Consider the following 72,089-nt stretch of genomic DNA (forward strand, 5'->3'; position numbering starts at 1 on the left):
CTTCTTCAAGTGCAGGAACAGATGGTAGTCACTGGGCGCAAGATCGGGGCTGCACGGAGGATGATCTAGAATTTCCCATCGAAAAGATGTGATGAGATCTTTGGTCTGATTCGCCACATGCGGACGGGCATTGTCTTGCAGCAAAACGATGCCCTTGCCCAAATTCCATGGACTGTTGCTTTGATTCTGGTGTGACGTAGGCCACCCATGTTTCATCGCCCGTAACAATTTGGCTTGCGTAATTCAAGTGCTCGGTCACAATGCCATACAAAACATTACGAGAAACATTAGGTAAGTCATCCCGCAAGGAGGAAATTGTATAGTGTCTGTTTTCTCTCACCTTCCTGCACCAAACTTTCATTAACGACCGAAGGACGCCCATTCCGTTGTTCATCATGCACATTTGTGCGGCCATCTTTAAATGCTCTCATCAGATTTCTTACCATTCCGTAACTCATAATGTTTTCTCCGTAAACTGCACAGATCTCACGATGACTATCGATCGCTTTTAGGCCTTTAGCACTGAGAAATCTTATAACAGCCCGTACTTCACAGTCGGCGGGACTCACGATTATCGGAGGCATCTTAAACACTCAGTACACAACGTAAACAAGGAAGAATCAGACTGTAAAGGCATCAGTGCGTAGATTAAGGTACAGGCTTTCATGTGAAAATAAAATTATTGAGATATCTTAGCACGTTTTTTTTTTTTTTAATTTCAAAACGGTACTTACTTAAAAAAAACACGCCTCGTACTTCTCATAGATTTCTGAAATTTACGATCTGACATAATTACATTTTTAATTCTTATGCCCCCCATTTCAACTGCATAAAATGGTTACCTTTAGGTCTAAAGCAAAAAAGGAATAAAAGGCTCTACGTAATTTTAGAGATGACTTACGAAATACGTTTAGTAGGCACTATAAGGCACTAAAATAAAAGTATAAGTTTTCGGCAATGAGACTAATTACGTATGAAGATATTCTGCCAGAGCTTATACAGCAAAGCGGAGAGAAATCGTGCGTTCATTGAAGCCGTGTGACAGCTGCCACAGATCGACAAATAAAATTGTACTACATGGACTGTGTTTACATATGCATTACATGACCTCTACAGCATACTGCAAGAACACTATTGCTTTACCCAATCACTATACACGTCGTGGAGCGTGTATAGCAATCATACCATTTCTCTTGGCTGTGCTAAGTAACTGTAACGGAACGCTTTTATTAGTGACGATCTGTCGTCCTCGACACGTCTATAGCTGAAAAATTATATAGAGGCTTTTTCTATAGAGAGATTATATCACTACGGCTTACTGACAACTTTGTAAACGACTAAGAAGGAATATGAAGCTGACAGTGTCAGGAAATTAATACAACTTATAAAAGTTATAAATATACCACTGGGATCAGTCGCTTTTATTGTTTCACCCCAGGCCTACCACTGCTCGAAACGTGAATCACGCCACGGACACAGGCTTGTAGGGGCATTATTACGCTACAGGGGCTTTCATATGGATTCCCATGCATGGCACCTCTGACAGTGTGATAGCTGTGCGCTATTACTTAATGAAACACTCTAGATCGCATACGAGGTGTGGCAAGAAAAAAACCGGACTAGTACTGGTGAAACAATAAAACGAATGCAATAAGGCTGAAAGTCGCGTGGCCTGTCACGTGACTCTCGCTCCGCCTACTGCTCGAGTTTCATCTGCCTCCTGCACTCAGTCTGCCCGTGGCGTCTGTTTTAAGTAGTTGACGTTTTGTCTGTGCGCCGGAAAATGTTGAGTGTACAGAAAGAACAGCGTGTTAACATCAAATGTTGTTTCAAACTAGGAAAATCTGCAACTGAAACGTTTGTAATGTTACAACAAGTGTACGGCGATGATTGTTTATCGCGAACACAAGTGTTTGAGTGGTTTAAACGATTTAAAGATGGCCGCGAAGACACCAGTGATGACACTCGCACTGGCAGACCATTGTCAGCAAAAACTGATGCAAACATTGAAAAAATCGGTAAACTTGTTCGACAAGATCGCCGTTTAACAATCAGAGCAGTGTCTGAGTTAACAGGAGTTCACAAGGAAAGTGTTAGGCAGATTCTTCATGAAAGTTTCAACATGAACAAAGTGTGTTCAAAAATGGTTCCAAAGTGTCTCACAATTGAACAGAAGGAACGCCGAAGAATGATTTGTTCTGACATCCTGGAAAACATTGAAAGTGATCCCACCTTCTTACAAAATGTTATTACTTGCGATGAATCGTGGTTTTTTACTTACGATCCCGAAACTAAACGCCAATCGATGCATTGGAAAACTCCTGGTTCTCCACGACAAAAAAAAGCACGAATGTCAAAATCTAAATTCAAGGCAATGATGATTGTTTTTTTGACATCAAAGGGATTGTGCACATTGATTGGGTACCAGAGGGACAAACAGTGAATCAGCATTACTACATTAGCGTCCTGGCTACCCTACGTGAGCGAGTACGGAGAAAACGGAACGATTGGTGGAGAAAAAAGTCATGGATCCTTCACCAAGACAATGCCCCAGCTCACAGTGCGTTGTCAGTGAAGACGTTTTTGGCAAAACACAACATTCCCATCTTAGATCATCCACCCTACTCACCTGATTTGGCCCCCTGTGACTTTTTTCTTTTCCCTAAAGTCAAGTCAGCTTTGAAAGGAACTAGATTTGAGACTGTTGAAGCAGTAAAAGAAAAAGCGACGGAAATAATGTATGGACTTACCGAAAATGATCTGCAGCATTGCTATGAACAGTGGAAAATTCGTATGGATCGGTGTAGAGACCGAGGAGGAGAGTACATTGAAGGAGATAACATGAAATTGTAAATAATTGTAAATAAATGTTTTTTCCAGCATCAGTCCGGATTTTTTCTAGCCGCACCTCGTATAATCATTTCTTTGAAAATGATGACTAGTTTCATCCTTTATGCTGGCCATCTTCATATCCAGACAGCATATTGTGGAATTCAGTCGTGTGCAGCAGAGCAATTCTGTGAAGCCACAGTCGTGTACTGCAGCAAAAGGCCGTGGCATCGCGGAATTGTTGGTCACAGTCAGTTTGGTTAAGATAAGGCACCAGAGAGACAATACTGACGTTGCGATTGATAATGGAAAAAGCACTGAAGAAACATCAAAACACGTTCAAAGGATTTGTCGACCTGGAAGAAAAAAGTGTTCGTCAATGTCAAATGGTGCAAGATGTTCACATTTTGAGGAAAATAAGGGAAGCCATAGTGAACTACTTACTTTGTGATCTGCCTTACGGCAGGTCTTGTCATGGGGGAGCCTCGTCCACCGCATGAGCTCGGGAAGTGATTCCAGTGGTGGTTTCCAATTGCCTTCCACTGATGATAATGAAGACAACACAACACCCAGTCCCTGAGCGTAGAAAATCTCCGACCCAGCCGGGAATCGAACCCGGGCCCCTTGCGTGACAAGCCGCATGCTGACCACTTAGCCATCGGGGCGCACGCTATAATGAAAAGCGAATGTTATACAATACGTACGAGAGCTAAGAGGGAAGAATAATAGCGGACGACCAAGAACGAAGCGCTCAGATTAAAAAGGGCGTAAGACAGGGATGTAGTCTTGCGCTCCTACTGTTCAATCGATACACCAAAGAAGCAATGGCGGAAATAAAAGAAGGGTTCAAGAGCGGGATTAAAATTCAAAGTGATAAGATTCGCTGTTGACATTGATATCCTCAGTGAAAGTGGAGAAGAATTACGATATCTGCTGAATGGTTCAAAATGGCTCTGAGCACTATGGGACTCAACTGCTGTGGTCATAAGTCCCCTAGAACTTAGAACTAGTTAAACCTAACTAACCTAAGGACATCACACACATCCATGCCCGAGGCAGGATTCGAACCTGCGACCGTAGCGGTCGTGCGGTTCCAGACTGTAGCGCCTTTAACCGATCGGCCACTCCGGCCGGCTCTGCTGAATGGAATGAATAGTTCCATGAGTGCAGAATATGGATTGAGAGTAAATCAAAGGAAGACGAAAGTATTGAGAAGCAGTAGAAATGAGAACAGCGAGCCGGCCGAGGTGGCCGAGCGGTTCTAGGCGCTACAGTCTGGAACCGCACGAGCGCTACGGTCGCAGGTTCGAATCCTGCCTCGGGCATGGATGTGTGTGATGTCCTTAGGTTTAAGTAGTTCTAAGTTCTAGGGGACTGATGACCTGAGAAGTTAAGTCCCATAGTGCTCAGAGCCATTTGAACCATTTTTTGAGAACAGCGAGAAACTTAACGTCAGAAAGGAGGATGACGAAGTAGATGAAGATGAGAACTTCTGCTACCTAAACACCAAAAACACCTATGACGGACGAAGCAAGGAGGACCTGAGCAGCAGGGCATTTCTGGCCAAGGGATGTGCACTGGTATCAAACATAGACGCTAATCTGAGCAAGTAATTTCTGAGAATGTACGTTTGAAACATGGCATTGTGTGGTAGTGAAACGTGGTCTCTGAGAGAAGTGGGACATGAGAGAGTCGAAGTACTTGATATGCGGTGCTACAGAAGAATGTGGAAATTAGGTGGACTGATAAGATAAGCAATGAGGTCGTTCTCCTCAGAATCGGCGAGGAAAGGAGTATATGGAAAACACTGGCAAGAAGACAGGTGGTAGGACATCTGTTGAGACACCGGGGAATGACTTCCATGGTACTAAAGGGAGCTATAGAGGGTAAAAACTGTAGAGGAGAACAGAGATTGGAATACATCCAGCAAATAATTGAGGACGCAGGTTGCAAGTACTACTCGGAGATGAAGAGGTTAGCACAGGAGAGGAAATCGTGGTGGGCCGCATCAAACAAGTCAGGAGATTGATGGCCCAGAAACATCACAAAGTAGTTATGCATAGTATGGAAGACTCCAGTGAGAGGGTACATGGACGTAACGTGACGCATTTCAACTTCCCAGGGAACTACCTGATGTACCAGCATTCAAGACTGTTTCTATCAACAACATCAGTCTCATTATATCTAGAAGGATCTACACCAATTCAAAGTTACAAGAGCATGCTGAAAAGTAATACCTCCAAAATTTTTTACGTGAAAACTTTTAAATGTGTTTAAATGCAACAAACTTCACTAACATTATGAATCATGTTTACATATTTATTCTCAATATACTCATCCTGCCGATGAACACATTTCTCACAACGGGAGACCAGCTGATTCCGTCGCTGTAGGACGTTTGACTGTTTTGACGGAGCCACGACCTCGCCTCTGCTTGGACAGCTGCATCTGTGTGAAAGTGAAGTCCTCGAACGAGTTATTTAAGTTTATCAAACAGATGAAAATCGGATGTGGCCTCATCGCCACGGTATGGTGGACGATCGATGACAGTGAACCCAAGGCGTCAGATTGTGGCAGATGCCGCAGAGCTCATGTGTGGCCAGGTATTGCCATGCTGAAGGTGACGGTGCTCCATGTGTGGACGAACTCTTCGAACTGATGTTTTCAGTTTCCTGAGTTGTTTCTCACGCAACGACATACACTATGTGATCAAAAGTATCCGGACATCCCCAAAAACATAAGTTTTCATATTAGGTGTATTATGCTACCACCTACTGCCTGGTACTCCAAATCAGCGACCTCAGTAGTCATTAAACATTGCGAGAGAGCAGAATGGGGCGCTCCGCGGAACTCACGGACTTCGAACGTGGTCGGGTGATTGGGCCTCACTTGTGTCATACGTCTGTATGCGAGATTTCCACACTCCTAAACATCCCTAGGTCCATTGTTTCCGATGTAATAGTGAAGTGGAAACGTGAAGGGAGACGTACAGCACAAAAGCGAACAGGCCGACCTCGTCTGTTGACTGACAGAGAAAAACATGGTTCAAATGGCTCTAAGCACTTTGGGACTTAACATGTCATCAGTCCCATAGACTTACAACTACTTCGTAAGGACATCACACACATCCATGCCCAAGGCGGGATTCGAACCTGCGACCGTAGAAGCCGCGTGGTTCAGGACTGAAGCTCCTAGAACCGCTCGGTCACAGCAGCCGGCTGCATGACTAAGACCGCCGACAGTTGGAGAGTCGTAATGTGTAATAGACTTCAATCTAGATCATCACACAGGAATTCCAAATTGCATCAGGGTCCACTGCAAGTACTATGACAGTTTGGCGGGAGGTGAGAAAACTTCGATTTCATGGTCAAGCGGCTGCTCAAAAGCCACACATCACGCCTGTAAATGCCAAACGGCGCCTCGCTTGGTGTAAGGAGCGTAAACATTGGACGATTGAACAGTGGTAAAACGTTTTGTGGAGTGACGAATTGCGGTACACAATGTGGCGATCCGATGGCAGGGTGTGGGTATGGCGAATGCCCAGTGAACATCATCTACAAGCGCGTGTAGTTCCAACAGTAAAATTCGGAGGCGGTGGTGTAATGGTGTGGTCGTGTTTTTGTTGGAGAGGCTTGCGTTACTTGTTGTTTTGCGTGGCACTATCAGAGCACAGGCCTACACTGATGTTTTAACCACCTTCTTGCTTCAGACTGTTGAAGAGCAATTCGGGGATGGCGATTGCATCTTTCAACACAATCGAGCACCTGTTCATAATAATGCACGACCTGTGGCGGAGTGGTTACACGACAATAACATCCCTGTAACGGCCTGCCTGCACAGAGTCCTGATCTGAATCCTATAGAATAACTTTGGGATATTTTGGAACGCCGACTTCGTACCAGACCTCACCGACCGGCATCGGTACCCCTCCTCTGTGGAGCAGTCCGTGAAGAATGGGCTGCCATTCCCCAAGAAACCTTCCAGCACCTGATTTCACGTATGCTTGCGAGAGTGGAAGCTGTCATCAAGGCTAAGGGTCGGTCAACACCATAGTGAATTCCAGCATTACCGATGCAGGGCGCCACGAAGTTGTAAGTAATTTTCATCCAGGTGTTCGGATACTTTTGACCACACAGTGTAGTTACGTGTTACATGCTACAGTTCGGAGCCCTTTAGCGGCAGAAGCGCGAAAGTAATATGCATAACATGTAATATCTCAACAGTTATTGAGAATAGGAATATAAATTTGGAGGCATTACTTTTCAGCACGCGTTCGTATGTGTATTTCATTTAATAATATTAACTGTTAATGTGTTACTTTTTTGTAAATGTCTTACTGCCTTCTTGGTCACCTCAATTACCGACAAATCAGATGGTAACTGTATTACCAGAAGGGGACATCTATGAGGAGAGATGCAATTCGCTCCACAACTTTCGTGAAATGAATTGTCATCTTCTGTTTCACTCATTACCTATGTCCTTGTTGGCTGTAGGATTGTGAATTTGGTTGTTCCCTCTTGGAAAGTTTTTGGCCTTCCCAGTGATGTTCTGAGGTATATAATTTAGTTTTTGTTTTATGAGTTGTGTTTAAGGAACTCACTGGCTACGTGTTTGGATACAAGCATTTGTTTTACCTGTGGTATTGGCCCGAGGCTTGGCTGACGACTGATTGTTTTTTCTTGTGCAAGTATTGGCTTAGGACAGAGCTTGCATGTGGACGACACGGCTAGGTTAGCTACAGTTCCTCTCGAATGAACACATTTTGCTTTAACGTTACCATCGGTAATCCGTCTATATCCAGTAGCTGTCGTGTGTTAACAATAAAAATAAAAAATAATCGCTGTTCGCTGGTGATGAAAACATCACATTTAAGCGCAGCGAACATGTGTATGTACTGGGCGTCAGCTGTTGCGGCGAAACTTGTTGCAATATATGGCATATGTGAGTTGTACTTTGCCATTTGTAAGTGGATGTGGTCTACATCTACATATATACTCCACTAGCTACCAAGCGGTGTGTGGCGGAGGGCACTACTTGCACCAAAGTCATATTTCATCCCCTCCCCCCCCCCCCCCCCCCCCCCGCCCCTGTTCCACTCGCGGATTGCGCTAGGGAAAAACGACTGTCTGAAAACCTCCGTACGAGCTCTGATTTCCATTATCTTGTGATCATTGCGCGATTTGAAAGTGGGTGGTAATATTATATGCTCTACATCCTCGGCGAAGATCGGGTTTTGGAATTTGGTGAGCAGACCATTCCGTTTAGCGAGTCGTCTATCTGCAAGTGTGTCCCACTTCAAACTTTCTATGAGATTTTTAACGCTCTCGCGATGGCTGAGTGTACCAGTCACGACTGTTGCCGCTCTTCTTTGGACCTTCTCAATCTCTTGAATCAGACCCAACTACAAAGGTCCCATACAGACGACCAATACTCTAAGAATTGGACGAACTAAAGTATTGTAAGCAATTTCCTTTGTTGTATGCATCATGATTCTACCAATAAACCGCAATCTGGAGTTCGCCTTACGCGTTACTTGTGTAATCTGATCGTTTCATTTGAGATCGTTTCGAATAGACACACCCAGATACTTGACGGATGTTACCGCTTCCAAAGACTGGACATTTATTTTGTATTCGTACATTAATGGGTATTTTCGCTTTGTTATACGCAGTAGGTTACATAACTTCCAGTCATTACACCACGCGTTTATTTTCTGCAAATCCTCGTTGATTTGATCACATCCTTCATCTGATACTGCTTTCCTGTAGACTACAGCAATATCGGCAAACAGTCTAATGCCGCTGTCAGCACCAGATCGTTTATGCAAATCGTAAAAAGCAGCGGTCCTATTACGCTGCCCTGGGGCACACCTGTTGTTACTCTTCTTTCTGTTAATGTCTCCCCATTCAGGACGACATACTGCTCCCTGTCTGTTAGAAAGCTTTCTATCCAACCGCATATGTCATCGGACAGACCGTAAGAGCGCTCTTTTTGGAGCAAGCGACAGTGCGGTACTGATTCGAACGCCTTTCGAAAGTCGAGAAACATGGCATCAAGCTGGGAGCCAGTATCTAGAGCGTATTGTAAGTCATGCACGAAGAGGGCCAGCTGTGTCTCGCATGACCGCTGTTTCCAAAAAGTATGCTGGTTTCTGCAGATGAGCTTCTCAGTGTCTAGAAAAGTCATTATGTCTGAACACAAAATATGTTCCATGACTACAATAATTTGATGTCAATGAAATTGGTCGGTAATTATGTACATCCGATTTTCCACCATTTTTATAGATTGCTGTGACCTGGGCCTTCTTTCACTGCCGTGGAACTTTCAGCTGTTCCAGTGATCTCTGATAGATGATGGATGAGAATGGCGCTATATTTGAAGCATAGTCAAAATAAAATCACATGGGGATACCGTCTGGGCCAGATGCCTTACTGGCATCTAAGGATCTTAACTGTTTTTCAATCCCGGATATACTAAACACTATGTTAGACATCCTTGAGTTTGTTCGATGATTGAAAGGGGGAATGGTGCTGCAGTCCTCTACCGTAAATGAGTTTTTGAAAGCTACGTTTAGAATTTCGGCCTTATGTTCATCATCATCCGTTACATTACACGTACTGTCAGCAAGAGAAGGTATTGAATTACTTGTAGCGTTCATAGATTTTAAGTATGACCAAAATTTTTTTGGGTTATTTTTAGAATCTGCAGATAAAATATTGCTTTCGAATTCGTTAAGGGGACCCGGAACGTCCTATTCCTCCAATGTTAAATATAAGAAACATTTTCTTATGAACTATTAACACCAGAATGATGAAAATTTTACAGTATAATATTACATATATTTAATACCATGTACCACATGGATTTTAATTTATTGGTTTTTTTGAGAAGATGTTACTTAATTTGTTACTGAAAATAATTGACACATATTTTGGCGTAGTATCTTTGAAATAAAATCTGTTATCAATTATGTATCACAAAAAAGCTGTGATACAACGTGTATATTGGCACTGTTTACATTCCTTGAAAATTTTAAGTCTTTATCTCTGATAGTTTAGCAGAAAATGTTCCTTATATGGCAAAAAAGTGAACTTGTGGAAAACGAGTTTCAAAGTTTCACTAACATTTTAGTGGAGTCCAGCACCATAAGAGGGGTTTCCACTGTCACTAGACATCTACCCATCTAGCCTTCTTTTCACAACTTTCATTCTTTGTCTAGCTTGCCTCTCACACTCCTTTTCTTTCCTTTCAGCATCCCGTTTCCTCTCATTGTCTATCGACATCATTGCATTCACCATGTACTTTCCGGGCATCACATCCAACTTCTGCAGCACATTGCACTGTATAATGATAGCTTTGTTGTACGTAGAAATGGCATCATATACTTCAAAATGAAGACTATGAATTTCCAGAAACACATTTTTGGATTCTGGTCCAAATTACATTATTCGCACTCTCATTTTGATTTTGTGTACGTCCATGGAGACATTTCTTCAAAAGTTCAGTTGCGGGAAGATCTCTGAAAATTGGTTTTATAGCCTCCATGACAGTTTCTGGTAGACTGTGATGGTGCTTGTATACACGTTCAGATCCCTGATATTTGTTGTACTTGCACCAGGAATTGGGTCCCTGTGGGCATAGTCCATGTAGTGGTTCCTTGACAGTCGATAAGGTGCGGTAGTAAAGTGCCATTACAGCCTTTTCCATTGCATCAGCACTGGGAGTATTTTGTCTTATTGCCAGTCCATAGTCTCTCTGCAATCTGTTGATTACCTCGTCTGTCAATCTTTTAGCTCCACCCAAAGGTTTTCCATCACTGAGTACTTGGCCTTTCATTGTTGTCTTCAGTCGACGCAGCCTTGTTCCCATACGTTTCTGAACGTGACCTATGGACTCCTGTTTAGTAATGGTAACATCATTTCCATAAGGTTTCAGCTAAGATACAGCAGCAAAAGACTTCGAATCACCATCACCCAGGAACTGTAGGTATCTGACTTTATACCACAGAAGGGAGCGACTGAAAATGTCTTTCACACCAGCAACTTCCATTGCCCCACTAGACCCACTGTAATTTCTTCGACAGTTTTCTGCATGCTCATCCTTCACTCTTTTATGACACAGTGCTTGGATTTACTTACAACATCTATAGCTTTTGTAGCATCAGCACTTGCAGTTATTACCCCATTATGTGAAGTGTGCCCGCACTTCTGCCACGTACCATCTAGTGCGACAGTCAGGTCCCGAGGATTCTGAACATCTGGAATTTCTTCATTCACCGCCACAACCTCCTCCACTGCTACTTTCATGGAATCTCGGGAAATATCTTCAACACAGGATCCAACATCCGAGTTATATTTTGAGAATTTCGTTGGTGGTGGTCGTGGTAGATTCATTACACCACAAAACATTTGACTAGCAGAGTATCCCTTACCGACTGACCTTAGAGCATAATATTTACACCATAGTACTTGTTTTTCTCACTATCAGTTTCACCTTGGCCTATTTCGACATATTCTGAGTTCCAAAATGAAACACTGTAATGACAACTAGTACAATGGAGACAGATTTCGCTTGACATTTACTGACATACTCAATTTGCAACATTCCTTACACAGAGCAATGAAATGTTAATTATTTAGTTCACATTATCCTCACTAGACTTCTCCAATAAACTACAGTATTTTTCAGTTGATCCATGCAACTTCTTGCTTGTGGTAGAGACAGGAGTAGATTTCACTTCATGAATAACCTCACTATTTTCAGAATCATTTCCCAAGGTCGGAGAAATTGTCACTTCGGAGGAGGCTTCTTCCTCTTGTAAACTCTGTTACTAAATCGAGGCATATTTGATAAGTTCCAGTTACTCAACAGAAATACAACACAAATCGTGCAATAACCACCAAATGCTCAATGTAAACAACAGTATCCAAAGACTACAATACGCAGACAAAACAATTGCCTATCAAATCGTGTTGCCAACATAATATAAAGTTTTTGGAAAGACTGGAAGTTTTGAAAAACGATGTTTGCAATGAACATGTATCCATGGAAATTCAATGTCGCGACATGCCCTCTACAGGACATTATTGAAAATAATATTTTCAATACTTGGAATTGAGCTACAGGTAAGATTAATACGACATTTTTAAAATGTAGGTTAGGTTAGGTTAGTGTTTTTTTAACGTCCCGTCGACAACGAGGTCATTAGAGACGGAGCACAAGCTCGGATTAGGGAAGGATGGGGAAGGAAATCGGCCGTGCCCTTTCAGAGGAACCATCCCGGCATTTGCCTGAAACGATTTAGGGAAATCACGGAAAACCTAAATCAGTATGGCTGGAGACGGGATTGAACCGTCGTCCTCCCGAATGCGAGTCCAGTGTGCTAACCACTGCGCCACCTCGCTCGGTGAAGATCTGTGGTATTTTATTTCACAATAAACTAAAAACCCAAAATTTCATCTTTTTAGGTTCCAGGTTACCTTAAAAGAATCTCTCATTCACCTTTCACAGCTGCTTTCATTTCGCATAATTTATGTTTGTCATTGGGGCAGTGACTACGTTTAAAATGACTGTGGAAAATTCTCTGATTTCTCAGAAACTTGCTAATATGTTTGTTGAACCAAGGGGAATCATTTCCCTCCCCTATATTTTTGCTAGACACGTATTTCTCTAGCACGTGGTGGACAATACCTTTAAATTCCGACGAAAGATGCTCAATATCTTTGTGTCCCGCGGTGAATGCTTTGAGCTGACAATGAAGATATTGATTAATGACACTTTTGTTTGCTTCGCCAAACTGCTTATTGGTTATGCGTGCAACTAACTGTGTTAACCTTAGTCAATAGCTTAGTCATAGACGGCGATGCTGAACGTTTATAGTTCCTTTTGCAAGCTCCCATTTTAAACTAGTTTTTGTTACTATGATTCTATAATAGATGTTGTCATGGCAGGTTTTGATAATATTTGTCAGGTGTAATTTGTCCGTTGTTGCTCGAACAGTCCACGGGTGTACTGCCGGTTCATAGTGTCAAACGGGCACAATATTTCGGCGATCAGACATGTTGCCATCGTCAGGTGCGCTAACTGAGCTCCTGAGGGCGGGCGGCCGATTTAAATCCCCTCCCCCCGCGGGCCGCTCTCTTCGCTGTCCGCGCCCGCGCGCCGGCGGTCGCGAAGACGTGGGCGTCGGAATCTGTCGCAGCGTCGATGTGCTTGCTACGTCCGCCCTGGTCGCCAGTTCGTACTTCTTGCTCAGAGTCTTCTTAATTACATTCAATGCCGGGTCCCAAGCCTTACAGACATTGTAGCCGCAATCTCGGTTGATAAGATCTTCCCTGGTGCGAATTTCGATAGCCTCCCTTATAACGCTGTCCCAATATTTAGAGGTCTGAGCCAGGATCTTGGTACGCTCATAATCCATCTCGTGTTTCTCGGACAAGCACTGCTCTACTACCGCCGACTTATTTGGATGTTTCAGTCGAGTGCGCCTTTGATGTTCTCGGCAACGATCTTCGATGGTGCGTACTGTTTGTCCAATATAAGTCTTCCCACTCTCACAGGGAATTTGGCATGTGCCGGCCTTCCTCAAATCGAGGTCATCTTTCACAGTTCCCAGTAATGCCCTAGTTTTATTGGGCAGGCAAGACGGTTTTAACTTGGTGTTTCTTTAATATACGGCCGATTTTCCCAGATAGCGCGCCATTGTACGAACTGGCGACCAGGGCGGACGTAGCAAGCACATCGACGCTACGACAAATTCCGACGCCCACGTCTTCGCGACTGCCGGCGCGCGGGCGCGGACGGCGAAGTGAGCGGCCCGCGGGGGGAGGGGATTTAAATCGCCACAGTTCCGCAGAGGCTACATATTATTTGAATAATATACGTTATACGCCACTATTGGCCAATTTTAATGTAAGAAAAAAAAAGTTTCAAATGGCTCTGAGCACTATGGGACTTAACTTCTGAGGTGATCAGTCCCCTAGAACTTAGAACTTCTTAAACCTAACTAACCTAAGGACATCACACACATCCATGCTCGAGACAGGATTCGAACCTGCGACCGTAGCGGTCGCGTGGTTCCAGACAGAAGCGCCTAGAACCGCTCGGCCACCCCGGCCGGCTATTATGCAAAACTTCATTATCTATAGTGTTATCCCGCCAAGTACAGACTTTTCAGATGAAAGAATGCAATTTTTAATGGTCATCGATAGCTGGTGAGACGAGAAATTCTACGGGTTTTGGAACATAAATGAACACATTACACGCTTATTTTCTTATGAGAATGTGCTTTTTCATAAGCGGCTGACCTTACTTTTGCTCAGTCTCTCACTTAATAAACTTGATAAACCACTTTTTGAGAATTATTTTGCAACTGCATCTGCACAACGTATTATTGAGATGACACTGTGTAAATTCTCCTGTGTTTTTGGCAAAGGAAGTAAATTTTCACATGGCAACAGGAGAAATTTACTGAAAAATCGCCGCTCATGACGCTTCTCTCTGCCGCGCGGGATTAGCCGAGCGGTCTAAGCCGCTGCAGTCATGGACTGTGCGGCTGGTTCCGGCAGAGGTTCGAGTCCTCCCTCGGGCATGGGTGTGTGTGTGTGTCCTTAGGATAATTTAGGCTAAGTAGTGCGTAAGGTTACGGAATGATGACCTTAGCAGTTAAGTCCCATAAGATGCGGGCCTATGGGGGATCGTCTCAGTTGTGCGACTGGATTCGTGATTTCCTGTCAGGAATGTCGCAGTTCGTAGTAATAGACGGCAAATCATCGCGTAAAACTGAAGTGATATGAGGTGTTCCCCAGGGAAGCGTCCTGGGGCCCTGATCTATATAAATAACCTTGGTGACAATCTGAGCGTATCTCGTGGTCGTGCGGTAGCGTTCTCGCTTCCCACGCCCGGGTTCCCGGGTTCGACTCCCGGCGGGGTCAGGGATTTTCTCTGCCTCGTGATGGCTGGGTGTTGTGTGATGTCCTTAGGTTAGTTAGGTTTACGTAGTTCTAAGTTGTAGGGGACTGATGACGATAGATGTTAAGTCCCATAGTGCTCAGAGCCGTTTTTTTTTTTTTTTTTTACAATCTGAGCAGTTCTCTTAGGTTGTTCGCAGATGATGCTGTAATTTACCGTCTAGTACGGTCATCCGAAGACCAGTATCAGTTGCAAAGCAATTTAGAAAAGATTGCTGTATGGTGTGGCAGGTGGCAGTTGACGCTAAATCACGAAAAGTGTGAGGCGATCCACACGAGTTCCAAAAGAAATCCGTTGGAATTCGATTACTCGATAAATAGTACAATTCTCAAGGCTGTCAATTCAACTAAGTACCTGGGTGTTAAAATTACGAACAACTTCAGTTCGAAACACCACATAGATAATATTGCGGGGAAGGCGAGCCAAAGGTTGCGTTTCACTGGCAGGACACTTAGAAGATGCAACAAGTCCACTAAAGATACAGCTTGCACTACACTCGTTCGTCCTCTGTTAGAATATTGCTGCGCGGTGTGGGATCCTTACCAGGTGGGATTGACGGAGGACATCGAAAGAGTGCAAAAAAGGGCAGCTCGTTTTGTATTATCACGTAATAGGGGAGAGAGTGTGGCAGATATGATACGCAAGTTGGGATGGAAGTCATCAAAGCAAAGACGTTTTTCGTCGCAGCGAGATCTATTTAGGAAATTTCAGTCACCAACTTTCTCTTCCGAATGCGAAAATATTTTGTTGAGCCCAACCTACATAGGTAGGAATGATCACCAAAGTAAAATAAGAGAAATCAGAGCTCGAACAGAAAGGTGTAGGTGTTCGTTTTTCCCGCGTGCTGTTCGGGAGTGGAATGGTAGAGAGATAGTATGATTGTGGTTCGTTGAACCATCTGCCAAGGACTTAAATGTGAATTGCAGAGTAATCATGTAGATGTAGAGTTCACACACATTTGAACGCTTCTCTGAAAGTAACAAATGGTAAACAAGCTAGGCGGAAATAAATCGCTGCATTTTCGGCGAAATTCTTTTTAGATGTTAATCAAATCTTTGAACTGTGACCGAGCGAGAGTGGGCGTGAAAGGGCTCTGCATAATATCTACAGAAGATGTGAGCATAGGCTTCAGTCTACAACGGCACTTCCCCTCCACCGCTCGGCATTTCCCCGACAGCGCCTGCCTGCAACCCCCACCACTACTGCTCTCTCCATGCGCGCCCTGCCATCTGCGCATCTATTGGCCACTGTATTCTGCGCGCACATGATATGCACTGTTTTTCTCATAAGCAAAATTATCGGCTTGTACACTATGTTTGGAAAAAGTGAAACGTGAAGACTGAAAGATGTGATTACAATGAAATTTATTCCACCGACAAGGGACATAACATTCCGTGACTGATTACCGTTACAACCTGAACATGCGTTTGAGCTGTGGAAATTCGGTACAGAGTAGCAACACCATGTGCTGCAATCAGAGCTGCTAGATGTCGTGGCATGGAATCAAACAGTAGCTTAATATGTTGGTGGGGTACATCCTGCCATGGAGTTTGTAGGCACGTCCACAAAGCATCAACTGTGTCTGGAAGAGGACCTGAACGAACGAGTTAGCAACCATATACCAGACATGTTGGATGGGCGTGCCAAGCAAATGGGCAGGCCAGTGAAGCAGTGGTACCCATCGTTCTTCGAAGAAGGCTTGCACATTCCTCACCACATGCACCTGGGCGTTGTCGTCCTGAAATATGGCACGTGAGACGGCCTGCAGGTGGGGGCAGTGTCTCCCTCATGTAGTGGTCGCTGTTCAAATTGCCCTCAAGACGTAGGTGGCGAGATCGGGCACTATAGGCAATGGCTCCACAAACATCACACTTGGCATTTGTCCACTATATCACTTAGAAATACATTGCGCCCAATTGCGTTCACCATGGCGTCGAATGGATATGCGGCTATCAGTATAGGACAAGCTGAAGTGGGATTCACCAGAAAACATATTTTTTCAGTTAACATGCCAGTGTCAGCGTTCACGTGCCCATTGCAGTCTGCAGCGTTCGCGGATTCTGGTAAATGGAAGCCAACGCTAAGGTACGTGTGCCACAATGCCAGTCTGCAGAAGACGGCGTCGAACCATCAACGCAGACATGCTCATACCCGTTAAAATGTTCCTACATCGCGCCAACATTGTGGACAAAGCTGTTCTGTGCGCTATGACCAAGATGGGGAGATTAGATAAGGTAGTCACTGTAACAGTTGGCGTTTGGATACATGGCAAGGTGAGTGGGATGTAAGTGATAAGTGATGTAGACTGCACCACTTCCTCCCTGACATAAGGGAGCGGTTGAGAACGAAAAATATCGATCCCAGCCGCGGTATGGTACTTTTCTTAATCGAGCGCGGACCTTACCCCACGTCTGAGGCAGACAGCTAAAAGCACATGCGGTGAACAAGATTCCCCAGAACACACTGCCTTTTTCTATGGGAAATACACGAACAATAGACATACACAACACTTTGACTACACAGAAACAGACATAGATATATACCGGGTGATCAAAAAGTCAGTATAAATTTGAAAACTGAGTACATCACGGAGTGATGTAGATAGAGAGGTACAAATTGACACACATGCTTGGAATGACATGGGGTTTTATTAGAACAAAGAAAAAAAAATACAAACGTTCTAAAAATGTCCGACAGGTGGCGCTTCAACTGATCAGAATTGCAATAATTAGCACAACAAAGTAAGACAAAGCAAAGATGGTGATCTTTACAGGAAATGCTCAATATGTCCACCATCATTCCTCAACAATAGCTGTAGTCGAGGAATAATGTTGTGAACAGCATTGTAAAGCATGTCAGGAGTTATGGTGAGGCAATGGCGTCGGATGTTGTCTTTCAGCATCCCTAGAGATGTCGGTCGATCACGATACACTTGCAACTTCAGGTAACCCCAAAGGCAATAATCGCACGGACTGAGGTCTGGAGACCTGGGAGGCGAAGCATGACGAAAGTGGCGGCCGAGCACACGATAATCACCAAACGACGCGCGCAAGAGATCTTTCACGCGTCTAGCGATATGGGGTGTTTCTTTTTGGTTCTAACAAAACCCCATGTCATTCCAAGTATGTGTGTCGATTTTTACATCCCTTACTTCGATTGCACATAATTCATTAAGGTCAATCCAACACATTTGAATCTGTGACATTAAACAGGAATTTAAAAAAAATATTCATTATCAGCTGATTCAGTGCGTGAAGCGCGAGTTAAGCCAATACGCAGATAAACTAAACAATTCAGCGTAATTCAAAGGAAAGAGAAAAACAAAATTGAATCAATACACCCCACTGACCAATATCCAAAAAACCTTACAATACTACTCAAAAGAATACACTGAAGTGGGGAGCCGTCATTCACCCGACAGAACACATCAAAATGAGTTCAATAACACAGGTGCGTGCCCCAGTGCAAGACATTAAATACACTTCATCTGTCTGATTAACATTACGTCACTCCTGTTTGAACTGCAGTGTCCCAAAGAAACAGGCGCTTATTCTGAAAGAACAATTTTTTTTATATGTTTAAATTACAGCGTTAAGGAATTCCAGCCGGCCAAGTGGCCGTGCGGTTAAAGGCGCTGCAGTCTGGAACCGCAAGACCGCTACGGTCGCAGGTTCGAATCCTGCCCCGGGCATGGATGTTTGTGATGTCCTTAGGTTAGTTAGGTTTAACTAGTTCTAAGTTCTAGGGGACTAATGACCTCAGCAGTTGAGTCCCATAGTGCTCAGAGCCATTTGAACCATTTTAAGGAATTCCAAAAGATGTCCAATCCAACCTTTCTAGGCGGAGGCTGAGCCAGAAAGACATAATGCCACAAAAAGACAGTTTTGCTGGTTTTGCTGTGAAATCTTACAGGACACCCGGAAGCAGTAACAGACAAGGGCTCGCCGGCCGGAGTGGCCGTGCCGTTCTAGGCGCTGCAGTCTGGAGCCGAGCGACCGCTACGTTCGCAGGTTCGAATCCTGCCTCGAGCATGGATGTGTGTGATGTCCTTAGGTTAGTTAGGTTTAAGTAGTTCTAAGTTCTAGGCGACTGATGACCTCATAAGTTAAGTCGCTTAGTGCTCAGAGCCATTTGAACCAGACAAGGGGTCGGCACCCACAAATAACGCCGGCTAAGAGTCAGGCTGGCAGCACATCCTACGAGAACTTGTTCACACTACGCTCACCACAAACGGTAACCATTCCGGCCGAACATCCGCTTGCGGTGGCGGTGGCAACCGACAGGCCCACGCCGTGCTTCTCACACAGGCACCTCAATTTGAACAAACATGTAGGACAACACCAACTCCGAACTCCCCTCTCACTGCGAGTGTTTTGCCTTCCAGGCAACCAGTAACCGCCGCAGGAGTTTCACGATTCGCCAACAGCCCCAGCGTAACAGACATCACACGTGTGCTTACGCCCGAGCCACAACTCCGCCAGCCTCACCGGCCGCCCCAAACCGACTGCCTCTCGCCGTCCCGCGCGCCCCAGTCGAAAACCCAAAGATGCTCATGCCCGGGGACGCGCCAAAGATAAAAAGCCGATCGCTGATGATCGACTAGCGATCTGGCTAAGTAGAGAAACGATTCTGTTTGGCATGGGTTGTACAAGTCCTTGACAGGATTCCAGAAATATGTGGCACCAGATGTCTAGCCACAGGTCAAACAATTTCCGCAAATTGCGGGACGCTGGTTTGTGGGCACGCACCTGGCGCCCGATTTGTTTTCCAACAGTTACAGATCAGGCACATTTGCTGGCTAAGACATCATTGCGAGTTCATTATCATGCTCCTCAAACGGCTGCAGCACCCTTCTGGCCTTGTGCTGCAGAGGGTTATCAAATGGTTCAAATGGCTCTGAGCACTATCGTACTTAACATCTGAGTTTATCAGTCCCCTAGACTTAGAACTACTTAAAGCGACCTAACCTAAGGACACCACACACATCCATGACCGAGGCAGGATTCGAACCTGCGGCCGCAGCAGCAGCGCGGTTCCGGACTGAAGAGCCGAGGAGCGCTCGTCCACAGCGGCCGGCAGAGGGTTATCCTGTTGGAAGATGTCACCTCCATCAGAGAAGACTTCAACCATTAAGGCATGCAGGTGTTCCGCAATACTTCACTGCTGTCATGGTGCCTTCGAGTACTACCTTAGCTCCCATAGAAGCAGAACTGAATGTAAATATTTTCAACATTTCGCGGCCCTGTCAGCAACTCTATAAATATTAATTTTAATTTTAATAACCAACAGCCTCAGCTACACCGTTTACCTAGAATTTACCTAGGTTTCAGTCGGGATAACCCAACCTTCTTCAGAATAACAGTAACTACCGTTTGTCCATAGAGGACATCGTCACGCTAAAACTACAAATCCATAAATTATCGTCAGTCTGGCCGACGCGAGCTGCGAGACGGGAGATCGGCGCGCCTTCCTGCGTCCGTTGAAGCGGCTGGCCCCGGACGGTTCGGGAGACCGTTTTGGAGGTGCTGCGCTAGGTCTTCGCCAGACATTGCAGTTTATTAGAAGTTAAGTGATTCGAGATATTATGTTTCATTTCACTTGTTAAATTCTACTTTTTTTGGTCAGTCTCTCGTTCGCAGTGATCGTCTGTCTCTCGTCCGCATTTGTTACGCAGTTAGTGTCTGTCTGTCTGTCGGTCTGCCGTACGTTAATAGCTGCCTCTGTCATGTTTGTCGGATTCGGTACTAACGAATTTATAGAATTAGTGCAAAGGTCGAATTCCTGAAATATGTTTTCATCTTGCCTATCATCTTGCGAGGCGGTATATGTGTAATGTAGAGCATGTTGTACACTTTATGTAAGTCTTAATTTCATGGGTTTTATTTAAATAGCCATTTTTATGAAGTTGCCACCGTTCTACCGTAAAAGCCCTTTTAAAAACAAATTGCACTTTTGGTGGAAAATAACTTCCTAGTGTGAGTGTTTGTACCATTTCGATCCGTCTTACGGGGGGCGTAGTTCATGTGTTCGTGTGAGTTGTTAAAAATTTTAGTTTAAGGTAATCTGGTGTGTTGCAAATTTGCACCAGTGTAGTTTTTCAGAGGTCGTCGTGAGCGGTCTTGACTACGGCCGTGTTGAAAGGGGACAGAAGGCTCCTACTGTAAAAAAAAATTATTCTGCCTATGAATAATTGTAACTTGATATTTAGAGGGTGCTTTCTGATTGTAATTTTAAATCTGTTTTTGGAAAGGCTTTTAGAAATAAAATTCACATTTGTTAAAGGTAATTTTATTTTCCATCAGTTACTTCCTGGCGACTACTTCTACGCTCACCTAGTGTGATGAAATGTGTTAATGTTCTTGGTGAATCGCTAGTAAATAACGTAAATTCTTTAAGAAAAGATTTTGAAAGTAAATTTACGGTTCAGAACTGAATGTACCCAAAAGCATAATTCTGCTCTCACCGCCCTGCATCTGTGATGTGGTGCATGTTTCGAGCAGCCATTCGCCTTGTAAGGAACCAACCGTCCACCTGGTGTAACAATAAAGCGATTCATTCGACAGGCGACGCGCTTCTACTCATCCAGGGTAGAAACTCAGTGATGCGTTGCCCACTGCAGTCTTAACTGACGATGTCGTTGGGTCATCACGGGAACGAACACACAGGGGTCGTGTGACGTGGAGTTCAGTGTTCAACAATGGCCTTTGAACGGTGTGTTCCGAAAACACTTGTGCCTGTACGAGCATTGTAGTCCGTCGTCAGACCTGCCTTCCGTCGCTGCCTATCCTGCATTACACGGCGGGGGATCCTCCGACCTCTACATTTTGTGGTGAGATGTGGTCGGCAATACCATACGGCTTACTCGTCATTTCACCGTCCTTCAAACCACTTTCCATAGGCGCTCACTACAGCAGTACGCCAATGTACGACCAACTTCGCCATTTCAGAGATTCTGTATCCTGCCACAGCGTTACAATAATGTGATCTTCGTCATAACCACTTATATCGGCGGATTCCCGCATTTTCAGCGCGTATCTTCCCTATAATGACTGCCCATTCGTCTCTCTTCGGTTTTACATTATTTACTTGCTCTATCATGTGCCCGCAACTCCATCAGGAGGCATTCAACCGCGTAGTGGGCAGTGGTCATAATGTTTTACCGCATCAGTGTTAGTAGATTTGTATCTACCAGGTATACTGAGCGTTAAGATACAAATGTGTCGATAGGGAACACTTGTTGTGAACGAGCCTTAATTTTTTTTGTTTGGTTGCTATGACATCTGTCAAAGATACTCAGTATACATCGAGTCATGGAACAAACATCATCATATGTTTTCATCGTGTTAACAATGTCGAATTTTGTACCAGAAAGTGATGATTTGCGGAAAGCATAATTTTTTTATTTTCAATTGAAGAAAAGTGCTGCAGAGTCGCATCGAATGCTTGTCGAGGCGTACGGTGATCATGCTCTATCAGAAGCAACATTCAAAATATGGTTTCAACGGTTTAGGTTCAGAAATAATGATTTTGATGTAAGAAATGAAGAACGTGGAAGACCACCAAAAAAGTTCGAAGACGCTGAATTGCAAGCAGTATTGGATGAGGACGATACTTTGAGTCAGAAGCAAATGCCAGCAATGCTAAATGTTGCACAACAAACAATTTCTGACCGTTTGAAAGCTATGGGAAAGATCCAAAAGTGTGGAAAATGGGTGCCACATGAATTGAATGAAAGACAGGTGGAAAACCTAAAAACCATTTGTCAAAGTTTGCTTCAAAGACATGAAAGAATATAAATTTTCCATCGAATTGTTACTGGCGATGAAAAATGGATTTATTTTAAGAATCCTAAACGGGAAAAATCATGGTTTAATCCCGGACAACAATCAACATGGACTGCAAAACCAGATCGATTCGGCAGGAAAAAAATGGTTCAAATGGCTCTTAGCACTATGGGACTTAACATCTGTGGTCATCAGTAACCTAGAACTTAGAACTACTTAAACCTAACTAACCTAAGGACATCACACACATCCATGCCCGAGGCAGGATTCCAACCTGCGACCGTAGCGGTCACGCGGCTCCAGACTGAAGCGCCTAGAACCGCACGGCCACACCGGCCGGCTATTCGGCAAGAAGACAATGCTCTGTGTTTGGCTGGATCAGAAAGGTGAGGTGTATTATGAGCTTCTAAAACCCGGTGAAACTGTGAATACTAATCGCTACAGACAACAAGTGATCAATTTGAACTATACATTGATCGAAAAAAGACCAGAATGGGCCATAAGACATGGCAAAGAATTTTTTTTACACGAGAATGCACCTGTACACAAAGCAAAACTGGTTCAGGATACAATCAAAACACTTGTCTGGGAAGTGCTACCCCACCCACCGTATTCACCAGATTTGGCCCCTTGCGACTACCATTTGTTTTCATCTCTGGGACACGCATTGGCTGAGGTACACTTAGATTCCTACGAGAAAGTCGAAAATTGGGTGTCTGATAGGTTTGCTTCAAAAGACGAACATTTCTATTGGCGTGGTGTCCACAAATTTCCAGAAAGGTGGTCAAAATGTGTAGAAAGCAATGGTCGGTACTTTGAATAAAATGTTTTTACTTTTCAATTCAATATTTGTGGCCGGCCGGTGTGGCCGAGCGGTTCTAGGCGCTACAGTCTGGAACCGCGCGACCGCTATGTTCGCAGGTTCGAATCCTGCCTCGGGCATGGATGTGTCTGATGTCCTTAGGTTAGTTAGGTTTAAGTAGTTCTAAGTTCTAGGGGACTGATGACCATAGATGTTAAGTCCCATAGTGCTCAGAGCCATTTGAACCATTTGTTTTTACTAGGGCCTCCCGTCAGGTAGACCGTTCGCCTGATGCATGTCTTTCGATTTGACGCCACTTCGGCGACTTGCGCGTCGATGGGGATGAAATGATGATGATTAGGACAACACAACACCCAGTCCCTGAGCGGAGAAAGTCTCCGACCCAGTCAGGAACCGAACTCCGGCCCTTAGGACTGACATTCTGTCGCGCTGAGCACTCAGCTACCAGGGGCGGACACCACATAAATGATAATTGTGTTAACGAACGCTCTTGAGGCAGGGTGTGAAATGTATGTTTGAATAGTTTGCTGTCGTGTGATATTATCAGATACTGGTTATCATAATTTGCAATAATTTTAATGGGACATTGTTCACAGTCACTCAGTTTATGGCTCCCACTACGAGCCTGGGTAAGACATCGCAGTCTCAGGAGAAGGCGGAGAGAAACAAACTGTGTGAAATGAGCAATCACTTTAGCAGGTGAACACCCCACGCAACCGAGTACTTACCACTCTTAATACTAAAAAAATGACGCAGATTTCGGCAAGAATTTGGTTCAAGACATATATGTTTATAGCTCTATTTTGATTAAGTGCTTCCTCCTACTTTCTACAGTACAGTATTTCCTTTCTTCTACAGTACTTCCTCCTTTGCAGCCTGTACAGTCGCCTCGTCGTCTGTTGCCGGCAGAAAGCAATCATGAAATACTGATTTAATAAATGTCTTGATCGCATTTGAGAGATTAATTACAGTCAACAGGTTTTGACTACAGATAGTGATCATCAGAACAAAAACATCTGTATCTTGTTACCAAAGATAAGTGACAAGTATTGATCATGGTCTTTTAAATGCGATCAAGATATTTACCAATAAAAGAATATATTGTAAATACATCGCATACGCCAGATGATAATTTGGAATTGCATTGAAAGCTGATATATCATTACCATAATTAAATTAAGGTTCAACGCAAACAGTATATTATTTTGTTCTAAAAATATATCTTTTTTGAATAGCAAACTACTTTATGTTCCGGACAACCGCAGCTGTCTAAGGACACGATGTTACGAAGAACTCCGCCAGCGGTAAAATAATTCTTTATTAAAAAAATAGCCGGTTTCGCGGCGCAAAGCCGCATCGTCAGGCGCTACGTAAATGGTAGAAAGCAAAGTACAGGGCCATCACATTTTGTGGATATTAAAATTTATAAACAAATGCCTAAAATATACTCGCAACGTTAAAAGATCATAGGCACACGGATCGGTCCTAGTCAAAATTTACTATCCTGTGAATATCGCAAATACACACATGAAATAAAGTTATGCATTACTCCGGTTCCCAGAACTCCTGAAGACAGACGTTGACTGTAGATATTGTATCACAGACACAGTCCCTTTGGCTGTTCAGAGATGTCACTAAAACTGTGGTATCGATAGCTACGCTGCCACGCAGGTGCGCTCTGCTGGGTTGGCACTACGACAGACACTGATGAGAGCGCACTCTAGCCGGAGCTGGAGAGCTCTACGAGCTCCGCTCCAGATTCTGCCCATTTCATGAAGAGCAGGCTGCCTGGAAACATCGCTTGAACCTCAGCTTGCTATTGAGACTGCGTATTACTTACGACGGGTCTCAGGCTTCGCACCTCAGTGCAAAGTTGTGTATTCAGTTAATATTGTGATACAGTAAACCATTTCTAAGAGCAGTACGGAGAGAATTTCACCTTTTCCTTCTCCTACTCACTTCCTACATTCGGCCTACCCTTCAGTTTACAGGAGCAGACCCACGCGCAGCCTTCCAGGCTGGATACAAGAAAAAACCTCCGAATGATGTAAACAACCATGATTGAGCAGCGCCTATTAGACGGAGGGGGTCAGACAGCCGATCAGTTCCAGTCATTCCACCAGGAAGGAGGTAAATGGCTCGTGTTGTCTGTAGTTCAGCCATGCCTATACGGTCAATACGGTGGTTCTATCGCGTCCGCATTGTTACTTTGTGCCAGTAAGGGCTCTCAACAACGCAAGTGTCCAGGCGTCTCGGAGTGAACCAAAGCGATGTTGTTCGGACATGGAGGAGGTACAGAGAGGCAGGAACTGTCGATGACATGCATCGCTCAGGCCGCTCATGGGCTACTACTGAAGTGGATGACCGCTAACTACGGATTATGGCTCGGAGGAGCCCTGACAGCAACGCCACATTGCTGAATAATGCTTTTCGTGCAGCCACAGGACGTCGTGTTATGGCTGAAACTGTACTCAGTAGGCTTCATGATGAGCAAATTCACTCCCAACGTCCATGGCGAGGTCCATCTTTGCGACCACGGCTCCATGGAGCGCAGTATAGATGGGTCCACCAACATGCCGAATGGACCGCTCAGGATGGGCATCACGTACTCTTCACCGGTGAGTGTCGCATATGCCTTCAACCAGACAATCGCCGGAGACTTGTTTGGAAGCAACCCGGTCAGGCTGAACGCCTTAGACACACTGTCCAGCGAGTGCAGAAAAGTGGAGGTTCCCTGCTGTTTTGGGGTTGCATTATGTGGGCCAACGTACGCCGCTGGTGGTCATGGAAGGCGCCGTAACGGCTGTACGATACGTGAATGCCATCCTCCGACCGATAGTGCAACCGTATCGGCAGCATATTGGCGAGGCATTCGTCTTCACTGACGACAATTCGCGCCCACATTGTGCACATCTCGTGAATGACCTCCTTGAGGATAACGACATCGCTCGACTAGAGTCACCAGCATGTTCTCCAGACATGAACCCTATCGAACATGCCTGGGATAGATTGAAAAGGGCTGTTTATGGACAACGCGACCCACCAACCACTCTAAGGGATCTAGGCCGAATCGCCGTTGAGGAGTGGGGCAATCTGGACCAACAGTGCCTTGATCAACTTGTGGATAGTATGCCACGACGAATACAGGCATGCATCTGTGCAAGAGGACGTGCTACTGGGTATTAGAGGTACCGGTGTGTACAGCAATCTGGACCACCACCCGTAAAGGTCTCTCTGTATGGTGGTACAACATGCAATATGTGCTTTTCATGAGCAATAAAAAGGACGGAAATGATATTTATGTTGATCTCTATTCCAGTATTCTGTTCAGGCTCCGGAACTCTCGGAACCGAGGTGATGCAAAACTTTTTTGGTATGTGTACTATGGCGAGCGAAAGGTAACGAAGACGTGTTCCATTCTTTGAAATGAATATTTGATAGTGAGCCGACGGTAAAGGTTTTTAAAGAGGGACCGGACTGACGATAAAAAATTGTCACTGCTAACATGAGTAGTCGCGCCACTACCGAAATTACTGTGTGGAATGTATCAGGTGGAGAGTGTTACCGGAGTGACGTTGAGGCAGCTCTGTGCAGAGCAAAGTAAAAGCGGCCTGCACGAACGATAAAGAGAGCTAGCGTAACGGAAGCTATCCACGTGGACAGTGTGACGTCACATACCATGCTAGGTCGCTATCTTACAAGCGAGGATAATACAGGACTTTATTACGTGCTAATACCTAACCGTATTAACAATCGAAATTAGCCAGAATGCTATAGTGGTTTAATTCCAATTGGTTATTCAAAGCGAAATGTTCCTCTGCTCATTAAGCAGTATGCACAAGAACCAAGAAGGAATGTTAACCCTAGAAGTACGGGACTTCACCGTACTGCCAGTAGTACCATGTGGGTCAATTTCGACCCACATTAGAAAACCACTGTTTGAACTGTGTTTTGAGTGTCGCGATGTTGACAATAGGTTCAGGAAGACTCTGATGTGTAACCAAAGGTAATTTGGTCTCTAAAATGATTAGTACACTGCCAAACATAATTTTAAATAAACTTTTTTTATTTTCAATTTTACAGAAGAAATTACGCAATATTTTATCAAGCATCGTGAAAATAACTAAGTAAAGCAATGTTACAATGTTTTTCTTTGTAAAAAGATTGAAACACAACCAAAAGATATTGTTTATGTGAGAACTAATAGTATTTTTACTTGTTTACACAAATAGGGGAAGTACAAAGTATCTGTGAAAGATTCCAAAACGTAACAGATGGCTAAAATGCCCTGCGTATTTTCTTGCTTGTTGCAATCAAGGAACTAAAATATAAGAACAAATAATTTCAGTCTATATTTAAAGCGAAAAGGATAGTTGGTACTCATCATATAGCGGAGATGCTGAGTCGCAGAAAGGCACAATCAAAAGACTCTCTGAAAGTTAGCTTTCGGCCAACAAGACCATTGTCAAAAATAGACAACATACACACACGCACACACTCACGCAAACGCAACTCACATACACATGACCAAAATCTCTGTCAGTCTGGCTCCAACTGCCATTGACTGTGGTCATGTGTGAGTTGCGTTTGAGTGGGTGTCAAAAATAGACAGCATAAACACACGCGCACAAAGGTCTTGTTGGCCGAAAGCCAACTTTCCGATAGTCTTTTTATTGTGCCTTTCTGCAACTCAGCTTCTACAATATATCGTGGGTAGCAACTAGCAACTATCCTTTTCATTATATTGTACAATCCATCCTGAATTTTCCATTGTTTGATTCAGTCTGTAATTATAAATGTTTGGAAATATTTAAGAACAAAGACTTGACAGAATTTCCTAAGCTGGGATGTGCTCACAGTTCAAATATTCGACAAGAGTTTATGCTTGGCAGCTTTTACGTTTGATATTTTATTTCCCTTCGTTATTAAGCTGTTTGCAGGAAATTGCGTTCGTCAACACCTTCTATTTCCACATTGGCCGGCGCCGGCATCGAGTTCCTGCAAGGGGAAATTGTCTCCTCTCTGCAGTTTGTAGAGGGCAGCAAGCTCATTTGCTACTCTGAAGATAAAGTCTCGATGTGAAATCTTCGTTGAGGTAAGTGACTTACAAGGTAAAGAATATAATGAAATGATAATTAAATCGACACCCTAGCTGCAAACAGGCGTTGATATACATCATTGGGGACATGTTGAAAATGTATGTCCCAACGGTGACTCGAACCCGGTATCTCCTGCTTGCACGGCAGACGCTCTTTCCATCTGAGCCACCGAGGGCACAGAGGATAGAGCGCCTGCAGGGACTTATCCGTTGCACGCTCCCCGTGAGCTCCACATTCCCAACATGTCCACACCACTACATTCGTAGTGCGCCTAATTGACGTTTGCCCATCACACTCATTACTCGTGGTAGATTAATCTACCAAGTCCCGTACGAGTTGGAGCAACAGATACTACCTTCATATATAGTCAAGAATGTTGTAAAAGACATGCCCAGGCCATCGTTGGGTGCCAGTTCGGACGCTATAGTGACCAGCCATTTGGTCAACTATATCGACTCCGCCCTTAGTTTCTTTATAAAACTTCACAGTTGCTGGAAGTTTCTTCTGATTATTCTCATTCAACTGACATCCAGCATGCGTGTTACTCATAATCCGGATTCTTTTCTTCTTTTTCCCTTGGTATGCAGTGAGAAGATTGTCGCCTGACTTGTAAGTGTGTTGCATACAATGCGTCGTCTCCGTTTCGCGCCGCAGGAGGAACATCTTTGAGTCAGCTCCGAGGAGTGCCAACTAAGCTTGTTCCTTTGTGTTTCAGCGCATCTGCGAGTTTGCCGGAGGTGAAGAAGTTGTCAGTCGTGACGTTCCGTGAGAGCGACGCGCTTGACATCTATTACTCTGTAGCTTCCCAGTGTCACCCTATAGGCCTGCATGTCGCCAGTCCATAGAAACGGAAAGCCGGGCTGATATAAAGTATCGCCTGATCTCCGAATCCTTCGCATTTCACGTTCGTTTTGTCCCAAAGTGTCGTAATATACTCCAGCATCTCAAGAATAACGTCGAGGCACGTCCAGATACTAAAACTAGTGCCTGAAAACCAGTGTTACTGACGTCAAATTGCGTTAAAACGCACATGGGTGAAAAATTACCCACATGGTACTACTGGCATTACATGTAAATTTTTCATATTTGTAGGTGAGCTAGGGGGACGAAATTTTGGTGAGATATACAACCACATAAATGATGAAAAGTCACGGCAGCGTTTGGTTCTGCGATAACTAAGGAGGGAAGTAGGGGGCTCGAAGAATCCTCGTGGTTTAAAAATGACCCACGTGATACTCCTAGTGTTAAGACTGGATGACCAAGAACGAAGTGTTCGAATTTAGCAGGTTTTAAGACAGGGATGCAGCCTTTTACCTGTACTCTTCAGTCTTTGCATCGAAGAAGCAATGGCGGAAATAAAAGAAAGGTTTTAGGGTGACATTGAAGTTCAGGGTAAAAGAAAATCAATGATAAGATTCGTCGATGACATTGCTATCCTCAATGAAAGTGAAGAAGAATTATAGGATTTGTTGGATGGAATGGCCCAATGAAAGCAGAGTATGGATTGAGAGTAAACCGAAAATAAGGCCGAAGTAAGGAGAAGCAGCAGATAAGAATTAGCTAGAAAGTTAAAACTGGTGATTACGACGTATACAAAGGAATTCCGCTACCTAGGCAGCAAATCAACCATAACGAATGGAGCAGTGAGGACATAAAAAGCAGACTAACACATCAAAGACGGCATTCCTGGCCGGGAGAAGACTACTGCTATAAAACATAGAACTTGAGGAAGAAATTTCTGAGAATATACGTTTGGGGCACAGCACTCTATGGTCAAACAATGTAACTCCATCTTGCAGTAATGGAGTGTGAAACTGCGACTGGTCCATGACCTCTAAAATAATTTTCCAACAACCGTTATTCTTATAGCTTTTTATTCAGGCTATGTGGGCTTTTCACAGACGTAACAACAACTCTAACACGCGGAAGAGCACACGTTACTGGTGGACTTCTACAGAAGTATTAGACCACTGTTATATGCATTTATGACTGGATGCTTTTTGTCGTTCACTCAACTGGGCCTGTAGATAACTCTTTTGAAAAGTAAAGCTTCAATAGCATCTGTGTTGTAGTGAGGAACATCTCTGCCAAAGAGGCTGCGGTGCGTGACGTTGTTAGTGGAACCTTTATTTGTGAGTTGAGTCCAATCTCAGAGAGAGAGAGAGAGAGAGAGAGAGAGAGAGAGAGAGAGAGAGAGGAGGAGGAGTCATGTTATATGTTGTGGTGGAGCAAGCTGTCTTTAGGCTGCGCTGTGTGTCGGTAATAATTTTCTTATATTATTTTTCATTTATGGAGACATATTTTGTAAATTCAGAAGACTTCAAAAGGTACTTTAACAGCGCAATTTTTCGAGACATCTAAACATAATAATTGATTTGGTCAGGGATTTAGAATTGGAGATTTTTTGATAACGTAACAACGTGTGATTTTTCATAAAAGGTGGATAGCATATATCTTTGTAAGAAAGTAAAGAGAATTTTTTAAAGTTTTTCCACTATTAATGTAAAGTGAATTTTTAGTATTTCAGGTGTTAAAATATTTTGTCTTAGTGATATGAAGTTTTATTAATTCTATTCCTTTTTTGTTTTTCCATCTATCAGCTTTCGTTTCTTTATTTCAGATTCACACATATAATTTTGCTTTCTCGAGTTTCTCAGTAACAGAACGTTAATTGACAGTGAACAGTGCAGTAATGAGATTTATTAGCACAAGAGTTTTGTGGACGTCTCTATATTTTGAAGCATGCATTACACACTTAATTGCTAGTAGTTTGAATCTTTAATTATTAACTAGCATAGCATCAGCAGCCACAGTAGTTGGGAGGTAGCAGCAGTAGACCATTTATTCATTGCGCAAACAGGGAGGCCATTTATAATTTATGCGTGTTACAATTAACATTTCAACAGTGACATACTTTTCAGTCAGAGTGCTTGCATTACGGCGAACAGACAGTTTTCCTAAGTTAAACAGACTGTACTCTCGGCATGAGTGTTGCAGTATACGATGTAACGTTGCATTTCTGATTAACTTTTGCATTGCTGATCACTTTTCAAGAATTACGAGATTAATGACGGAATTAAATATGAGCTTAACTGTTTCTCTGAACACGAGTTCAACTCAGTGGTAGAGGAACAATAAAACATTATGTGGACTACACGGGCGTTTATAGTGAGTGTATTGTTTGGAATAGCCTGTGTGAACTGGTGTAGCATTTATTTTCATCGGCCCTGGCTACTTCTGCCTCGAGTGTTCAGTGTGTGTGTGTGTGTGTGTGTGTATGTGTGTGTGTGTCCTCTCTCCATAGAAAGTGACGGTGCGTGGACAGCTGTGTAGGTAGTCCTGTCACGGTGGCCATAAGTCACCAATTCTACACGCTCGCTCCTCGCAGCCTTCCACCAATTCCCTGAAATCTAACTGCGTGTGCCTTTTATTTTTCCGTGTAAAAGGGGACCGAGTGCGTGCCGTGGGATGAGTCAGCCCACTGCCGGAAGGAACGCGTTCTCTCACGCACCGAACCGTTACGCAACAGCCAGGTCCGTGGTCAGTGGGCAGAGGTGCCCCCGACGACGTGTCTCTCTCCCCTCATTTCCTTACTCTCCATTTCTTCACTGTCTTTGTGAGATGAATGGCTGGTCGAGAGAGGCCACTGTAGAAAGCAAAAGTGGACGCGGCAAGGTTGCGTGGTACAGCGGCCGGTGAGAGTCGTTTGGAGACCTGACCATTACGTACTCAGGTGTAAGGGAGCATTACTACGAAATACAGTGGCGGCGCCGAGTGTCTCGAGGTCGTGGGAGAGAGTAAGGACACAAAAAACTGAGCACTGTTTACATCAGTTCCGTACTTTGAACATATGTTGGGAAAATCCCGCAGAAAAAGAATTACACCGATTAGTATCTTTTATATAGTCTCATTAAATACTTTGAAACAAGTGGTTTTCTAGTGGGAGACAGTTTTTAGGCTTCCATAACTGAATTAGTAAAAAAGGAAATCTTATAGGATCACTTTCTTATCCACCTGTTTGTCTGTGTGTGTCTATCTGTCCGACTGTTCAGAACACTTTTATTCAGGAATGAGTTGACGTGTGAAGTTGAAATTTATACCACGTATTAAGGTCTACGGTCCCTTGGCGACGTTAAAGAATGAAACTCCTAAGTTAGAGCACTCAAAACTACGGTCATTTATATCACCTATTTTGATACAAACTCACTCATCAAAACCTATTGAGATAGTGAAATTTCCCAAGAAGTAATGTTTCACGCTACAACCACGGGAAAAGATCCGAAAATTGTGAATTCGTAATTATATCAAACGAAAACCTTTCTTTTGTCATTTGTTATCAGACAGTCTGTCCAACTAAAACATCCATATTTCTTTACGTACTACACGAATATGTAATAAAAAATGGGGGTTCCTATTTAAAAAAACACAGTTGATATCCGTTTGACCTATGGCAGCGCCATCTAGCGGGCCAACCATAGCGCCATCTGGTTTCCCCCTTCAAGCTAGACGAGTTTCGTTCTTTCTAGTTTTTTTGTTTGATGCTTATTTCGTGAGATATTTGGCCCGGCCAGCATCAATGGCCCACCCTGTATACTCCGCTAGCCACCAAGCGGTGTGTGGCAGAGGGCACAATTCGCGCCAAAGTCATATTTTCCCCCTCTGTTCCACTAGCGGATCGCGCGAGGGAAAAACGACTGTCTGAATACCTCAGTACGAGCTCTAATTTCCCTTAATGTTGATCATTGCGCGATTTGAAAGTTGGTGGTAATAATATATGCTCTAATCCTCGGCGAAGATCGGATTTCGGAAGTTAGTGAGCAGCCCCTTCCGTTTAGTGCGTCGTCTATCTGCAAGTGTGTCTCATTTCAGACTATCAATGAGATTTGTAAACCATCAAGTTGAACTTTATGTCACATACTAATGTCAATGGTCCCTTGGCGGTATATTAAACGTTAGCTTCTAAGTGAAGCCAAAAGATACGGTCGTTTGTGTCACACATTTTGATACTCGCAAACTCACTTACCAAAACCTACACGGTACTTCCCGCTGAACTACGATCACTCCCGGAATGGATGAACTGCCCCTCTATAAGTAATTAAGTTTGTACTGAACCCACAGTGCGCTAGTCCTACTGACACCTGGCCAGCTTTTATTTGAAAGAAACACTTTTTACATTTATGGAAGTGTATTTCATCTTTGCAAGCGAATTAAAGGCAAACTATTTTGTAGTCAGGGCAATCGCAGCTTACGTTATGCATTGTTACTGCAAAGAAGTCCTGTGGTCGAGCGGTTCTAGGCGCTTTAGTCCGGAACCACGCGGCTGCTACGGTCGCAGGTTCGAATCCTGCCTCGGCCATGGATGTGTGTGATGTCCTTAGGTTAGTTAGGTTTGAGTAGTTCTAAGTTCTAGGGGACTGATGACCTCAGATGTTCATAGTGCTCAAAGCAATTTGAACCAGTTTTGAACTTCACAAATAAGAGAACGTGTGTGGCAAAAAAGAAAACTGTCTTTCATTTTGCTGGAAAGACGGAATATTCCCCCATGAATTTTGAAGTAGCTAAGGAATGGTGGATAAAATGACCTACATTGAAGCGCCAAAGAAACTCGTATAGGCATGCGTATTCAGTCACAGAGATATGTAAACAGGCAGAATACGCCAGTGCGATCGGAAACGCCTTTATAAGAAAAGTGTCTGGCGCGGTTGTTAGATAGGTTACTGTTGCTACAATGACAGGTTATCAAGATTTAAGTAAGTTTGAAAGTGGTGTTGTAGTCGGCGCAGGAGCGATGGTTGGTTGGTTGGTTGGTTTGGGGAAGGAGACCAGACAGCGTGGTCATCGGTCTCATCGGATTAGGGAAGGATGGGGAAGGAAGTCGGCCGTGCCCTTTCAGAGGAACCATCCCGGCATTTGCCTGGAGTGATTTAGGGAAATCACGGAAAACCTAAATCAGGATGGCCGGACGCGGGATTGAACCGTCGTCCTTCCGAATGCGAGTCCAGTGTGTAACCACTGCGCCACCTCGCTCGGTAGGAGCGATGGTATTCAGCATCTCCGAGGTTGGGATTTTCCCATGCGACTATTTCACGAATGTACCGTGAATAACAAGAATACGTTAAAACTTCAAATCTCCGACATCGCTGCGGCCGGAAAAAGATCCTGCAACAACTGGATCAACGACGACTGAAGAGAGTCGTTGAACGCGACAGAAGTGGAACCCGTCCGCAAATAGCTGAACATTTCAATGCTGGAGTCGGCGTACGAAACATTCAATGCAACATCATTGATATGGGCACTCAGAGCCAAAGGCCCACTCATGCACCATTGATGACTGCACGACGCAAAGCTTGACGCCTCGCCTGCACCCGCCAACATCAACATTGGACTCTTGACGACTGGAAACACATTGCCTGGTCGGACGAGTCTCGTTTCAAATTGTATCGATCGGATGGACATGTACGGGTATGGTCACAACCTCATGAATCCATGGACCCTGCATGTCAGCAGGGAACTGTTGAAGCTGCTGGAGGCTTTGTAATGGTGTGGGGCGTGTGCAGTTGGGGTGATACTGGACTCTGATACCTCTAGATACGACTGTGACAGGTGACACGTACGTAAACATCCTGTTTCATCACCTGCATCCATTCATGCGCATTGTGCATTCCGACGGACGTGGGCAATTCCAGCAAAATAACGTGACATCCCACGCGTCCAGAATTGGTACAGGGTGGCTCCAGGAACACTCCTCTGAGTCTAAACACTTACGCTGGCCACCAAACTTCCCAGACATAAACCTTTTTGAGCACATCTAGGATGCCTTCCAACATGCTGTTCCATCCCCTCCTACTCTTACGGATTTATGGACAGGTTTCATGGCGTCAATTCCCTCCAGCACTACTTCAGACATCAGTCGGGTCCATGCCACGTCGTGATGCGTCACTTCTGCATGCTCGCGGGGGCCCTACACGATATTAGGCAGGTGTACCAGTTTGTAGACTTAGAGAAACTTTTGACAATGTTTACTGGAATACGCTCTTTCAAATTCTACAGGTGGCAGGGGTAAAATACAGGGAGCGAAAGGCTATTTACAATTTGTACAGAAACATGGCAGTTAAAGAGAGTCGAGGGGCATGAAAGGGAAGCAGTGGTTGGGAATGGAGTGAGACAGTGTTGTAGCCTCTCCCCGATGTTATTCAATCTGTATATCGAGCAAGCAGTAAAGGAAACAAAAGAAAAAATTCGGAGTAGGTATTAAAATCCATGGAGAAGAAATAAAAACTTTGAGGTTCGCCGATGACACTGTAATTCTATCAGAGACAGCAAAGGACTTGGAAGAGCAGTTGAACGGAATGGACAGTGTCTTGAAAGGAGGATAAAAGATGAACATCGACAAAAGCAAAACGAGGATAATGGAATGTAGTCGAATTAAGTCGGGTGATGCTGAGGGAATCAGATTAGGAAATGAGACACTTAAAGTAGTAAAGGAGTTTTGCTATTTGGGGAACAAAATAACTGATGATGGTCTAAGTAGAGAGGATATAAAATGTAGACTGCCAATGGCAAGGAAAGCGTATCTAAGGAAGAGAAATTTGTTAACGTCGAATATAGATTTAAGTGTCAGGAAGTCGTTTCTGAAAGTATTTGTTTCGAGTGTAGCCATGTATGGAAGTGAAACATGGACGATAAATAGTCTGGACAAGAAGAGAATAGAAGCTTTCGAAATGTGGTGCTACAGAAGAATGCTGAAGATTAGATGGGTAGACCACATAACTAATGAGGAGGTATTGAAAAGAATTGGGGAGGAGAGGAATTTGTGGCACAACTTGACTAGAAGAAGGGACCGGTTGGTAGGACATGTTCTGAGGCATCAAGGGATCACAAATCTAGCATTGGAGAGTAAAAATCGTATAGGGAGACCAAGAGGTGAATACACTAAGCAGATTCAGAAGGATGTAGGTTGCAGTAAATACTGGGAGATGAAGCTTGCACAGGATAGAGTAGCATGGAGAGCAGCATTAAACCAGTCTCAGGACTGAAGACCACAACAACAACAACAATCTAACAACGAACAGAAAATCTTAAAACTGTTAGATTTTAACACTCTTATAGCATCTAAATCACTGCAGTCTCTGAAATTTTACGCAGCAGAATCTGCTTAACAGAACCTGTAAAATAAACGTAACTATGTAAAATCCAAATGTCGCTTAACAGGCTTCGTCCATAAGGTAGAGCAAGAGATACGCAGTATTTCCGCTGCAAAGATCAGACAAGCAGTTCTTAGCATCTCACTTAGACAATGCAAAGACGTCATCTTGTTCCAGTACGATGGACGTAGAGGAACTATGGGCAAAGTATAAACGGATTGTAAATAGCGCTTTGAAGAATTATGTTCCTAGTATGTGGATTAAGAACAGAAAATTCCCACGGTGGCTTAACAACGAAATTCGGAAAGTTCTGAAGAAGCCCTCTCGGTTCAAAAGGGAATGAGCAAATGATGACAGTCAAAGGTCAGTGGACATACGTGTGCCTGTAAAAAGATCTATTGCGGAAGCATAGAATTGCCAGCGTCAAAACGTAGCAAAAGATCTAGCCGAGAACCCAAGAAAATTCTGGTCAGAAGTAAAATCGCTGCCAACGGCCCTGCCGCAGTGGTAACACCGGTTCCCGTCAGATCAGAGAAGTTAAGCGCTGTCGGGCTGGGCTAGCACTTGGGTGGGTGACCACCCGGCCTGCCGAGCACTGTTGGCCAGCGGGGTGCACTCAGCCCTTGTGAGACAAACTGAGGAGCTACTTGACTGAGAAGTAGCGGCTCCAGTCTCGTAAACTGACATACGGCCTGGAGAGCGGTGTGCTGACTACATGCACCTCCATATCCGCATCCCGTGACGTCTGTGGTCTGAGGATGACACGGCGGCCGGTCAGCTCCCACTGGGCCTTCCAATTTTCACATCTGTCAACACCTGCTTTCTTTGGGATTGGAATTATTATATTCTTCTTGAAGTCTGAGGGTATTTCACCTGTCTTGTACATCTTGCTCACCAGATGGTAGAGTTTTGTCAGGACTTGCTCTCCCAAGGCCGTCAGTAGTTCTAATGGAATGTTGTCTACTCCCGGGGCCTTGTTTCGACTCAGGTCTTTCAGTGCTCTGTCAAACTCTTCACGCAGTATCGTATCTCCCATTTCATCTTCATCTTCATCCTCTTCCATTTCCATAATATTGTCCTCAAGTACATCGCCCTACTATAGACCCTCTATACACTCCTTCCACCTTTCTGCTTTCCCTTCATTGCTTACAACTGGGTTGCCATTTGAGCTCTTGATATTCATACAAGTGGTTCTCTTCTCTCCAAAGGTCTCTTTAATTTTCCTGTAGGCAGTATCTATATTACCCCTAGTGAGATAAGCGTCTACATCCTTAAATTTGTCCTCTAGCCATGCCTGCTTAGCCATTTTTCACTTCCTGGTGATCTCGTTTTTGAGACGTTTGTATTCCTTTTTACCTGCTTCATTTACTGCATTTTTATATTTTATCCTTTCATCCATTAAATTCAATATTTCTTCTGTTACCCAAGGATTTCTACTAGCCATCGTCTTTTAACCTACTTGATCCTCTGCTGCCTTCACTACTTCATCCCTCAGAGCTACCCATTCTTCTTCTACTGTATTTCTTTCCCCCATTCCTGTCAATTGCTCCGTTATGCTGTCCCTGAAACTCTGTACAACCTCTGGTTCTTTCAGTTTATCCAGGTCCCATCTCCTTAAATTCCCACCTTTTTCGAAATTCTTCAGTTTTAATCTACAGTTCATAACCAATAGATTGTGGTCAGAGTCCGCATCTGCCCCTGGAAATGTCTTACAATTTAAAACCTGGTTCCTAAATCTCTGTCTTACCATTATGTAATCTGTCTGATAGCTTTCAGTATCTCCAGGATTCTTCCATGTATACAACCTTACCCGCACTCCTATTTTTTTTATTCATTATTAAACCTACTCCTGCATTACCCCTATTTGATTTTGTATTTATAATCCTGTATTCACCTGACCAAAAGTCTTGTTCCTCCTGCCACCGAACTTCACTAATTCCCACTATATCTGACTTCAACCTATCCATTTCCCTGTTTAAATTTTCTAAGGGATCTGACATTCCACGCTCCGATCCGTAGAACGCCAGTTTTCTTTCTCCTGATAACGACGTCCCCTTGAGTAGTCCCCGCCCGGAGATCCGAATGGGGGACTATTTTACCTCCGGAATATTTTACCCAAGAGGACGCCATGGTCATTTAATCATACAGTAAAGCTGCATGCCCTCGGGAAAAATTACGGCTGTAGTTTCCCTTTGCTTTCAGCCGTTCTCAGTACCAGAACAGCAAGGTGTTACAAGGCCAGATCAGTCAATCATCCAGACTGTTGCCCCTGCAACTACTGAAAAGGCTGCTGCCCCTCTTCAGGAACCACACGTTTGTCTGGCCTCTGAACAGATACCCCTCCGTTGTGGTTGCACCTACGGTACGGCTATCTGTATCGTTGAGGCATGCAAGCCTCCCCACCAACGGCAAGGTCCGTGGTTCATGGTGTTAGATTAATTATTATACACTAATCAAGAGGGTGACACAGGGTAGTAGCGTATTGAAACCATTATTCAGTCTACACAAAGAGCGAGCAGTAAAGGAAACTAAAGATGTATCCAGAACGAAAATTGAAATTCACGGAAAGCAAAGATAAACTTTGTGTGCGGTGTTTTTGTTCTGCCAAAGGATGTGGAAAATCGGGTACCAGAACGGGTAGTGTCCTGAGAAGAATCTGTGAAGACCAAAGAAGTAGCAGTAGGTAAGTGCAGATGATACAAAATCAGTCAATCTTGAGGGACAGATTAGGAAATGAGACACTCGAAGTAGTAGACGAGTTTTAGTATGTAGGGAACAAGGTTCTTCAAGAAGTAAAGGAGATATAAAATGTAGACTGGTGATAGCAGGAAATACTTTAACGAAAAAGAGAAATTTAACGATGAATGTAAATTTAAATCTTAGAAAGTATTTCCTGAGAGTGTTTGGATGAAATGCAACTATATATGGAAATGAATTGTGTATCGTATACGCCAGGGAGCTGAAGACATTGGAAGGTATCGAAATGTTTTGCTACAGCAGAACTCTATAGTATATCGGATGACAAATGATGATGATGTTACGTTGTTGTAGTCTTCACTCCGAAGACTGGTTTGATGCTGCTGTCCACGCTATTCTATCCTGTGCAAGATTGCATTCTACAATTACAACTAGAGGAAGGTGGAGCCAAGTTTGACATCTTTCGCAAACCAACAACAAGCAATTCCAATATTGATTCCACTTCTTGTCATTCATATCGTCATAAGGTGAGTTTTGTCAAATCAATGATTCATCGCATCACATGACTTCCCCTGAGTCAGTCTTCCGTCGAGAAGGAATTAGCTAACCTTACGTGTATTGCTATCAGCAACTATTATAACCCTAACATTATACACTCCTGGAAATTGAAATAAGAACACCGTGAATTCATTGTCCCAGGAAGGGGAAACTTTATTGACACATTCCTGGGGTCAGATACATCACATGATCACACTGACAGAACCACAGGCACATAGACACAGGCAACAGAGCATGCACAATGTCGGCACTAGTACAGTGTATATCCACCTTTCGCAGCAATGCAGGCTGCTATTCTCCCATGGAGACGATCGTAGAGATGCTGGATGTAGTCCTGTGGAACGGCTTGCCATGCCATTTCCACCTGGCGCCTCAGTTGGACCAGCGTTCGTGCTGGACGTGCAGACCGCGTGAGACGACGCTTCATCCAGTCCCAAACATGCTCAATGGGGGACAGATCCGGAGATCTTGCTGGCCAGGGTAGTTGACTTACACCTTCTAGAGCACGTTGGATGGCACGGGATACATGCGGACGTGCATTGTCCTGTTGGAATAGCAAGTTCCCTTGCCGGTCTAGGAATGGTAGAACGATGGGTTCGATGACGGTTTGGATGTACCGTGCACTATTCAGTGTCCCCTCGACGATCACCAGTGGTGTACGGCCAGTGTAGGAGATCGCTCCCCACACCATGATGCCGGGTGTTGGCCCTGTGTGCCTCGGTCGTATGCAGTCCTGATTGTGGCGCTCACCTGCACGGCGCCAAACACGCATACGACCATCATTGGCACCAAGGCAGAAGCGACTCTCATCGCTGAAGACGACACGTCTCCATTCGTCCCTCCATTCACGCCTGTCGCGACACCACTGGAGGCGGGCTGCACGATGTTGGGGCGTGAGCGGAAGACGGCCTAACGGTGTGCGGGACCGTAGCCCAGCTTCATGGAGACGGTTGCGAATGGTCCTCGCCGATACCCCAGGAGCAACAGTGTCCCTAATTTGCTGGGAAGTGGCGGTGCGGTCCCCTACGGCACTGCGTAGGATCCTACTGTCTTGGCGTGCATCCGTGCGTCGCTGCGGTCCGGTCCCAGGTCGACGGGCACGTGCACCTTCCGCCGACCACTGGCGACAACATCGATGTACTGTGGAGACCTCACGCCACACGTGTTGAGCAATTCGGCGGTACGTCCACCCGGCCTCCCGCATGCCCACTATACGCCCTCGCTCAAAGTCCGTCAACTGCACATACGGTTCACGTCCACGCTGTCGCGGCATGCTACCAGTGTTAAAGACTGCGATGGAGCTCCGTATGCCACGGCAAACTGGCTGACACTGACGGCGGCGGTGCACAAACGCTGCGCAGCTAGCGCCATTCGACGGCCAACACCGCGGTTCCTGGTGTGTCCGCTGTGCCGTGCGTGTGATCATTGCTTGTACAGCCCTCTCGCAGTGTCCGGAGCAAGTATGGTGGGTCTGACACACCGGTGTCAATGTGTTCTTTTTTCCATTTCCAGGAGTGTAGATGGTCTCTATAAACAAAAGCCAATCCTGATGAATGTAAACTTCCATTACGGCTGTTACCCAAGTATACCAGATTTTTTAAATTCCCTTTTGTAGGCACCTTATCGTCTGGCCTTACAAATCCATTTAGAAAATACGGTGTTGGCGCCGCTTTTTTGTCGACAAATGATGTCTATTATCGGTACATCGATAATGAAATAGCTACTAATAACAAAAAGGCTCAATCCGGAGTTTACAGAACAGAGCGCATCGACTGTGAAGCTTCGTATGTGGGCAAGACTAGTAGGAATTTTCGGACCAGATTTAGTTCAAAAATGGCTCTGAGCACTATGGGACTTAACTTCTGAGGTCATCAGTCCCCTAGAACTTAGAACTACTTAAACCTAAGTAACCTAAGGACATCACACACATCCATGCCCGAGGCAGGATTCGAACCTGCGACCGTACCGGTCGCGCGGATCCAGACTGTAGGACCTAGAACCGCTCGGCCACCCCGTATGGACGAATCAAACAGAATCCGGCCTTTGCAGAGCACCTAAAATCTAGTGAGCATCGCTCCCCGACGTTGAGCAATTTACGTGTATTCCGTACCATCAGAAACAGGAAAAGGTTAAAGTCATTGAGGTGGCCTAGTCTGACTACACTTATTAGGTTAAAGTGGATAAACACCTTCAAATAAGGTAGTCTTGTTGCAAAATCTATTTTAATTACAAGAAACGACGCGTGTTGCGTCATTGGGGCGTCATCAAATTGGCCTAGGGGTGAAAAATTACAATAGTGAGGCATATGCAGATTAAAATACAGAAGTTCCATGCTGTGGGGCCGTCTCTACATTAACCTTAACGGTGTACGTCCGAAAAATTAATATGGGAAACCAACACTTGTCCATTAACGCCCACATATGGTAGGACATGTTCTGAGACATCGAGGGATCATCAATTTAGTATTGGAGGGCAGCGTGGAGGGTAAAAATCGTAGAGGGAGACCAAGAGATGAATACACTAAGCAGATTCAAAAGGATGTAGGCTGCAGTAGGTACTGGGAGATGAAGAGGCTTGCACAGAATGGAGTTGCATGGAGAGCTGCATCAAACCAGTCTCAGGACTGAAGACCACAACAAGACATTAAGACTAATTTTATAAGGAACCAACGTCCTATCTGAGACCTGTTACCAAGGATGGCTGGATTGGATTGCGATTTGGGACGTGGCCGTAATCAATTACTGTTGGTTAGTTAATTTTTTTCAATCACGTACACTTTACTTGGAAACTACAACAAATAAAAGGTGACAATAAATTAATATGTGCTCCACGGCTGAAGGCCTTAATGACACATTGCGGGGATTGTGACGTTGGGGTTTTATCCTCTGTTCCAACACGCCCAGCATATTTTGTAATGGTTTGAAGTCAGGCGACTTTTCAGGCCAGTGGAGGAGGTCCAACCGAACCTGCTAGCGAGAGAACATGGCAACGGGAACTGCGTGCAATGAATACTTGGAGTCGATCACCTCTCAAGGGGACATTGCTCACACAGGTACGCCAAAACGGCAACAGCAAAGTTCTACAGCTGGAATAATACGTGAGTGGTTTTCTGAACACTCTCCCATTCTACAGCTCCTCCACTGGCCTGAAAAATCACCTGACTTGAAACCATTAGAAAATATGCGGGACGTGTTGGAACAGGGGATAAAACCCCAACGTCACAATCCCCGCAACCTGGACGCGACGTACCTGCGCAACCTTTTGGACTAACCGAATCCAGGGGCGGAATTATACGGTATTAAATGATGCTTGTAATGATTTCTGTAGGGGTGGGCTTACCTTCAGGAACGACCTTCCGATAGGTCAATGTATATTCGATGCTAAGAAATATGTCCTTTGCAGAACATTTCTTTCTTATATTGCAAGTCTTTCTTTACATACTCCATACTTCGACCATCGCAGGTTATTTTGCTGACAAATTGGCAAAAGTCATCTAAAGGGCTTACTGTCTTATTTGCTAACCACTTCCCTCAGCACCATCTGATTGAATTCGAAAGGTACTAAGTCCTATGTATTTTATGGAACAGTTTGACTAAAAGAAGGGATTGGTACATAGAACGTATTACTGAGGTATCGAAGACCCGTTAATTTCATGAAGCAGCCTGTGAGGCCTGTGAAGGATAAATTCGTATAGGGAGACAATGGCATTAATATGGCAAGGAGACCGAAGTGTACGCAGGTAGTAGTACACTGGGGGAAAAATTTCCCAGCACCAAGAGAGTTGGGGTTGGGTTGTTTTTGGGAAGAGACCAAACAGCGAGGTCATCGGTCTCATCGGATTAGGAAGGCCAGGGAAGGAAGTCGGACGTGCCCTTTCAAAGGAACCATCCCGGCGTTTGCCTGAAGCGATTTTGGGGAAATCACGGAAAACCTAAATCAGGATGGCCGGACGGGGGATTGAACCGTCGTCCTCCCGAATGCGAGTCCAGTGTGCTAATCAGTGCGCCACCTTACTCGGTCCAACACCAAGAAATAACTAATACAGAGTAACGAAATTTCGGGAATACATTTGCCTAGGTAACATATTTCAGTGATTAAGGTTGCAAGATGACAGGTAAAGGCAAGCGCGGGAAAAGCCATTGCAAATGTGAATTGCTGGTGCATTATTAATCGGTGTAACCGCTAGAATGTTGAATGCAACCATGTAGACTGAATTCACTGTGCCGTACAGGTGTCGGATGTCTGTCTGTTGAATGCAGTTCCAGCCTGTTGGAGTTGGTCGGTCAATGTAGGGACGGTTAATGCTGTTTGTGGATGACGCTGGTGTTGAAGTCTCGTATGTGCTCGACTGATCAGATGATCGGGGAGGCCGAGTTAACATGTCGACACTCTGTAGAAACGATGGTTCAAGGATCGCTTTACCAAGCAGAAATCTACTAATACCAGAACTGTTAGCCCCTGTTTTTATCACAACCGAGGTGGAATCTTCTTTCACGACGGTCAGGGGCCTGGAGATGGTGTAGTAAATCACAGAAATAGGTAGCCAAGTCAAATGAGTTTGGTAACTGGACGGCTGGAAGGTGTTTAATTTGGCATCCTCTGTGGAGCATGTTGGGCTACAAGGACGGTATTTGGGCGAGCGTTATCCTGTTGGGAAACCTTCCCTGGAATGGTGTCCATAAATGACATCACAACAGGACAACAGACGTACAAATATGCAACCTTGGTGTGTGGGATAACCACGAGAGTGCTTTTGCTCTCATACAAAATCGGGCACCAGACCAAAACCACAGGTGTAGTTCCAGTGTGTCTAGGGTTGCAGGCACCCACCTGGGCTCCTCCTAACCAGCTAACCGACATCACTGGCACCGAGGCAGAACAAGCTTTCATCAAAAACCACAACAGAGCTTGTGGCGGTTCCAACTGCTTTAGTTATTTCGTTGATCGTTTGTTGATTGTCCTCGGTGTCGTCGTACAACGTTGCTACACTGGCTGAATAAATGGGTTGTGGATTTCGACAACGACTACTGCAAATTATGTAGCCGACACGTGCACAGTTGTGTTTCATAGTGCTTTAATTTCACTGTTCACAACCCCCCAATAATATACAGTTATATGACAAGTGCACTATTATTTAACTTGCGATAAGACTCAATAATCTGCAGGCGGGACTAGTTTCGTGTTGAACATCTACGAGCAGTAAAACCTAGTAGTAGTAGTAGTAGCTTTATTCATCTGTAGATCTCTTTTTACAAGGATATAGGACATGTCAAAGTCTTTACAAGTTTAGATCAATTTAAAATAAGCTAACTCGTATACATATATATATTTACAGACTTCTAGTTAGACATCATGATTAGATTTACTCCTGGTATAAAATATTTGTTTTACAACTTATTAAAATAATGTAATGCCACACCGTTCACACATATCTCACTATCAGTCACTGCACACCCTACACACACATTGTTTCATAACACTTCACTCACTACACACACACACACACACACACACACACACACACACACACACACTAGTGATCTCTGGGCCATTTTCTGTACCCCCACGAAGTTCACAGTTCTTGACGAATATTGAGCAGGGACTGTCACTGTCTTTACACACGGCCTAATCGTTTAACACTTATTCCACAGTTAAGTTGAAGCACTGTTGCTGTTCTAAGCAACACAGGTTCCACGTCTGAAACTCGCCGTGGACTGACTGTCTCGTGAGCAAAAATCGGGCCCTTATGTATCATCACAATAATAGGTGCTGAAACTACACAGTGTTCGAAGTTTAATTTACAAAATTTACAATTGAAACTTAACTCATTAAATTAAATGAGTACATCGAAAAATTGCGTTGTTTTAACAGTTTCTTCTATTGCAAGAGTTAGGCCAAATTATCTGTTTAAGTCATGAAATTAACAAATATAATTACGCAAACAATACTTTTGACAGAAATGTTAATTACTTTGGAATTACTTCAGGGCTGGTTTTGCTAACATGACTTCGAATAGAGACAAATAAGTACTTTAAGATTACTAGTATTTCGTCTTCCAAATGTTTATAATTAGTACAGAATTTACATTTGTTTGTATGTCAACAATTGAATTTAAGTTACGAAACAATTACCGATTTTGCCCTATAATGACAGTATTAACTAGGAATAACCAAAATAAATTTGGAAATCAAGTATACACATAAAACTAAGCACAAAATTAGATCTGGTGTTATTTACTTTAAAACCGAGGGACAATCTTTCTGTTTTATGAAAATGCAGATTATATTCACGTATGTTAATGATAATCCGTCAAAAGTAACAGATCGAATTTAAGGAGGCAGATGGCAAAACAAGAGGGGAATTAAAATTATCCCAGCTTGCTTCGTCACAACCTCCATCCTGCCTTCCAGTGACTTCTCGCTTAATAACACTGAAATTGCAAATGGCGGTGGTTCAGCGTCAGTGGAATTCACACTACGGGGCGTCCGGCTAGGAGCTGTCCTTGAAGTAATCGACTTGTAACAGTTGGCCGAGTCACTGTGGTGCCAGATGCTGCCGCACATACACTAGGACGATCCAGAACCATACGACGAACACGATGGAATTCCCTGTTGGCAGTGCCACGTGACCGTCCGGAGTCCGGTCTACTTACGGCAGTGCTTTCTCATGGCCACCGCTGCTATCAGTCATGTACAGTGGATATACATTCCCGCGAAGTCTTTCTGCAATATCGCGGAAGAAACATCCAGCTTCTCGTAGCCCTATTACACGACTTCGTCCAAACTCAGTGGGGTGCTGACTAAGGCATTTTTGCAGCCTTAAGGGGCTCCGGAAAGGCTCAAAATCATGAAAAGTTCAATTTTTACTTTTTTGCGTTTTCTGAATCTGCAGACAATTACCTTTTAATAGATATATAATTTATTCAATTCCGAAGACTACAACTATTTTTAAATTTTTTTTGAAATGTGTTCTACATGGGCGTGACCCACTGTGGCGCTGTTAAACTGCTGTCAAATGGTGTTATTATTAACGTCCGTGTTCATCAGGTACATTTTAGTCTGCCTCATGCAATAATGGAGGTGATAAAACCTATTTTCAGAGACTTAGCAGCACCTGAACTGTTGAAAAAGTGTATTCACGGAAAAACTCAAAACCCCAATGAAAGTGTAAATAGTGTTATATGGTCGAGAATCCCCAAGACTGTATTTGTTGGAATAGAAACACTTCAATTTGGTGTGTATGATGCTGGTGCGACTTTCAATGATGGCAACATTGTAAGGTGCAAGGTATTTAGAAATATGGGAATGAAGATAGGTTCTAACATGGTACGAGCGATGCTTGCTTTAGACAAGGAACGCCTTCGGGCTGCAGACAGGGCTGTAAAGAGTCTGGAAATACAAGCAAGAGTAAACAGGAGGAGGAACAAGAGGAAGCTGGAGGAGGAGTTTGCAGAGGATGAAGATAATCCATCCTATGGACCTGGAATGCACTAAAAAGTTAATCCAATCTTTGTCGCTCGATTCCGAAAACTTTTAATTTCTCATACTAATTACATGTTTTCTATGGATCTTCCAAACATATTTGTTTCAAACTTTCAGTAAATGCTACACAGTACCTTCTGCATAATTTAACACAGCCTTTTTCCAAAAAACTGTATATTTTTGAATATATAAATAAAAAATTTCAAAAAAATGTTGTGGATTTTCATTACAATTGAAAAAAAATCATCTTTAAAAACTGAACTAAAATTTTGTAAAATCCCTGTGTTAAGTTGTAGCCCATATTCCAATAAATAATCTGTAAAAAGTTCAACTTTCTACCTCAAATACTTTGTGAGGAAAGATGTAATTTATAAGCGTTATTTTAACATTGCAAGTATAGGGTGTTCCGGAGCCCCTTAAGGCGCGTTTACACTGCTTTCGCAACAATGTTCACAACATTGTTCGCAACATTGTTCGTGGCTAGTAATGGACTACCGATGTTCGCAACATGTTGGCAATATGTTCGCAACACAAATTCAGTGTTCCACGGCTGTGTCGGTAGAGATCAAAGAAACATTGTTCGTGGCCTGCTGCCACTAAATTCCGCTACGCAGCGTTAGTGTTCGTTTGCTCCGAGTAAGTGTTTTGGTGTTTGTTTTGCGGGGTGTAGTGGTGCGTTTATTTTATGTCCCTTCATTTTTATTTGGAATGGAGTGGTCACGGGACAAAATTCTCCACCTGATATCGCTCTGTGAGGCAGAGGAGTGCCTGTGCAATGTACGTTGCGCAGGTTACAAAAATACTAAAATCAAACATGATTCATTACAAAAGGTTGCTGCGGTGCTTGGCACCAGCAGCAGTGACGTGGACGAAAAAATTAAATCTCTCTTGTCTCAGTACCGACGAGAGAAACGAAAAATAGAGGAAAGTAAAAACTGTGGATGTGGTACTGACACACTTTACGAAACGAAGTGGTTTGGATTTAAATATCTACGTTTACTGGATGATATGAACTATTTGCAACTATTTGAGATATGGCTTGGTCTGATAGTAGTCTCCTGATGCCAGACAACGAAGAGTAACAGCAAGTCTTTGGTTCACAGGGATTGCTTTTCTGAAATTTGTGACTTTCTTTGAAACAAATGGTCCTATAATATTCAACATTTCAAAATCTGACGGCGACATCCTACTGAAGTTGCGAAAGCCAGAACCGTCTTCCAAATTCAGCTCACAAAGCATGTCATTCCCGTCACGTCTTCTGTAGTATGTTTTGGTCCACCGACGACGACTACATCGTTTTCTTCGTCTGTTTATTTCGTTAAATATTATTAATGCAGCACCAAATGTTATTAACTCTTCCTGCCGGCCTTAGTGGCCGTGTGGTTCTAGGCGCTACAGTCTGGAACCGAAAGACCGCTACGGTCGCAGGTTCGAATCCTGCCTCGGGCATGGATGTGTGTGATGTCCTTAGGTTAGTTTGGTTTAACTAGTTCTAAGTTCTAGGGGACTGATGACCTCAGAAGTTAAGTCGCATAGTGCTCAGAGCCATTTGAACCATTTTTTTTTATTTCTTCCTCTTCACTTGACATAGCGTATCTCTTGATGTGAATACACAAAGTAACCTATCAGTTCAACGCAGCAGACTATGCGAATACGTAGGAATGTTGCTCGCTAGTGTAAACAGGAATGCGAACAACGAACAATGTTGCCAACATGTTGAGGAAACAAGTTGCACATAATGTTCCGAACAAAAACATGTTCTGAGCTCAGTGTAAACGCGCCTTTAAAACGCATTCTTCACTGACATCAACTCACCACGTCCAACCTCAAAGCTAACTAACTCTCACGTCCGTTCCAGCGCCACTCTTATGCTACTGGCGCGAAATTTGATTAGACGTCATCTTTCAGATGTTGAAACAGGCTTACCAACTGTCGTTTATCTGGCACAGCCCCTTCCTGCGTTGGGACTGTTTACCAGATTAGTTACGCAGAGACCATGGGATATGAATAAGCTAGGGCAGGGGGTTCAACAAGCGACTTACGACTACGGCAAGCCAATGCAATCAAGCTATAGGGAGCAAGTCACATTAGCTGTTTGTTACGCAACCGCATGCGTCTTGCGACGGTTGCGTGTGGCCAGGCAGCGACAGAAGGGACTGCGTAGAAGGAGCGACACACACACACACACAAACACACACACACACACACATATGCGTTGACGCGACCAGCGGAGAAAGTGTCTTCAGCGGCGCAGCGTGCGGTTTCGCCGTCTGCATCATCACCGTGGGACGTGACTCGGGCGGACAGCCACCGCATATGTGATCGCGTCTAGTCGCTACCTGCGGACACAGTAAAAGGCAAGGTGACTCCTATTGCCGTACACTGCTAGCCATTAAAACAACAACATCGGCAAGAGCAGCGAATAGCGGTATTTTGCTTACTGTGCCTGTACAGTACAGTAGGAAGGGAGCACGATTAAATTCGTAGGTGATTTGGGGGTATAAAGGTTGTGAAATTCAGAATACATACCTGCCACATTTGGCAATAACTCGCACTAAGCTTGGATTTCAGATCAGGGTATGTCACTCCAATGATGCCAGAGTTCACCAGTGGCAGTGACTAGCGAGTGATGTAGAGGTAGTTTCTCAGCAATCCACGAACAGACGTCTTCAATGGGGTGAGGGATCTGCAGGTTGTCCAGCGAAACAGTTCAACCCGCTGTCGTGCGTTATCTTGTTGAAAGGTAGCGCTACAGAGCTCTCAAACATAAGGTGCAGCCACTGGCCTTAGTGATGCAAAACGTAACACCTTGCGGCGGGGCAGGGTCGGTCGTCTGCGTTTTTGTTAACGCTATCGTTCAGCCCATTAACCTCTATAGGATTCTTGCTGATCTCCCTTCTCTCTGCGGTTGCAGATACGTGCTAGGCAGCGTAAAGCAGCGTTGATGAAACCACCACCTAATACGTACCACACAGAGGACGCGTAACTCTAGTTGAAAGTCAGTTTCTGAAAGTCCATGATTAAAAAATGAGCAGGCCGGTGTGACCGAGCGGTTCTAGGCTCCTCAGTCTGGAACCGCGCGACCGTTACGGTCACAAGTTCGAATCCTGCCTCGGCATGGATGTGTCTGATGTCCTTAGGTTAGTTAGGTTTAAGTAGTTCTAAGTTCCAGGGGACTGATGACCTCAGATGTTAAGTCCCATACTTCTCAGAGCCATTTGAACCACTAAAAAATCGGGCGTTCGGGATCTTCAGTCTACTTGCAGAAAAACGTTTAAAATTAGATTAACTCTGTTTTTTATTCATACTGAAACACACAAATGGCTCTAAAGTCCGTGTTTAATATGGTAAAACGTTATCATTCAAAGTTCACTGTCTGTATGACAAATATTCACTCGAAGAGCAGCCAGAATTTTAGTAAGTCCGACCAGACTAGTTTTCGCGTTTTACCAGTCAGAGACCCACAACTATTCGCGGGTTAAACATTCGGTCGTTTCAATGGTGTTCTTCGTAAGAGGTGCTCTCCAAAATATTACGTACACAGCACGAAACACGCGACGCGGAGTTACTACGACCAGAAAGTTCACATGCTCAAATGTCTCAACCCTATTTAATTTAGAAACACCAGACTTTCATTAAAATGTTCGTAACTCCAGTCGCTTCAGTCACGATATGTTCGACCCGAACTTAGCTCAATATTTCCTCATCTTACAGAGTATTCTTAAGGAGCGATCTGACATCGTGTTATCCGTAGACCGGCTAGCAAGCGACTCTTCTCGAGGTACTCTCCTATGTGCCCACTCCTCTATTCTCATGGGAACAGCTTAATTCTGATTGGCTGTTGATCTAAACGACCAATCAGAACGTTCCTTCCAGATCATTCTCGCGGCAAATCTTGCCTCATCCAATCGCAAATTTGATAGAAATTAATGTGAGCAAAACAAATTCTTCCATTTTGTTTAATCAGAATAAACGAAGTGCGACATATTCTTCAAATTGATGAAGAAATTTATTCCGTCTCTAACTTCTATTCTGGCTGCTTTTATAGAAAAGCAGGCACACACCGATATACGCCACCTGAATGGTGGTTACAACATAACTTTCCCACGGTTCGTTTGTACAAGGTTTTACGTAAAATGAAATATTAAATTTTAACATATGTCCCACATACACTCTCTCAAACAGTCTCCCGCACTCACACGGCAAAATACAATCAAATAATAATTTTGACTGATTTTTGTATTACGTAATGCACAGTGACCAAAGTTTTAAAAAGAAAATTCTAATTAATTGATTTTTATGCACTGATAACTTCGGAATGACTTCAAATGATAATGAAAGCCAATCTGTTGTTGTTCCTAACTTGGTTTTAAAAAACAAGCGTAAGTTTTAGCAGTTTTAGGTCATTCTCTTTATCTCCAGAACTATAATAAATAAAAATCTGAAGTTTTGACAGCATCAGTCCATTAATAACAAAAGGCTGTGTACGAAATTTGAACAAAATCGGATAATAACTAATATGGATAATTTAGATTAGTAGAGGGTATGAATGTGAATGTTACGCTATGCAGCTTTCACGACAGGCAGCATCAGCTGTGCTGTGAGCAAAGCGGAAAAAAAAGGTTGCCATCCTGCAGCTACCGTACTAGAAGGCCCGCGAGCCTTGCTGAAACGAATGTCATCACTTAATAACTTGCTGCGTTTAAAACCTGCTCTCCAAATCAGCGGCATCCGAGCCAGAAGCAATAGTGTTATGCATGCCATGGTATTCCACATCACTCAACGTTCTAATCTCATCGAATTCATTCTCGCAGTATTTAATCCCCTTGGAGGCTGCACACACACACACACACACACACACACACACACACACGTACACACACACACACGTACATCTGATGTGATGCAGAACTGGGAGTTCACCGCGTGGCGCTGTTGAGACCTCACATGGCGCTGAGTGCATCCTTCCTGCACCCATAGATTCCACATTCTTTTGACCTTCGTGGTATCCCCACTATCACGAGCAACTATTGTTGTTGTCTTCTAAGGGTGGCAGGTGTAAAATACAGGGAGCGAAAGGCTGTTTACAATTTGTACAGAAACCAGATGTCAGTTATAAGAGTGGAGGGGCATGAAAGGGAAGCAGTGATTGGAAAGGGAGTGAGACAGGGTTGTAGCCTATCCCCGATGTTATTCAATCTGTATATTGCGCAAGCAGTAAAGGAAAGAAAAGAAAAATTCGGAGTAGGTATTAAAATCCATGGAGAAGAAATGAAAAGTTTGAGGTTCGCCGATGACATTGTAATCCTGTCAGAGACAGCAAAGGACCTGGAAGGGAAGTTGAACGGAATGTACAGTGTCTTGAAAGAAGGATATAAGATGAACATCAACAAAAGCAAAACGAGGGTAATGGAAAGTAGTCAAATTAAGTCGGGAGATGCTGAGGGAATTAGATTAGGAAATGAGACACTTAAAGTAGTAAAGGAGTTTTGCTATTTGGGGAGCAAAATAACTGATGGTGGCCGAAGTAGAGAGGATATAAACTGTAGACTGGCAGTGGCAAGGAAAGCGCTTCTGAAGAAGAGAAATTTGTTAACATCGAGTATAGATTTAAGTGTCAGGAAGTCGTTTATGAAAGTATTTGTATGGAGTGTAGCCATGTATGCAAGTGAAAGATGGACGATAAATAGTTTGGACAAGAAAAGAATAGTAGCTTTCGAAATGTGGTGCTACAGAAGAACGCTGAAGATTAGATGGGTAGATCACATAACTGATGAGGAGGTATTGAATAGAACTGGGGGGAAGAGGAGTTTGTGGCACAACTTGGCAAGAAGAAGTGACCGGTTGGTAGGACATTTTCTGAGGCATCAAGGGACAACAACTTTAGCATTGGAGGGCAGCGTGGAGGGTAAAAATCGTAGAGGGAGACCAAGAGATGAATACACTAAGCAGATTCAGAAGGATGTAGGTTGCAGTAGGCACTGGGAGATGAAGGAGCTTGCACAGGTTAGACTAGCATGGAGAGCTGTATCAAACCAGTCTCAGGACTGAAGACAACAACAACAACAACAACAACAACAATTTCTCCTTTTTAAAACAGGGATATGATCTTCCTACAAACAATCAACATCAAATTCGATTCCTGAATGAGGAACCAGCTGCAAAAGTTTCCTTTACATCCATAATGTACAACGAGGTCACAAAAGTTATGGGATAGCAATATGCACATATACAGATGGCGGTAGTACCGCACTGGTGTAGCTGTCATTTCTACTCAGGTGATTTATGCGAATTGGTTATGACCGATCGACGCGAGTTAACAGACTCTGAACATGGAATGATAGCTGGAGCTAGACGCATGAGCCATTCCGTTTAAGGAGTGCAGTACTCCGAGATCCATAGTGTCAAGAGTGTGCTGACAATACCAAATTTCACGTATTATATCTCACCACGGACAACGCAGTGGCCGACGGTCTTCACTTAACGACCGAGAGGAGCGGCATTAGCGTAGATTTGTCATTGCTAACAGAAAAGCAACACTGGCTGAAGTAACAGCAGAAATGAACGTGGGTCGTAGAACAATGCTGCCGAAGCTCGGCGTTGATCGACTATGGCAGCAGACGACCGACACGAATATTTTTGCTAACGGCACGACATCGCCTGCAGCGCCTCTGCTGGCCTCGTGACCGTACTGGTTGGACCCTAGACGTCTGGAAAACAGTGGCCTGGTCAGATGAGTCCCGATTTCATTTGTTAAGAGCTGATGGTAGGCTGCGAGTATGGCGCAGACCCCACGAAACCATGAGCCCAAGTTGTCAACGAGGCACTGTGCAAGCTGGTGACGACTCCTTAATGGTGGAGGCTGCGCTTGCATTGACTAGACAGGCTTCTCTGGTTCAACTGACCCGATCATTGGCTGTAAATGGTTATGTGCGGCTGCTTGGAAACCACGTGTAGCCTTTCAGGTTGCCAAACAACGATGGAATATTTATGCATGGCTATGCGTCACCTCACAATTGTTCTTGACTGGACTGAAGAACATTCTGGACAATTCGAGCGAGTGATTCGGCCACGCGGATCACCCGACATAAATTCCATAGAACATTTATTGGACATAATCGTGAGGTCAGTTCGTGCAACACTTTCGGAATTACGGGCAGCTATAGAGATAGCAGGGTTCAATGTTTGTGCAGGGGACTTCCAACGGCTTGTTGAGACCATGCCACGCCGAGGTACTGCACTGCGCCCGGTAAGAGGAGATCCGACACGATATTTGGAAGTATCCCATGACTGTCACCTCCATCTTTAACGCCGGACAGAAACTGATGCACTTAGAAGGAAGAACGAAACGAAACGAAACTTCACGTGTTGACAGGGTGTGTGGTTGAAACGCCCGAAGGATTTGACCGTTATTATGTGTAGCACAAGGCGTCACCTCATACACGAATCTATCTGTCCAAGGTAATGGACCTTGGAGTGATCTGTTTCTTTTTGTTATTATGTGTGTGTTATGTTTTATAATGAGGGGTACGCGAGATTCCGTCATTCGGCATAACGACCAGCGCCAACTAACCTTTGTCGATAGCGGCAGAGACATTACGTAGCTCCACCAGCGAACCGTTGCTGGAAACGGCAAAAAGTACTCATTCCGCCAGCCACTTACTGTCGAAGGCGGCAAACAGTACAGTACGCTGGAAGCGTCAGCGAACGCTGAATGCCGGCCGCTGTGGCCGAGCGGTTCTCGGCGCTTCAGTCCGGAACCGCGCTGCTGCTGCGGCCGCAGGTTCGAATACTGCCTCGGGCATGGATGTGTGTGATGTCCTTAGGTTAGTTACGTTTAAGTAGTTTTAAGTCTAGGGGATTGATGACCTCACATGTTAAGTCCCATAGTGCTTAGAGCCATTTGAACTAATTTGAGCGCCGAATGCAGTAATAACTAAATTGTTTAAATGTGACGATATCGTCATTCGTTTTTCGTATTTAATAGTTCCGAAAGGCTCCAACGTATACCTAACAGAGAATTCTCATGAGGTTGTGATCGAGTTCTCATCTGATTGCCGTTGGATTTCTCAACTTGAAGTTCTGACCGTTAATGTATTAGACTTTAATTGTTCAGATTGCAGGAATTATTTTACGTCCCTTGGGGGACAGAAGGGACTGAAGAGATATTCCCGATAAACGGGAAATCTTGCGTAAATCTTGGTCAGTGTAAGAAAATATTTTATAGTGAAATTTATTTCGGATTTTCTACTAGTAGGCGGTATTGTGACCAATTATGTGTGTAAAGTTAGTGTGTTGAGGATAGTGATTTTGATGAGTGTAGTACGGATGGAGTTCCAGCGGAGTAACTAAGTGGTTCTGTGTGGATGACGGCCTCGTACGGAAGATGTTACCCGATTAACTGATGGTTTGTGGAGAATCGCATTGAGCAAGGTACCGTCTCTGTTGCTGGTTGTTGGTGAGCAGTGAATGCATCATTCGTTTAACCGAACACAGGCTCCAATAATTTTAATTTAACGGAATTTACGTTTACAGTACCACTAAAAAAAGTGTCAGCTGTCTTCTCAGATCGGTAATTTCGAATTTTAGTAACGTCAAGCCCACTGAAACCACTAATCAGAATCCCGGCTGCCGATATCGTACGCTAGAAACTGTTGTGACGAGTGACCAGTTTGTTAAGGTTAATGCCTAACCTGGCGGTGGAAAAATAGGCGTTTTTTAAGCGCATATTTCTTTGAACTTTCTTTACGAAGATTTACAGGCAGTGGTTCACAACCAGCGCTCCGTTTGTTGTAGCTGAAGAACCAGAAAAGGAAATGAAATAAGCCGGCCGCTGTGACCGAGCGGTTCTAGGCGCTTCAGTCCGGAACTGCGCTGCTGCTACGGTAGCAGGTTCGAATCCTGCCTCGCGAATGGATAAGTGTGATGTCCTTAGTTCTATGTCTAGGGGACTGATGACCTCAGATGTTAAATCCCATAGTGTGCGGAGCCATTTGAAACATTTGAAATGCAGTAAGCTGTACGCTCTTGAGTCAGCTGAAAAATACGTGTACGTCTATTTCTTTCAACCCTGCCTTTGAAGTTGAGAAAATTATTTGAAAGAAAGTTATTAAAAATAATATAAAGTGAAAATTCATTAATAAAAGGGAACTCAATGCTGTCAGCAGAAAATACAAGCTTTATTTTCTAAATATTAAAAGGTGAAAAGTAATGAATTGGAAAAGCTTGCAATTGGAATAGAAGCAAACGAAAAATATTAGTTTGCTCTTCATTAATAATAAACTTAAGAAACGTTAAACTGAATTTAGAGGCTCTGATTAATCTGAAACAGAGGTAGCGCAGTACTTAGTTGTAACGTTTGCGGTTGACGTAATTATTTAGTGAATCATTCAACATTTTTTTTGGAGACGAATCAGTCACACAAACCGATAGGTAAGTGGAGAACAAATATTGCTGATTCCACCTAGAGATTTAATCTGACACAAAAAATAAAAAAGTAGTTTGTTTAAACTCGCTAGAACAGTTAAGAAATAGCATCGATGATTTTATCGCGAGAACAACCTCTGCTAGCGTTAATCGGTGAAGTATAAACAAGAACAGCCATGCTATCCTCGCGATACTGATTTTTCGTAAGTTATGCACTGTATTAAACTAGAAAGACAACAATTTTGTAGTTTATTGCAAGGATAAATAATTGGTGTACAGGAAACCATGAAAGTCAGTAACGTATTTTAAAAGGTCGTACGAATAATTCTATCCCGGGCAAGAGGTTTTAAACTTGCGTACGAAGCTGTTACTCAAAAAATCAGTGTTCAGATATTCAGAACCAAAATAGCTACACCGGGAAGGAACTGTGTGACGTAAACGAAAGTTGGTAGGCCTGTTTCTACACCTGAAGGCTGATGTGTATTCAAATTTCGCTCCAGTTGCATAAGAGTGCCGCTAGTAGCTGTAATGTGAGGGTGAATATCGGGTTTGCTTTAAATATACGAGATCTCATTAGACGGTACGGAGGAGATCTATCGTGTTTTCTGATGAAAGCTCGTTCTGATTCGGTGCCAGTGGCGGCCGTGTGTTGGTCAGAATGCGGCCTGGAACAAACCTGCCTGCGTGTTAGATACACTGGACCTACACCTGGAGTTATGGTCTGGGGTGCAGCAGGACCACTCTCGTGGTCAACGTCAAAAGTGGTTCATATGGCTCTGAGCACTGTGGGACTTAACATCTGAGGCCATCAGTCCTCTAGATTTAGAACTACTTAAACCTTACAAGGGAACCTCCCCATCGCACCCCCCTCAGATTTAGTTATAAGTTAGCACAGTGGATAGGCCTTGAAAAACTGAACACACATCAATTGAGAAAACAGGGATAAGTTGTGTGGAACTATGAAAAAAATTAGTAAAATATACAAACTGAGTAGACCATCCGAAGATAGGCAACATCAAGGACAATGGGACTGAAGGACCGCCGTGGTCCCGTGGTTAGCGAGACCATCTGCGTAACGAGAGGTCCTAGATTCAAGTCTTCCCTCGAGTGAAAATTTTATTTTTTTATTTTCAGTTTATGTGACAATCTCTTACGTTTTCATCACTTTTTTGGGAGTGATTATCACATCCACAAGAAAACCTAAATCGGGCAAGGTAGAACAATCTTTTAACCCATTCGCCAAGTGTACAAGTTAGGTGGGTCGACAACATATTCCTGTCATGTGACGCACATGCCGTCACCAGTGTCGTATAGAATATATCAGACGCGTTTTCCTGTGGAGGAATCGGTTGACCTATGACCTTGCGATCAAATGTTTTCGGTTCCCATTGGAGAGGCACGTCCTTTCGTCTACTAATCGCACTGTCTTGCGGTGCGGTCGCAAAACACAGACACTAAACTTATTACAGTGAACAGAGACGTCAATGAACGAACGGACAGATCATAACTTTGCGAAAATAAAATTTTCGGTCGAGGGAAGACTTGAACCAAGGACCTCTCGTTCCGCAGCTACTCACGCTAACCACAGGACCACGGCGCTCCTGATACCACAGTTTCCTTGATGTTGCATATGTTGCACATGGACTACTCAGTTTGTATATTTTACTAATTTTTTTCATAGTTCCACACAACTTCTTCCTGTTTTCTCGATTGATCTGTGTTCAGTTTTTCAAGGCCCATCTACTGTGCCAACTTATAAGTAAATCTGAGGGGGGTGCGATGGGAAGGTTCCCTTGTTAGTAACCTAAGGACATCACACACATTCGTGCCCGAGGCAGGATGCGAACCTGCGACCGTAGCAGCAGCGCGGTCCCGGACTGAAACGCCTAGAACTGCTCGGCCACACCGGCCGGCCATGAACAGAATATCGCATAATAAATCAGTACTTAAATACGCAGCATTAGAAGCGGCAGTATATTAACAACGTGCAGCCGATATATTTATGGGCTGGTGCGTCGATATTTTTTCCTTTGGCATATCTGTATCCTGATACATTTATAATATCGATATATCGGATTCTCGATATTTTTATAAATATCGACAGTCCTAGTACCGACCACGATGTAAATCGCCTCGGGCGTTCTTAACGGCGAGAAATATGGCCCGTTTCAGCCACATACAGACCGATGGAACGTTTTTGCCTAACCACAACGTAGACGAGCTACCAAGCTAGCCAAAATCTTGATGATAATAAGACGAAAATCAGTGCGTTCGCGGCGGTTGATGAAGTAGTGAAGCTTCCAGACGCAGTGGCGACGCTAATGGGGCGCTATCTGGGGGCCGTGCCGACGTGGCGGTCTTGACACTCTACCTCTGGGTCGAGGTGAGCGCGTGCCCCGTTTGCGGATGAGCTACGCCTGTCCGCCGAGTACTTTGCCGGCCGAACACGTCCTCGAGTGTCGTGAGAAAGCATTTCCATAGAATGCAGTGAAACTCTAGGCTCACTCCAGCGTCGATGGAGGAATGTAGGTGCTTCTGGGTTTCTACATCTATTTCTACATACGTACTCGGCAAGGCACTGGATGGTGTGCCGCTGGATATCTACATTTACATAGCGACTCCGCAATGTGCCGTGGCGGCCGGTATCCTATATCACTGCCAGTCACTTCCTTTCCTGTTCAACTCGCAAATAGGGCGAGAGTAAAACCACTATCTATATGGCCTCGAATGAGTCCTAACTTCTCTTATCTTATCTTGGTAGTTGCAATTGCAGTATATTAACAACGTGCAGCCGATATATTTGTAGCCTGGTTCAAATGGTTCAAATGGATCTAAGCACTATGGGACTTAACATCTGAGGTCATCAGTACCGTACACTAAGAAATACACTACTGGCCGTTAAAATTGCTACACCAAGAAGAAATGCAGATGATAAACGGCTATTCATTGCACAAATATATTATACTAGAACTGACATTTGATTACATTTTCATGCAATTTGGGTGCATACATCTTGACAAACTAGTACCCAGAACAACCACCTCTGGCCGTAATAACGGCCTTGATACACCTTGGCACTGAGTCAAACAGAGCTTGGATGGCGTGTACAGGTACAGCTGCCCATGCAGCTTCAACACGATACCACAGTTCATCAAGAGTAGTGGCTGGCGTATTGTGACGAGCCAGTTGCTCGGCCACCATTGACCAGACGTATTCAGTTGGTGAGAGATCTGGAGTATGTGCTGGCCAGGGCAGCAGTCGAAAATTTTCTGTATCTAGAAAGGCCCATACAGGGCCTGCAACATGCGGTCGTGCATTATCCTGCTGAAATGTAGGGTTACGCAGGGATCGAATGAAGGGTAGAGCCACGGGTCGAAACACATCTGAAATGTAACGTCCACTGTTCAAAGTGCCGTCAAAGCGAACAAGAGGTAACCGAGACGTGTAACCAATGGCACCCCATACCATCAAGCCGGGTGATATGCCAGTATAGCGATGACGAATACACGCTTCCAATGTGCGTTCACCGCGATGTCGCCAAACACGGATGCGACCATCATGATGCTGTAAACAGAACCTCGATTCATCAAAAAAGACGTTTTCCCATTCGTGCACCCAGGTTTGTCGTTGACTACACCATCGCAGGCGCTCCTGTCTGTGATGCTGCGTCAAGGGTAACCGCAGCCATGGTCTCCGAGCTGATAGTCCATGCTGCTGCAAACGTCATCGAACTTTCGTGCAGATAGTAGTTGTGTTTCAAACGTCCCCATCTGTTGACTCAGGGATCCGCTACAGCCATGCGGATAAGATGGCTGTCATCTCGACTGGTAGTGATACGAGGCCGTTGGGATCCAGCACGGCGTTCGGTATTACCCTCCTGAACCCACCGATTCCATATTCTGCTAGCAGTCAATGGATCTCCACCAACGCGAGCAGCAATGTCGCGATACGACAAACCGCAATCGAGATAGGCTACAATCCGACCTTCATCAAAGTCGGAAACGTGATGGTACGCATTTCTTCTCCTTACACGAGGCATCACAACAACGTTACACAAGGCAACGCCGATCAACTGGTGTTTGTGTATGAGAAATCGGTTGGAAACTTTCGTCATGTCAGAACGTTGTAGGTGCCGCCACCGGCGCCAATCTTGTGTGAATGCTCTGAAAAGCTTATGATTTTTCATATCACAGCATCTTCTTCCTGTCGGTTAAATATCGCATCCGTGACACGTTATGTTCGTGGTGTAGCGATTTTAATGGCCAGTAGTGTACTTGAACCTAACTAACCTACGTACATCACAGACATCCATGCCCGAGGCAGGATTCGAACCTGCGGTCGTAGCAGCGTCCACTCTGTCATCCAAATCATTTATGTATACAGAGAACAACAGCGGACGTACCTCACTTCCCTGGATACTCCTTGCCTATATCCTTGTCTCTGATGAACACTCGCCGTCGAGGACAACATGCTGGGTTCTGAAAAAGTCTCGAGCTACTCCCATGTCTGTGAATCTATTTCATATGCTAGTACCTTTCTTATCAGCGTGGAGAGTAAAAATCGTAGAGGGATACCAAGAGATGAATACACTAAGCAGATTCAGAAGGATGTAGGCTGCAGTGAGTACTGGGAGATGAAGAAACTGGCACAGGACAGAGTAGCATGGAGAGCTGCATCAAATCAGTCTCATTATTGAAGACCACAACAAACAACATCTTGGTAGTCCTTAAGAGGAGACGAAACGCAAGTGGGATTCAAAAATTCGATTTTTAGATTTTAGCATATTCCAAATGCCTGGTCATTCCTGTGCGAAACAGTTTTTGTTTTATATAAATACGACAATTTTTGGTGAGATATGATGGTTTTCCTGACACACTATGCAATCTGGGGACGGTGACAGCTAGGCTTATGACGGGGTATGTGTAGAACCACACTATGATCCTAATGTTACAATTTCCAAATTAGAGTGCATTGGGCATCTCCAGAAGGGAATGGGGTCTAGGTTGAGAAGATTATTGAAAGAAAAATAAAAAATAGTATTGGAAGGTGGTAAGAAGATACGTGGTAAAGGTCGTCTGACAAATGTTGAAGTAGATAGATTATGGAATTATTATGGCTTGGCCATAAGAAGAAAAGTAGGAAATTTAAAAAACATGAAAAAAGTTGTATGGGCTATCTTTTTCCATAAGCTTTCCACAAATGAAAATCCAGTGCACTGTCTTTGCCCGAATAATCGTGACATGGTGCAAGTACAGGACAAGTGCCAAATATGACCACAAACTTACTTTACCTGCATCAGTAATGAATGAAATTAAACCCGTATTTAGAGAGATCTTTGTAAAGATACCTTGTTAAAGAAATGTCTTTATGGGAAAACCCAAAATTTAAATGAATGTGTGAATTCTCTCATTTGGAACCGGTTAACGAAAACTGTATTTGTTCAGCTTACAACCGTCAAATTTGGTGTTTATGATGCTATTTTATGCTTCAATGATGGTGTAATTAGAAAACTGTATGTTTTAGAATTATTGGGCATAAAATCTAGTGCAAATACTGCAAAATCTTCTGTGAAAATAGATAAAGAGAGAATCCACAAAGCAGATATTGCTAATTTAAATTGTACAAAAGAAGCCAGACAGAAAAGAAGAGAGACCAAGAGAAGAAAAGAAGATCAGTATGATTCAGATGATGTTCAGTACGGTGCAGGAAAATATTAGTGGTAAGTAATTCTCATCAATAACTGTACTACAGTTTTCTCAAAACTACATTTTTTTTACTGTGGTATTAGAAACATGAAATTTGGTCAATTTGTACTACAGATGGTAATAAGTTATTACAAGTAAACTGAGAACCACCAAACAATCACAAACTGTTTTATAATACACTCCTGGAAATGGAAAAAAGAACACATTGACACCGGTGTGTCAGACCCACCATACTTGCTCCGGACACTGCGAGAGGGCTGTACAAGCAATGATCACACGCACGGCACAGCGGACACCAGGAACCGCGGTGTTGGCCGTCGAATGGCGCTAGCTGCGCAGCATTTGTGCACCGCCGCCGTCAGTGTCAGCCAGTTTGCCGTGGCATACGGAGCTCCATCGCAGTCTTTAACACTGGTAGCATGCCGCGACAGCGTGGACGTGAACCGTATGTGCAGTTGACGGACTTTGAGCGAGGGCGTATAGTGGGCATGCGGGAGGCCGGGTGGACGTACCGCCGAATTGCTCAACACGTGGGGCGTGAGGTCTCCACAGTACATCGATGTTGTCGCCAGTGGTCGGCGGAAGGTGCACGTGCCCGTCGACCTGGGACCGGACCGCAGCGACGCACGGATGCACGCCAAGACCGTAGGATCCTACGCAGTGCCGTAGGGGACCGCACCGCCACTTCCCAGCAAATTAGGGACACGGTTGCTCCCGGGGTATCGGCGAGGACCATTCGCAACCATCTCCATGAAGCTGGGCTACGGTCCCGCACACCGTTAGGCCGTCTTCCGCTCACGCCCCAACATCGTGCAGCCCGCCTCCAGTGGTGTCGCGACAGGCGTGAATGGAGGGACGAATGGAGACGTGTCGTCTTCAGCGATGAGAGTCGCTTCTGCCTTGGTGCCAATGATGGTCGTATGCGTGTTTGGTGCCGTGCAGGTGAGCGCCACAATCAGGACTGCATACGACCGAGGCACGCAGGGCCAACACCCGGCATCATGGTGTGGGGAGCGATCTCCTACACTGGCCGTACACCACTGGTGATCGTCGAGGGGACACTGAATAGTGCACGGTACATCCAAACCGTCATCGAACCCATCGTTCTACCATTCCTAGATCGGCAAGGGAACTTGCTGTTCCAACAGGACAATGCACTTCCGCATGTATCCCGTGCCACCCAACGTGCTCTAGAAGGTGTAAGTCAACTACCCTGGCCAGCAAGATCTCCGGATCTGTCCCCCATTGAGCATGTTTGGGACTGGGTGAAGCGTCGTCTCACGCGGTCTGCACGTCCAGCAGGAACGCTGGTCCAACTGAGGCGTCAGGTGGAAATGGCATGGAAAGCCGTTCCACAGGACTACATCCAGCATCTCTACGATCGTCTCCATGGGAGAATAGCAGCCTGCATTGCTGCGAAAGGTGGATATACACTGTACTAGTGCCGACATTGTGCATGCTCTGTTGCCTGTGTCTATGTGCCTGTGGTTCTGTCAGTGTGATCATGTGATGTATCTGACGCCAGGAATGTGTCAATAAAGTTTCTCCTTCCTGGGACAATGAATTCACGGTGTTCTTATTTCAATTTCCAGGAGTGTAATTAATGTACAGAAAAAGTTAAATTTTACTAGTGAAAGAATAACTTTTTTCTTATAAAGCGTAAGAGGTATTATGATCATTTTAATTGTAAATTGAGGCATATATGTTATACATATGCAGTAAAAGTTTCATTGTTTTATCGCTTACAGTTCTTTTGAAAAGTGTACCTGTTCAAAGGGTAAAACAGCATTGGCAGAATAGGGATAAAAATTGCCTTCCGTCTCCCCTTAAGCGCATTGTATGTTGGTGGCAATATAATCGATCTGTAGTCAGATTCAAATGCTGGTTCTCTGCATTGTCTCAATAGTTTTCCTCCAACGGGACGTCGCATTCACTCCAGGGTTTCCCAGTTGAGTTTCAGTAGCATTACTGTAACATTTACATTTTGTTCGAATCTACTGGTAACAAATCTAGCAGCCAGCCTCTGAATCTTTTCGATGTCTTCCTTCAGTTCTCCCTAGTACGGATCCCAAACAGTCGAGCAATACTCAAGAACAGGTCGGAAGTGCCCTGTATGGGGTCTCCTTTACAGGCGAACCACTCTTTCCTAAAATTCTCCCAATGAACCGAAGTCGACCGTTAGCCTTCCCAACCACACTTCTAACATGCTCGTTACGTTTCTTATCACTTTGCAGCGTGACGTCCAGATATTCAAGCGGTGTGAGTGTATCAAGCTGGACACTACTGATACTGTGTCCGAACATTATGGGTTTGTTGTTGCCACTCATCCGCATTAACTTACATTTCTCCACACAGAGAGCTAGCCGCCATTCGTCACACCAACTGGAAATTTTGTCTAAGTCGTGTTGTAGCTTTCTACAGTCACTCAACTTCGACACCTTACCGTACACCACGGCATCATCAGCAAACAACCGCAGATTGCTACCCACCCCATCAGCCAAATCATTTACGTATACAGAGAACAACAGTGGTCCTGTCACACTTCCCTTGGGCACTCCTGCTGGTACCCTTGTCTGATGAACATTCGCTGTCGAGTTCAAGATACTCGTTTCTAAAAAAGTTTCGAGCTACTCACATATCTGTGAATCTATTCCATACGCTAGTAGCTTCATTATCAGCCTGAAATGGGGCTCCGTATCAAATGCTTTCCGGAAATCTCGAAATATGGAATCTGTCCGTTGCCCTTCATACATAGTTCGCAGTACAGCATGTCAGGGAAGGGAAAGCTGAATTTCCTACTAGTATTGCTCACTTTCTCGTCCTAGTCTATACGCAAATTACGCGAATGGAAAATGACTGCCTATACAAATGAGTAAACAACCTAACATTTCCTGTCCTTTTCTCATAATACAGTGCGTTTATGTTGGTCGTAACATATTAGAAACCAGAGACAAATTGAAAGGTACTCATAAAATTTAAAATTTCAGTTACGTTATCACAAATACTATGCGCCCACCAGTAGCACCATGGACAACATCTACACCAAGGTTTCCCAAACTGTTCTTAGGAACACTCGTGTTCCGCAGGAAGTGTATAAGTCATCCGAGAAAAACTATTTGTGCCACGATGGTTTTTTCGATGCTTTGACGGTACACTATATAAAAAAGTCATTATGATTTCTTTCTTATTACGTACGATTTACAATTGAATTAATCACTGAGTAAAAAAGGATTTATTAGTTTTTTGAAATATTATTAAGCTTCAAAATAAACAAGCTGTTCAATCAAAGTGCGAGGATTCTCAGTGTTCCATGAGACGAAAAGTTTAGAACTCTCTGATCCGTAACATAGATAAATTCGTCAACAAATCCCAAGCGGCTGGAGAAAAACGGTTCAAATGGCTCTGAGCACTATGGGACTTAACATCTGAGGTCATCAGTCCCCTAGAGGTTAGAACTACTTAAACCTAACTAACCTAAGGACATCACACACATCCATGCCCGAGGCAGGATTCGAACCTGCGACCGTAGCGGTCGCGCAGTTCCAGACTGGAGCGCCTAGAACCGCTTGGCCACAACGGCCGGCAGGCTGTAGAAAAGAGGGGTAAAAAACGGGACCCGCAAAATAGCAGACCCATAGCCTTAAAGTAGCTATGCTGCAGAATTCTTGAACATAATCTAAGTTGAAATACAATAAATTTCACCGAGATAGAAAATCTTCTGTCCACAAATCAGCGTTGATTTAGAAAGCGTCGTTCGTGTGAAACTCTCGAGAACGATGGATGAACTAAATTTGGAAAGTGCTCATGAAGCAAAGGCTGTTCTACTCTCGGTTCAAAAGAGAACGCGCAAATGATGACAGGCGAAGGTGAGTATACATTCGTGCGTTTTTAAAATGATCTATTGAGGAAGCATACAACGACTACCAGTGTCGTATCTTTGCAAAATACGAGGGCTGTCCAGAAAGTAAGTTACGATTGATCGCGAAATGAAAGTCACAGTGAAAATCAGAAATGTTTCATTTGTAACAGTTAGCTACACCTTTCAGCTACTTCTCTACGTAGTCGCCGTAATGTTGGTTGCATAGCTTCAGGGGAAAATTCTCACAAGGCCCTCGTCGTAGCGTTGTACCAACTTTCCAATACCCTCATCATAGAAGGCAGGCGCCAGTGCTTTCCGCCAATTCTCTACGCTGGCCTAAAGCTCGTTGTCTGTGCCAAAATGTTGTCTTCATAGCCAGCGGTTCGTTTGAGCAGAGATGAAACTCAGTGGGAGACAATTACGGGCTGTATTGTGGGTAACCAAACATTTCCAATTGAAACGATGCAGGAACATCTTCATTGCCCCTGCAGAATGAGGCTGAGAATTGTCTTGAAGAGGAAACCGCACGACAGTTATGTAATGTTGGTTGCATAGCTTCAGGGGAAAATTCTCACAAGGCCCTCGTACTTGGCGGGATAGACTACTTTCTATAACACCTTTACGCGCTCACTAAGAGCTCAGGAATGAAAAGAGTGACGTAATTCTACATAGAGTCATACTAGAGACACTGCCCAACACATCTTTGCAAAGCTTTATCGGATTTTCATAGTCGTTTCCATTTCGCGACCGATCGTAACTTACTTTCTGGACAGCCCTCGTATCTGGCTGAGAACAAAGTTCTGGTCCTACGTAAATTAGGTAAGCGGGCGTAAGGCTCCTACGAAGTCACTCATTGACCGGTCTGACGTGGCAGTAGAATTTAGCAAAAGGAAAGCCGAAATTCTGCATTTAAGACATCGTTCACACTGGAGAAACGTCTACAAACATATCGTCGTTAGGCGTCCGTGGAGTACAGAAAGAGCTGAAGGAGTTGAAAACAAGCAAGTCGCCGGGTACGGATGGAATTCTAATTCGGCTTTACAAAGAGTACTCTACAGCACTGGCCCCTTGGCTTGCATTTATCGCGAATCATTGCCCACAGCTGTGGTTCTTCCCAGCCGGCGAGGGCGGAGTTTAGTTGTGAAAGTTTGTAGAAATAAAAGAATTGTGGAAAAGAGTTAGATTCCCATGCCGTACATTGGTCGGCACTGGGAAACTTGGTATTTTGAGAGCTTCTAGTGATGTGGTTCGCTCGGTAAAAGTTGAGGGGAGAAAACAAAGGTGAAGAGCGATCTTGCTGGTCTCTCGGTAGAGGTCTTCCGTTCTGGGCTCTCGTACTGTTGTAAGTAGGCTGTTTGTTTTCTTATTGGCAACGTTACGTAGCGCTCTGTATGAAAATCACTGGCTGTGCTGTGTGTAGTCTGTGGCTAGTTTGCATTGTTGTCTGCCATTGTAGTGTTGGGCAGCGGCAGCTGGATGTGAACAGCGCGTAGCGTTGCGCAGTTGGAGGTGAGCCGCCAGCACTGGTGGACGTGGGGAGAGAAATGGCGGAGATTTGAAATTTGTAAGACTGGATGTCATGAACTGCTATATACATTATGACTTTTGAACACTATTGAGGTAAATACATTGTTTGTTCTCTATCAAAATCTTTCATTTACTAACTATGCCTATCAGTAGTTAGTGCCTTCAGTAGTTTGAATCTTTTATTTAGCTGACGGTAGTGGCGCTCGCTGTATTGCAGCAGCTTGAGTAACGAAGATCTTTGTGAGGTAAGTGATTTGTGAAAGGTATAGGTTAATGTTAGTCAGGGCCATTCTTTTGTAGGGATTTTTGAAAGTCAGATTGCGTTGCGCTAAAAACATTGTGTGTCAGTTTAAGCACAGTCTTGTATAATTTTTCTAAGGGGACGTTTCATATGTCGAGCCTTAGCCGAGGATACCTCACTGGAATCTTCTGATTTTTTTCTCGTAGTTTGTGTAATTAGTGAAGCTTTTGTTTATTGCTAGCGCGTAATTATAGAGAGAATTTCCTTTTTAGTTGTAGTTTTTCATTGTTGTACAGACAGGTCAGGCGTGCACTACACACTGGAAGCAGCTACTAGGGTAGCAGAGTACGTGTGGCGTGCACACGGGGGTTTTTTAGGTTAGAAGGACCCCCCCTTGGGCGAAACGATAAAATACCTGACGGCTTACCAGAGAGGACATTATCATCGTTGATAAAGAACGTCCGTCCTCAGAGACCAAAAACAGGAAAAGTTAACTAATATTGGTAAACTGCAGGAGTATCCAGGGCAAGGTTCCTGAATTAGTATCTCTTATTGAAGGAAATAGTGCGCATATAGTATTAGGAACGGAAAGTTGGTTAAAACCGGAAGTGAACAGTAACGAAATCCTAGACACAGAATGGAATATATACCGCAAGGATAGGATAAACGCCAATGGTGGAGGAGTATTTATAGCAGTAAAGAATTCAATAATATCCAGTGAAGTTATTAGCGAATGCGAATGTGAAATAATCTGGGTTAAGTTAAGTATCAAAGGTGGGTCAGATATGATAGTCGGATGCTTCTATAGACCACCTGCATCAGCAACCGTAGTAGTTGAGCGCCTCAGAGAGAACCTGCAGAACGTCGTGAAGAAGTTTCGTGATCATACTATTGTAATAGGGGGAGACTTCAATCAACCAGGTATAGAATGGGATAGTCACACAATCAGAACTGGAGCCAGGGACAGAGACTCTTGTGACATTATCCTGACTGTCTTGTCCGAGAATTACTTCGAGCAGATAGTTAGAGAACCAACTCGTGAAGCTAACGTTTTAGACCTCATAGCAACAAATAGACCGGAACTTTTCGACTCCGTGAATGTAGAAGAGGGTATCAGTGATCATAAGTCAGTGGTTGCATCAATGACTACAAGTGTAATAAGAAATGCCAAGAAAGGAAGGAAAATATATTTGCTTAACAAGAGTGATAGGGCACAAATCGCAGAATATCTGAGTGACCACCATCAAACGTTCATTTCTGAGGAAGAGGATGTGGAACAAAAATGGAAAAAATTCGGAAACATCGTCCAGTACGCCTTAGATAAGTTCGTACCGACTAAGGTCCAAAGCGAGGGGAAAGATCCACCGTGGTATAACAATCATGTACGAAAGGTACTACGGAAACAAAGAAAGCTTCATCATAGGTTTAAGAGTAGTCGAATCATAGCTGATAAGGAAAAGCTGAACGAAGCGAAAAAGAGCGTAAAGAGAGCAATGAGAGAAGCATTCAACGAATTCGAACATAAAACATTGGCAAACAATCTAAACAAGAACCCTAAAAAGTTTTGGTCATATGTAAAATCGGTAAGCGGATCTAAATCCCCTATTCGGTCACTCGTTGACCACGATGGCACCGAAACAGAGGACGACCGAAGAAAGGCAGAAATACTGAATTCAGTGTTCCGAAACTGTTTCACTGCGGAAAATCGTAACACGGTCCCTGACTTCAGCCGTCGCACGGACGCCAAAATGGAAAATATTGAAATAAACGATATCGGAATTGAAAAACAACTGCTATCACTTTGTAGCGGAAAAGCATCCGGACCAGACGAGATACCCTTAAGATTCTACAGTGATTATGCTAAAGAACTTGCCCCCTTTCTATCAGCAATTTATCGTAGATCGCTGGAAGAACGTAAAGTACCTAGCGACTGGAAGAAAGCGCAGGTCGTTCCCATTTTCAAGAAGGGTCATAAATCAGATGCGAATAATTATAGGCCTATTTCGCTTACGTCAATCTGTTGTAGAATAATGTAACATGTTTTGTGTTCTCGTATTATGACGTTCTTAGATAATACAAATCTCCTTCATCATAACCAACATGGATTCCGCAAACAGAGATCATGTGAAACTCAGCTCGCCCTATTTGCCCAAGAAATTCACAGTGCCGTAGACACTGGCGAGCAGATTGATGCCGTATTCCTGGACTTCAGGAAGGCATTTGATACGGTTCCGCACTTACGTTTAGTGAAAAAAAATACGAGCTTACGGAATATCGGACCAGGTTTGTGATTGGATTCAGGATTTCCTAGAAGAAAGAACACAACATGTCATTCTTAACGGTTCAAAATCTGCAGATGTAGAGGTAATTTCGGGAGTACCGCAGGGAAGCGTGATAGGACCTTTATTGTTTACAATATACATAAATGACTTAGTTGACAACATCGGTAGCTCCGTGAGGTTATTTGCAGATGACACGGTTGTCTACAAGAAAGTAGCAACATCAGAAGACTCGTACGTACTCCAGGAGGACCTGCAGAGGATTAATGCATGGTGCGACAGCTGGCAGCTTTCCCTAAACGTAGATAAATGTAATATAATGCGCATACATAGGGGCAGAAATCCATTCCAGTACGATTATGCCATAGGTGGTAAATCATTGGAAGCGGTAACGACCGTAAAATACTTAGGAGTTACTATCCGGAGCGATCTGAAGTGGAATGATCACATAAAACAAATAGTGGGAAAAGCAGGCGCCAGGTTGAGATTCATAGGAAGAATTCTAAGAAAATGTGACTCATCGACGAAAGAAGTAGCTTACAAAACGCTTGTTCGTCCGATTCTTGAGTATTGCTCATCAGTATGGGACCCTTACCAGGTTGGATTAATAGAAGAGATAGACATGATCCAGCGAAAAGCAGCGCGATTCGTCATGGGGGCATTTAGTCAGCGCGAGAGCGTTACGGAGATGCTGAACAAGCTCCAGTGGCGGACACTTCAAGAAAGGCGTTACGCAATACGGAGAGGTTTATTATCGAAATTACGAGAGAGCACATTCCGGGAAGAGATGGGCAACATATTACTACCGCCCACATATATCTCGCGTAATGATCACAACGAAAAGATCCGAGAAATTAGAGCAAATACGGAGACTTACAAGCAGTCGTTCTTCCCACGCACAATTCGTGAATGGAACAGGGAAGGGGGGATCAGATAGTGGTACAATAAGTACCCTCCGCCACACACCGTAAGGTGGCTCGCGGAGTATAGATGTAGATGTAGATGTAGATGTAGATGTAAAACAGTTGTGGCATGCATGTAGATTTGCAGCAAGTATTTCGCAGCTGCGCTTGCAATTAACGAGATATTATTTTCAGTGTTACGTTAATGTGTTCTCTTATTTTTGCTCTTCAAATTGTGCTTTTCTGTGTTACCGTGTGAAATATTGTAACAATAATGGCGTGTGAAAAACGTAATACTAGGCTCCAAAGTAAACTGAGAAATGACAGTGAAGACGAAAGCAGTATGTTAGCGCCACCGAGTGATGAATTAACTAATGTTCAAAGTAGTAATTTGGTAACTGTGCATAGGGAAATGGAGCGGGCTGCAAACAATGGTGTAGACAGCGAAACAATTAGTGAACAGGGAAGCATTGTCGATCGATCGGTCGGCAACAGATTGCCTCAGGAATCCGAAAGGACAGGACAGAATCTGGCAAATACTGTAGATTCAGGTTTTGCGTCCCCACCGTTTTCTCAAATAAGTCAAGACACATTTTCTGCTTTTCAAACTGCGAATATTGATGGTTCAAATACATTGCCGCATAGCACTGAGGAACATGTTTCAGACACCAGTCCATTGTTATTACAATTAATGCAGCAAATGGGACAAAAGCATCAAAAGTTAGACATAATGGAACAAAATCAGAGACAAACACAGCGACAGCT

This window comes from Schistocerca americana, chromosome 9 (genome assembly GCF_021461395.2).
Source record: "Schistocerca americana isolate TAMUIC-IGC-003095 chromosome 9, iqSchAmer2.1, whole genome shotgun sequence".
Lineage (NCBI taxonomy): Eukaryota > Metazoa > Arthropoda > Insecta > Orthoptera > Acrididae > Schistocerca > Schistocerca americana.